This window comes from Vespula vulgaris, chromosome 9, assembly GCF_905475345.1.
Source record: "Vespula vulgaris chromosome 9, iyVesVulg1.1, whole genome shotgun sequence".
Lineage (NCBI taxonomy): Eukaryota > Metazoa > Arthropoda > Insecta > Hymenoptera > Vespidae > Vespula > Vespula vulgaris.
Genome location: NC_066594.1, coordinates 94738 through 151976, shown reverse-complemented (window position 1 = coordinate 151976; position 57239 = coordinate 94738). Strand labels below are relative to the sequence as shown.

The 57239-nt window shown below is 30.1% G+C and overlaps 3 long non-coding RNA genes across 4 annotated transcripts; all 3 read left to right on the top strand.

Annotated features, from left to right (window-relative positions):
* The first annotated feature begins 773 nt into the window (after positions 1–773).
* On the top strand, positions 774–31080 carry LOC127066017 (uncharacterized). The gene is made up of 3 exons (XR_007782254.1): positions 774–1999; positions 27620–27765; positions 27834–31080. It is a non-coding gene; the product is annotated as an uncharacterized LOC127066017 (long non-coding RNA).
* A 10168-nt stretch (positions 31081–41248) lies between these two features.
* LOC127066019 (uncharacterized) lies at positions 41249–42435 on the top strand. Its single transcript, XR_007782257.1, has 3 exons — positions 41249–41388; positions 41482–41566; positions 42058–42435. It is a non-coding gene; the product is annotated as an uncharacterized LOC127066019 (long non-coding RNA).
* Positions 42436–44435: 2000 nt separating this feature from the next.
* On the top strand, positions 44436–45297 carry LOC127066018 (uncharacterized). Of its 2 annotated transcripts, none has more exons than XR_007782256.1 (3): positions 44436–44573; positions 44730–45080; positions 45160–45297. It is a non-coding gene; the product is annotated as an uncharacterized LOC127066018 (long non-coding RNA). The 2 variants fall into 2 exon arrangements; XR_007782255.1 differs by lacking the exon at positions 44436–44573 and having other exon boundaries at positions 44760–44900; positions 44981–45080.
* Positions 45298–57239: the final 11942 nt, after the last annotated feature.

Below are 57239 nucleotides of genomic sequence, written 5' to 3'. Positions count from 1 at the left end.
ATCCTTTGTCGTGAATGTGAGTGAGTCTGTGTGCATAAGTGTATCGTCCCTTGTTTCGATCCACTTTCCAAGGCTTTATTTAGAGTGAATGAATGTATGTGTGTACGTATGCTTGTAAGAGCCCAAGTCAGGCTTGGATTTACAAAGAAAAGGATAAAAGGGAAGGCGAACGTGATGATTGAAACAGGACAGCTTTAAGAAAGACGAAGCAACTAAGACGCGACTTAAAACGTTTTTCATTTTTCTGTCTAGTTTTTATTAATTTTCTTTAGTAAATTTTTTATTTTATTAAAATCACTGATACTACATATAATTCATACTGATCGATTTTTATCATTTTTTATTATGTAACTATGTGTGATTGTATAAGTTTAAAATTTGTTTTTTTTTTTGTTTTTTTCCATTGCTAAAAATATCTATAAAAATGTTTCCTCCAAAGGTATACCAAATTTTCGAAACATGGATTTTTAACAAAATTGAGTTTTAATACGTTTTAATGTTTTTGCCATGTTTTAACGATTTTGGACTATTGTGTGGCGTGAAAAATGTATTTTACATTTTATGCGAACAATATTCGACGTTTCGAATCTATTTTTGATGTTTAGACGACATTGTTAAAGTATTACATTCATATAAAACGATGTTACATCGTGAGGACGCAACTATAAGAGCGTGTTTAACTGCGTTTTTCGCATCTGACTAGTAACGGTATTATTCTCACGGAGAATCTAACCTCCGTTTCTTCTTAATAGTCAGTGTGATAGACCTATTGATCGCAGTAAATAAGGATGGTGGCACAAAATACCGACCGCGGTATTCTTGCAAATTGATAGAAGAATATAATTATTTTAAAGGATCTCATAGAGCTCGTGAAGTAGATGCGCGAGAAAGAATACTTTGTGAATAGAAGTTATAATACTACATTTAAAGTAAAGTAAGAGTTATAGTTGTTGTGAGTTTCGTGTTTTGTTGTGTTACGTTACTTGTTACTTGGCGGTTTCTGAAAGGGATATAATGTGCGGTAATGTTTAGTAAGACTATACTTTTGATGAGTTGAATTGAAAAGTTGTAGGTTGACTGACTTTTTGGAGTCTCTCGATCTATTCGCGAAAACAATAATGCGATTAGAAAAGGGAAATGGAAAGGAAAGAGTTTGAGTCAAAATCGAATATGGAAAGAGAAGGAACGATGCTTATTGGTGGAGGATGCGTTAGAATAATTTGTTGGGAATGTTTAAACAATTCCATGTGTGCCATTTTCTTCTGATGATAGTGTCGATTGGCAGACACCAAATGGGCACTTCAAAAATAGACATTAATCTTTGATTCTAAGATATTTATTTGTTGCCTAGCTCGACTTATTATTAAAAACTACGTGCTTAACTAAAATGCCTAAGCACGAACAAAGCTGGCAATGTGTTTTTTATCTATGTATTTTCTGAGCGAATATCCAACGAATTTCTAAGGGCAGATATTCTATATATTGATATATGGCCCTTAGGAGATAGTACTGGGACTTACTATGCACATGTGCATCAACATACTGGCTCCTTGAACGGTCGCGTTTAAAACAAAAGAGAAGAAAGACATTCATTGGAGATTTACTAAGATATAGTGTTTGATATGAAGTAGTGAATTAATGATTTATCGTACTATGCGTTCATTCATGTATGATAATTTGTGTGTATAATATGTATCTGTCTTGTATGAATAATTTATAAGTTAATGTGTGTTGCACTTATAAGATAATGAAATTATATATAATCAAGATATGTCTGCATTTAGCTGTTATCGGTAAGCAAAGGATAAGGGCCCTTGATGCTGCGTTTATAGATCTCAATAGCCGTTTGAACCGAGGCTACCCGAACGATGCCAGGATGTGTATCAATGATGCAACCTATCGACCAGTAGTGCGTTGTCCTCCTTAAGGAGCATGAGTGTGTCGATCTTAAGATCATTTGTTCCCCCTCGATGCCATTTCCTCCTCGCCGTCAGCTCATGTAAGTATTCCTTATACCAGCATTTTCAAAAATCTTATTTTAATTATTAGATGATGCTGTGCCAAAAGTCGTGCTACTGGCACTTGCGCTAATGTGCTTTAGGTACGCTCATTATTGAGCTTCTAATTAAGAAATACGCAAGAGTAAGGCAGGATAGATTATTGGGATCGATGGAAATTGGAGTGAGAGAGTGGGAGTTTAGCCTCTATTTCTGTTGTGTATATATGGAGTGCCTTATATGTCTGGATAGCTTCACCTACGACATGCACGAAATGTCGCTTGAAGGCCTTAATGGTAGCTTCTCAAAATTTGGCAAAGTGTGGAGATCGCGGTGGAATGAAATGCCACTACTTTCCTCTTTAAGAAACTGTTTCTTTTTCTAAATACCTTCACTGATTCTCAAAGTTCCTTTAGCTCATAATTAGTCTTAACGAAGGTCGTAGCATTGTGCGAGTATATAATATGTAAAATACCCTTCCTCTATGCGTAAAGAATTGTTTTAAGGATGCAATGAAGGCCTCGGTCATCAAATTGCTTGTTATCTCCAAATGAACCGCTCGTGTGGCGAGACAAATGAATACAGCCACATACACCTTTAACTTTTCTTGATTTCGATGAACTCTTTCTTTAATGTAAATTGGTTCGTAATAGTCGATGCCTAGAATGGAAAATAACTAATTGCAAGAAACCCTATGCCGCGGCATGTTATCCATTATGTGATTTGGAACTGTAGGATTTGTGTGACACATCATAAAATCATGAACGAGGGATCTTAAACTTCTTCGGCCATCTATTGGCCAATATCATTACCTTAATAAAGCTAGCATAGCTTAGTTTTTTAATGCTGGAATGATAATCGCTAAGAGGTGCATGATGGAGAATCAATGTTGTTACGTGATGATTAAGGAGTAGAGTCATAGGATGTCTTTGACTTTACGGTAAGTTTGATAGAGACAGCCTACCACCGACCCGAATTTGGATCTATGAACGGCTGTAAATTCGGGTAAATAGATTTTGCCATACTTTCAGTCAATTGCTTGAATTCATTGGCAAATGTTTCATTTCGCCTATCGCAGAAATACCGTTCCATTTTACGAGTGTTCAGCAAGAAAGTCCGTTGAGTTAGACTCAATAGCTAGGAAGTTTGTAACATTGCATAGTAACTTGGAGTCTTGTTATCAGCACTCTTAGGCGAAACGGCAAAATTATAAAAAACACGGAAGAGAGATACAAATACTCCTACTCCTGAATATGCGACAGTTAGAGGGCAGGGAGTGGGGGCTTCAAAACGATGCTCTGCAAATGATCTAACAGGGAGTGTTTATATCGAGGGTTACGTACGCGGCAGCAGGATGGCCTGATCTGTGCAGGATGAGGGATTACAAAATGTGCGCTGCAAAGTCGGGTTCTTATAGTGGTTATGTTAGTGTATCGCATGGTATCGACAGATATGTGTCCTTACTAGCGAACCCCCAATTGATCTTCAACTTCATAAACGCTTCATAAACGGGAATTTTACAGTGGAAGAAAAACAGGCACCTTGCATCGGAATCGGCACCAGGAATATGAACAACAAATTGCGATGCGAGAAGTCAGAAGAGGAAATCCGCGTTAGTGAAAAAGGCACATGAGGAAATTTTAGCGCTTTGGCAATAAAGATAGGAGCTGTCGGATAAAGGAAGACCGACATTCATTTTCTTCTTAGACGTTAGAGAGAGAATGAATGCCCGTTTTATCTCTTCAAACTACTATACACATAGTAACTTCAAACCCAAACTCGCATCATTGAGTCTTGCCACAGACCAGAAATGCGAGTGTGGTAAAGGGACACGGTTTAGTATTACTGTTCGATCTTTAAAGAGAGTTATTCTGGAAAGAAAACATAGCCCGAAATAGCCAGACATCTCGTTTCCTCGGCTGAAGTCTTCTGCCTCTTTGACGACTTTTCTAAAGAGATCCTTTCTATCAAGGGCGTTTAGTTTTCAGACCCTGTTTAGCCGAAATTATCGAAGTTTCTGGTGGTAGAGGTGAGCGTTTGTAACCCATTCTCGAACAGGGAAGGATTGAAGGGGTTCGTACGGCATTTCCTATTTTTTTCACTCTGCAACCTACAGTTCTATCCTCCCTTCCTATCCTACAAAAAGAGTGAGTGGTTCCCCGTGGATGCGGCCATTCGTTACTATGGGTACGTTAGCCATGGCAAAACTGCTCACCTTGTAAGAATTTTGGGTTTTTCTGAGTCCGTGCACTTAATAATGTCGAGGAATGGATGGTTCCGTAGCCAGTTTTGACGAGATAGCATAAGAGTCGGCACTCTACGGATGTTCTCCTTTAAAATAATTGTTATTATGAGCCCCGCAGATCGGTAAGTCAACTCGTATACGTGGAAAATTCAGCTGCTTGACCATTTTTTCTAATAAAATGCAACTGAGAACTGCTGTCTATTAGAACTCGACTATTATGGATAAGTTTTCCGTGCCTAAGTTGTACTACGGCCGTCGGTAACAGTTTACAACCATGTGCGGTAGCGGAAATACTCATGTTATTTGATGTTATAGAAACCGTCGGTGCAGCTTTCTTATGAAGTAAATAATAATGTAGGCACTTACGTCGTCTGCAAGACGATAAACTTGCACTTACTCACCCCATGATCTGCGTAAAGACAAATCTGGTGAAGTTTTAAATTTTTGACGAATCTGGGACGCTTGTTGGATAGTTGTTGTCTCGATTAGCTTGGCACCGGAAACTATAGTGGCTCGATTCACAAATGGCGCAAAGTATGCTTACGGTGGATGGCGTTCCGAGCTGAAGTTCGTGTTCATTTCTGCAGTTTCGATGGTTTGTTTGTGGATTTCGAAGTTCTGTATAGTCTCCATACTGATGATACATTGAGTTATTTTTTGTAACTGCATTACTTTGTATATACATTATAATCGGTTACACTCTTAAACGTGTATGCATAAGTAAATCGCAACTTCCATGCAAAAAACTACAAAATTGATCACGAGTGGGAAATCCATTAGATCTGAGGATCTTTGTATATGTTTCTTTTTCAAGTAATGAGACTAGGATATAAATGATCATCGTATCGTCTGACTGTAACGTGTGAGAAATGAATTGTATTGCTTGATTTGCTTCAGAATACGTTTCGCCAAGGCTCAAGTACTGTACTATATTTATGTACGAGGCTCTTTGTATTTTTGTTATTCGAATATCGCTCTTAAGTGTCGTTGCACTATTAAGCTTGGTTGATTATAAGAATCTTCTGGAATACTAAATTTATTCATTGTAAGAATAATTTTATTTTTTGTGTAAAAATCTATTGATTATTTATTTTTTGAAAGTATTTTAATAAATTAATATCAGACGTAACTCACATCCATTATTTTCTCGATATGACATAGCGTAACTGTACAAACATCATTCACACCATCACTTGAACTCATTGCAAAGTGTTGCAAGAATATACGTCATAGGTTCTGAACGTAATTTTTAATTTTTTTGTTGATCGAGCATTAATTCGAAAGAGAAAGAGTTCCTATATGAGATCATCCTTCCGATTTTTAAAACAGGTTTTCATTTGTGTGAAAATTACTTTTCAAAATTATTTATTTTTTAAATATGATTTTGTAAAGATAATAACATTTTTTTTTAATCCGATAAAATTGTTTCGTGGTAAAAATAAATCATCAAATCGAGAACTACATACATGACGTAAGCTCTTAAAGCGGACGTACAATACAATAAAATCGCTGTCGATACCGACGTCGGCAGCGATTTTGTTTTCGGCAACGATGTCGATAAAATTGATGAATATCCACCGATAAGATCGTTCTCGGCGTTGAACTTTCTGTCCAGTTATAAGGGGTTCGTTTCAAATCCAAGTCTGTTCTTCATCTCTCGATTCTTAAACTACCTTGCTTGTTTTATCTCACGATCATTCAATTCTATCAATAATAATCTCATACTTGAAATTGGTTAACATTTTATCCAGTAATTGCTATACTCAGGTTCTACACAATAAACCACTTACATCAAGTCTGTGTAGAGAAGAATAAAAGTACAAGCAATTATTCCGACAGATGAACTAGAAAACAAATGCATATCTCTTCATTCATTTATATGTAACTTCAATCATTGTTCTTCAATAACTTGGGAAAAATTAATTTATATACTCCTTTTGCAGACAATCTGTTTCTATTAAGAGTAAGTTCTAGGTATGGAAAATAAACGTTCAGACGTGACAGAATTTTCTTCTGTACAAAGATGTCGATAAACCAATTTTGTTTATTGTTCTTTTGTACATTGTATTTTACTGATACAGTTCCAATATTATACAGATCCAATATATATATAGATGATCGCAATTTTGAGCTGGCTCAAATAATTTTAAAGATCGATATTTTTAACCAATGTTAAAATTACTTTTAATATGGAGCTTATACTATGAGCCCGAATAAGGTGTGTTTTCTCTACATAACATTTGACTTCTCAATACAAATCTAAATAATATGCACCAACTAATTATGCTTATATAATGCATATTCGAAATATTAGTATAAATGTTCGGGTGTACGATTGTTGATCCGAAAATGATCTAAGAAATAAGCTTTTATTTTGTTCTTATTCGTGTTAAAATATATCGAATTTTTGACTGTGGATATATCCGAATCTCATCGATTATTAGTTTATATTGTAATAAGCACAATGTTGTTGTAATAATAACATTTTTTATTAATGATACAATTTTTGTTCTTTAATGCTCATTTCCATTATTTCAGTATGTTATTACTTAAAAACTTACGATTAGTGGTCATAAGTACATCGCGCTTCTAAAATATGCGTCGATTCTCGATTCGGGCAGAAGGCACTGGGGATAAAAAACTGTGTTTTTCTCTTGTAAGTAAATTCTCTTCCATTTTTTTTTTGATAAAAAGCGTTGCTTATCAACAATTTATTCTTGTGGTGTCTAAACAGTAAAATAACCTTAATGTTTTCAAGTAACTTATAAAAGACACTCTGTACTTGATACATGTACCTAGTAACATCTATTATGTTCGACATGCCATTTGCTGGTGCGTAAGCGTAATTTTTACGTTGCTTTCCGTGGTGTTAAACTCTTCAGTGAAGTTGGGTATTCAATGAGGGTATTGGCATTAATTAATCTAGAGAAACCTCCACGAATGGTTGATTTTGTTATTCGTTTCTTTTTCATTTCTCAAATGTTATTATTTACTTTGACGCGGGGATACCGACGCGCATGCAGAGCGGCATGTACACTTGGGAGAAGCGAAATCCACAAGTAAAAGTCTATTCAGCTTGTTTGATTTGTTATATACTGCGTAAATTTACATTTGACTTTGGCCGGGAATAATTGTTCATCAATTATAATGGCAGTTTCTGGTTTATAATACATTTGGTTATTTTCAACGAATTTATTCCATACTTCTGAAATTAATGCAAATTTATCTGTTTATAATCGTTGGCTTCTTTTATTTTTCTTATCAAAATAAATTATCCGAAGAATAATTTCGGCGAATTTATTTTTGTTCATTGTCTTTGAGAAAATCTTAAGTCCCCATTTTTTGAATCATTAATATGAAAGTTTTAAATTCTTTTCTTCATATGCCCCACGGGCATAGAAAATTGCTATAAATGCATTCTTTTCTGCTAACGATAGAGACAAGTCGTTATACAGAATTCAATGCTCTTCTATTTCGGATCAAGTTTTTATGTCTCATAATACTATTGCAGAATATCAAAGAAAATGTTGTTCTTATACTACCTTTTATGATATGTCATATGTTTTTATAAACAACTGATATTAACAACGATATTATTACGACCACGTAGTAATATAAAGAAAGTAAAAGAAGAATGAAAAAATTTAGCAAACATAACACATGTATCTGATAATTTTTATATAACGTATATGTACGAAGATATACTTAGTTTCCTAAAAATGTATCTGAATTACACGAAAATAATACAAGAAACTTCTAAGATTCAAGTTTACCTACGTTCCGTGAGGTCAAAATGACTCATCTCAGTATATGTAGGTATACTACATAAAACTTTACAATAAAAAGACAAGAAAAAAAATTGCTTTATATTATTAATTATTTACATATTTTAGGAAAATTCATAGAAATTTTTAGAAAAAGAATATTTATAAGAAGTGCCAAACAAGTCATTTTGACCAACCTCCTTTGGTAGATTAAATGTTAATAGAATGTTGCGATTGATAGCGGGTAAAAAATGGAATAAAAACAAGCGTATAATGAACTAGTGATATAATCATAAGACAGAAAGACAAGAAGGAACGACAACGGACGAAAACAAAAAAAGTTATTTTATTTTTGGCATTGTATCTCATTAATATTAGACGTATCTATCGGTAGGTGATGAAATATCGAAGTTATCAAGAAGAGAATTTGTTGAGAGTTTGCACAAGAAATCATCACATAAGATGACACGTTCTTTCTTTTCTTCTTATTGCAAATCACCATCATCATATGTATTTGTAGGATGTACGTGATGTATATTAAGTACATCAACGTCTTATCTTTGTTGTTATTATTATATTATATATTAGTATTATAATAATAGTTACAAGAGTAATAATATAAAGTGTAGAAGTAAAGAGTAATAATATAAACTTTTATTGGGCAAATCACGAATAGAAGTTCTATTTTATAATACGGAAATGAACTCTTGTTTTGATTTTTATGAGAATATTATATAATATATAAGTGTATAGGCAGAAAGACTAGCAAAAATGTTAATGGACGAAAACGTGAAGTGTAGTTGAAGTGAAACTTTTTGGGGCGCGATAGTTCGAGTTCGAAATGGTGTGAAACGAAAAGTGAGATACGGGAGTTCCCACTTTAACATATAGTGAATATGGTGATTATCCACAGTTGCTTTTCATATGGCGTATATTTGTGAGTTGGAATTTAAAAAGAAACGAAAGATTAGTTCCGGTTAATCCGTCCCTCATAGTCAGCTATAGCAAGACAAGTGCGTTCAACGTTTTTATTTCTTTCTGAATTCGTGTCTGTAGTCACAGTGAAGTAAGTTACACTCATTTTATCTAAACGCTTTTGTCGTATACGCTGTTCAATAATACGTTATATACTCTCGATTAGTGTTATAATTGTTATTGCGTAATTTTGTACTTAATGCTATATTAATTTTAAGTGATATTAATTATTATAATTAAAACAAAGCCGAAAAAACAAGTACCGAAAGTATAAAAGCATCCTGTGAAAAACGGTGTCCTCAAAAATGAAGGAATTTTGATTGCACCAAAAAACGTTGAAAGATGTATTTATGATACCAATTATTCAATTACCAATAATCGATAATATTGACAATGCAGCCAACTCATCTATAAATAACGAAGCATCTACTAGCACTTTACTAAGGCCAATTGTATCAATCATATCCTATAACCAGTTATATTATATTTTAATCAATCAAATATAAATTTCAAAGACAATAGCAACGCTCATCAAGAATTATGGAAAAATTTTTCAGGCAATTGGCTTTTCGTGATTCGATTTAGGATTGATTGTGGTTTAAAAATGATTTGAATAAAATTATCTGAAAATATCAGCAATTGCCGAATTTCCAGGAGTTAATTCGAATATGTTGTAGCATATAAATGTTATATTGAATTTCTAAATTGTGGACACATCCCTACACTCGTGACGTCGAATCTTCTTCAACTAAATTTAATATTAAGCGACTTATTTCTCAGCGCATAGCTTTTATGCAAATCGGACAATTTTAACACGTTCACGGACAATACGATACGCATTTTTGGACAAATCATAAAAGTGCAATGACTGTGATTAAATATAACGATTTCTACATACTTACATGGCACAAGAAATTAGGACATGGTGATCCGGATACTATAAAGTATTGGTGGAAATAAAGAACTGTGGATCAAAGAAGACATGCGAAATATTAAAGAAAAGAGAGCAAGGACCCCATTTCTAAAATATTTGAATAGAAAAACAAAGGAGATACTTGACTTGATACACTATTTATGCGAGCTAATGCAAACGATGGTATCAGTAAGAAAATAGTATGTACTCGTATTAAAGACTGCTCATTACCTTTCCTTCGAATCGTGTCTAATATCAGCGACAAGTGTATATCTTCTTTCGACAGTGAATCTCGTAGTGATTCGTGCTAGATACGATGTCGGTATGCATTTGTTCACGGTTTAGAGAATAACTAATATATTTGGTGTATATATATATATATATATATATATATATATATATATATATATATATATATAGTATAAATTTGAGATAAAAAACAAAATTTTGTTGAATGTTTTGATAAAAATTATTTATGAATATTTAAATATTATATTATTTTAATATAAATTAAAACTTGAGCTTATTTCCACACTATTTACGTGCTAGAACTATTTTTTTACATGGTTTCTCTTATGAGACTAGTTTACTCTATATTAATACTGCTTTCATTACTAATATAATATAATAAAAATTCTTTCGCTACGGGCAATTTCTCCGCCGCGGCACTCCCGCTGAACAAGCCGCCGCGGCAGAAATGTGCACGATGCTCCAAAAATATCAGCAGTGGCTGCATTTACGCCTCGTTACAACACGAGCTGCTATGATGGTATTTATTGAAAAAAAAAAAAAACTTTCCTCAAAACCAGGTATCTATAAGTTCAAAACATACTCACTTTTAATTGCACTTTAGAATCAAGTAAAATTACAGAATATAATAGTATGATGATAATTACTGTTATTAATGCTATTACGTGTGCTATTGTTCAAAACATGGTGTTACACATAGACTAACATCGCAAATCCGACACGGTATCACTGTTCGCTCTTCCTGTCATTTATTGAACATACAATACACTTTCGCAATGGGTTATTTCGTTTTGAATTTTCATTTGTGTAAAGTGAAGGAAAGTGTCTTCCAGTAAGATGAAGTAGATTGATTTCTACTGATTTATTTGAAATGTTATTGTTATTTCTTTCTAGATAATGATTTAAAAGTTGCCGAATTAACTGTAGGTGAAATTTTGCTATTGATATTTGTTTGCCAGTTTTTAATTTATATAAGCAATAAGCGTTCCAAATGTATATTTCTATTAAATGAAAAAAAATATTTTTTGTACCACTTCATATTTTTACGTTGTGAATGAACGTTACTGATAACCATGTCCGTTTTGTCCACAGTTTCCATTAATCGATTATAATCGACAACACACTTTGATTTTTTTATCATGCGATAGTGATGTTTTGTGTCAACAAATACTTCATTGTGAAAAATAGACAATATATAGACTTTCCTCTTGTCACACTATTTCATTGATAATAAAAGATTTGAAGAACGGAAACTCGTTTCACCCGTTTTTTAATTTATTTTGGATAATTGGCACGCCCTTTCGTCTTTTCCTTACTATTTCATAAGCATTAGTTCTATTTTTATTTAGAAGGATAAAAACGGCCTAACTTGTGTACCAATTATCCACGTACAATGTATGGTCTTTATGTAAATAAGATTTTATTAATTGCGTGACTATAGTCTCCGATTTGCTAATATTTTCTTTTTTGCAGTTTGCAGAACTCAATGCTCCATTATAAATTATAAAATCTTACACAAATCCGGATTGGGTAGGTATCACATAAAATAAACGATTTGATACCAAATTATTGTTTAAATGATAATCTTCTCTTATATAAGAGTAAACTCTCATCGATACGTAAATTTTCGGAAGGATAAAATACCTTTTGAAAACTTTATCTAAGCATATTACAAATTTTCCGTATTTTGTATAATTTGTCACTTTCTGTAGTCACTTTATTAGTATTAAAATGTAAGATTTTCAATAAACATAAAAATCGATCTCTACTCATAACGTCATTGCACCAGTATTCATAATATAACAATTTTTTTATTTCGCGACATTAATAATTTTATAGCGAGAAAGCAATAAATTTCTGGGAGAGAAGCGTTTTGGGAATTTATCTTATTAGCATCTCCATCAATTCTACTCCGTTAATCATTTGTCGTGCCAACAATGAAATTTATAAAATTTTCGAAGCAGAATAATTTGAAAAAATTCTCAAACTGATGCCGAATAACCAATTGATGTTTTTATCCCCGAATATTCGCAATGAAATTTATGAATATTCGATTGGAATAATTCGGTAGTCTATGTAATTTCTCTGCTGTCTTTTCCAGATTCAATTGAATTTTCTTCTTCAGATTCGAACGTATTGAATGTATTTTCTTTAATTCTTTTATTATTTATCTTACGTCCTTCTTGCGCCAAATTTAAATTTATTTGTTCATTTTATGATAGCTCTGAATAATTCTGATCTATATTAATCCGTCTTCCTGCCTTATTTTTCATTATTTTAAGGGGTGGGATAAAATCTATTAAAAATATTAAAAAATGTTAAATTTAAATAAAATAATAAATTTAATAAAATCTATTAAAAAATATTAAATTTAAATAAAGGTGAACAAATTTAAAAAATAATGAAGTATACCTTTGTATCTGTTGTTGGATACAAAGCGAATTATCTTTCTTTAATATGCACTAACTTTATTCGTTGCGAACATTCGGACGAGTGCAATCAAATTGTTATGGCGACTTTCATGATTGAGCAATCTCATGAGAAACGAATGACAAAAACAAGACTGATATCACAGTTCCAAAAAAGATACTCCATGTGCAATAACTCCAATCGCTCGTCATATGTACAATACGTGGCATCTTATGCAAAGCAACTATAATTGCCCGTAGTATATCAGTGGCATCTTATGTAAAGCAACTTTAGTCAACCATAAAATACGTCAATGGCATTTTATGGAGAACGACTTTAGTCGACCGTAGTACAAGCATGACCGTAGTCAATGGCATTTTATGAAGAGCGACTATAGTTATCCATAGTAATGAAAAGGATATGGTTAAGAACATATTTAAGTATCATGCACATTATTTACATTCGATATTATAATAGTAAAGTCAATAATTGCATATTTTTATTTGAAACCTAGGATTGATGGTTTTAAACACCTAGTGTTAAGATTTTCTAAAATAAGCGTCCATTCCCAAATCTGAATTTGTGAGTTTTACGAGAATAAACTATTTTCGACGGAAGACGCTCGTTATAAAAAATCATAAGCTTCTCTTCCGTTGTTTTATTAAAAAGAGATAATTTATTTTAATTTCATCGCTAACCATTATTTTTGATGTCCAAAGAATATAATAACACTGTCTTTGAGTAACGTGTAAAACATCTTTAACTCGGTATACGTACGTCTAGATTCATTATTTTCGGCATATCATTTGTCGGAGTATGAACGTAATTTGTTTATCTTGATTGGTGTCAAACCCTTCACTGTAGCTGGGTGTTTGACTTCAGTGAGACGTCAATTAGTAATTCTGAAGTAACCGGCAAAACGGTTGATTTTTTATTAATAATTAACCCATTACTTTCAATATTGGGCCTATACTCGATGGAGAATTGTTTAATTGCCAATAGCACTTTTTCAGTTCCACACCTGGTATTAGTACTTTCCTTGAAGCAGATATATCGAATACTCTACTAATTTTGAATAAGAAGTGGGCAGTCTGCTTTCGTATATTTCTTCTAAGTTGCTCATTTTCGACACTGTTCACATCATTTAAACTCATCATTTGATTGAGAAATCATTTGTCTACGAGTTTCGTGATTGACTTTGAAAGATCTCCTTCTTTCAACAATTTTGTAAATTAGTTTTTAGCATAAATTAAGTTCTCGTCTCATAAATATTTGAAGACAAACTGTGTTTAATCCGTGATCACCATCGATGGGTTGAATATGAAAATGAAATTTTTTCGCGGAACACGAGGTCACGAGTCGAAATCGAGCTTCGACTTCACGAATCACGAACTGGACTCTTTTCATTATATACATATTATAGAGTAAAGTTGGCTGTATTTTTATTTGACAATTCATTATTTATTTCACGATGCAACGTCTCTCTGGAATTCATACTAATAACAGTCCATTTTGCTACCTATAAATTTTGCAATATAGGAGAATAATTCACATTATTATCGACGTCACATGTAGAACTGGACGCGTTGACTAAATCGCGATAAATTACCAATTCTACTTCATAAACAATGCCAGTGCTTTGCGTTCTCTGTAAGTGGTCTCAAATTGGCTTTGTTTCATCGCTTTAGTATTACCCGCAATTTCTACATTTTCTATGATGGCCGAAAACATGGTAAGGCTCATTACAAATATCTTTCTGCAATTCCTCCACGTTACTATATAGTTATTTTTGCAATTCCTCCACGTTACTATATACTATGAAGTTGATTTTTGGCCCTTACGATGTTTAATTGCTGCCGTAACAGCAGTTCGTAAACGTTTTAAATTTCGCTGTATGATGGTAGGTATTCCACTATATGACGATACCGTAATTTTTATTTAAACAAAGAACCTCCAAACGGCTATTATAATTTCGTAATGTATAATTGTGAAATTGCTGTCCCCATTCCCGATCAATTTGATATATTTAAGACCATGAATATCGACGTTTCAGTATATCATAACGTTCCGAATAGCAACGTTTATCAACGTTTTAATGTACCATGTGTAAAACAATCCTCTATTATCGCGTTCTATTTCGCGATGTCGATTGATATAAACATTTTTTACAACATTGATTGAAGAGCGATTTACACACGATTTACCTGTCGCAAAAAGAATCATATTTATTTTGAATCTCAATATATAAAATCTTTTGCTTACGAAACCGACGTTTGTGGTAATACCTAATATCGGATTATAACGAATTTTATACGATCTTTTGACCCCATATCCATCAGCGACGACGGCGATACAAGAAATATAGTCGTGTTCAACCTCTGCTTTCAGAGAAGCAATCGATGCCTTCTCTCGTGCAGATTAAAACTTCAGTTTATATGTCTGTATCACATAAATCTTCAGATGCAAATAGCGTGGTATTTTACTCGTGTAAAAGTATGGTATATTTATTACGACAGAAATGTTTTCTAATTGCGAATGTTCGCCATTTGTAGATTTACGTATTACAAAACTAGTAAGCTTATTGTAAGTAACGCTTTGAATGATTGTAACTAAAAAATTGAATAAAAATAAATGCATTACGAACTAGTGATATTATCGTAATGTAGAAAGCTAAGGAAAAACTAAAACGGACAAAAAGAAAAAAAAGGTTCTTATTTGTCATTTTTTGTAGTTAGTATTAGATGTATCTACCGATGGATGGTTATGTGTTGAAATTATCAAGGACATAATTTGTTTTGAATTTGTGCGAAAAACCATCACGTAAGATGACATATTTTTTCTTCTGTAAATATAAGAAAGGTAAAAGCGATTATATACAAAAGAGATCAGTAAAATGGAAAGCTATATAATTATATACGTAGATAATATCTTAATAGCATCAAAAGGTACAAATGATGTCACACGAGTAGAAAATGATTTAGCTATTGAAATTATAAGGGATTAAAATAGTAATTTTTAGCAAGATATAGATACTTTATACTATTTCATAAGAGACCTAGGAAAATAGTACGATTGATATAATATATTGGGATAATAATGATATACATGCAGATATGATAACAAAGCTAGTTAACGTAATAAGACCGAAGAAATTCATAAACCAAGATTAATTCAATAAACTGATAAGCGATTAGTTTTTAAACTTGTATTTTAATATAATTATAAATGTAATTGCGAAAAGGATAAATTAGTTAGTCAGGTTTGTTTACATCTATTCAATAAAGAATAACTAATAGAAATATATAGCCTTGAAGTCACAATTCCTAAATTATTATTGCCATTGTGTTTCACGTTACTTATGAAATTTCTATGTTTTTAGCTACGTTTCTATGTGAAGATAACTATTATACAAATTTTTGAAAAATTTAACAATCTCAATATCTTTGACGCTTATTTTTATCGACATAAGGAGCTGAATACGTATTTCCTTATTTTGGCTGTAGAATCATTTGTTCAAGGCTTATTAAAATCATATCATACTTATAATAACATATCATAATTATTTTAACAATACTATTAATATTATAATAATATAAATAATACATTATTTACAATATTGTTATCAGCTTATTATTATTATATCTTGAATTGTTGTAGGCAAATGGAAGAAAATTCTGCACCTAAGGTCAATTGAGTTTGTCAAGGGCATTAATGTCTGTGTATAAATCATACGTTTCGTTTCTCTTACAGAATACGTATTGACTTGGAACTAGCTGTTCTGTAAAAATCGATTATCATGTATTCTCTTTGATATCTCGTTGTCAACTTAGATTTTCAATCCACGTGCTCCGACGTTGTGAAGGGGATGAATGTACCTAACGAGCACATTCACGGATATGATGAATCCAGAGAAGGGACATTTTTTAACACGTTATTATTTTATTATATTTCGTATCTATCGTTGAAGTCACATTTTGAGCGATATGCATTTAAAGGCTATTCTGAAGTACGAATTCTCTATTAAAATCAATAATATTTCATTACATTAAATGCTGTCTGAAAGAAGAATGAAAAAGAAAAAAATATAACGAGAATACTATTTGGTAATGAAACAGTTGGTTGTTGTAGGAACGATTCAGGATGAGGCATCAAGAAAGCATGTATTCCATGTAATTACTGATGGCGAAAGAAAGAAACCTATCTTATATGGAGCGAAAGAATTGCATGATTTTAAGGAACGTTTATAAGTTTATGAGGAAAATTTGAGAAATAAACAAAGCGCAAATTCAAAAATGCTCGAGGAAATGCATAAATTCTCGAAAAGATCGGAGCTCCAAATTAAGACAATGTTATTTTATAATTATGGCGATAATAGGATACTTGTCTAAAAATTGTAAGTCCGCGAATATTGAAATGCTTTAAATGCTATTAGTTCGGTCATATGTTCTTGAATGTAATGCTCGCTGAGGGCTAGTATGGATCTGTCGATGTATTAATTGATTACACTGTGTACAATTAAATTGATGGATAAGAAATGTCGGATTTTTATTTTTATATTTTTATATTAAAATCATATCTTTTCCTAGAAAATGTTTATTTAATTGAAATAGGCTCCATTTACTTCGATAAACTTTTCCCAATGAGTTTTTAATGCTTTTCTTAAAAATGTTTTAGTTTTTTGAGTCAATAAATCCCGTTCTTCTTTTTTGAAGTACTTATTGCGTAAAAATAGTTCGAACTGTTTAAAGAAATGATAGTACGTTAAAGGTCGGTTGGATGAATGCGGTGGATGTTGCAAAATTTCATACTTTAAATCAATCAATTTTATGATTATATGTTGCGACGTATGCGGTCGAACGTTGTCGTGAAGAAGTATTGGTGTACAATGGGCGTTCGATTTTTAATTTTTTCTACATTTGATCAATGTATTGTCATTCTGCCGATCAGTAATGCCGAGTTCGTTCCTCAGTTCGTAGATATGAATAATGAATCTTTCCACTCACATTCCACGAAATTATCATTAAAATTTTACATGGGCAAAGTGATGATTTCGGAGCATGAGCAAGTGTCACATCTCCGTCAAGCTATCGAACAGACCTTTCTTTATTATTATCAAAAATCCATGACACATTCGTTTAATCAATTAAGCTTATATTGATCAATCAATTCACGCGGTATCTATTTATTCATTTTTTGATCTTTCCAATAGCGGGATGGTATCCTTCATTCTGACAGAAGGTTGTTTTATTGTTACACTTGGATTCACTTCCATCAATGATTTCAAATCATCATTATTCACAAACAACTTCGATCTTCCACACAGTTCATTTTAGTAGTGATAAATCTCTAGAACGAAATTTCCCTCTCCTTTACAGTGTCCTGCCCAGATACCTGGTTTATGGTGTGTGTGGTTATCGCAGCATTATTGCCTCGTATAGAAAAATTAAACGCTATCAGTAAAGTTTGTTCTAGTACAAAATTCAACATAAATAGTTAAAATAAACACTTGCGATGAAATTTTTTGTGGCGAAGTAATCATTATAATTTTCGGGCTTTTTTTCATTTCATGAGATGATTTTCTCAATAAGTTCTCACGTGGAGAAACGTAATCCTCAATTTTACCTTCGCGACATTTCGTTGAATACGAAACTATTTTCATTCTAAAATCGGGAATTTCAATGTTTCTGCGAATTATCTGTTCGAACAATAACATAGCATTTACAATGCATGTATTTAATAACAGTTCTACTGCTAATTTCCTGTATCACTTTGTGGTCTACACAGTGGTGAACTATATGCGATCATTTGGTGAGATGAATCGATTGAAGATTTCCCTAATTTTTATTCCACAACTATTTTTGGATTTTTATATAGATAAGATATTTTATGTACAATAGCCATTTTGCCGAATGTTTCGTAAAGAACAACAATACATCACCCTTTTTCTTACATTTTAAGACTTTCACTTTTTTTCTATTTTACCAAGGCATAACATCTCCACGTTTTAATTTTTGAAATACTACTTTTTGCGGATTTTTTCGTCAATTTTTTCCATAGAATAACCACTAAACGCGTATGTATTGGGATTAATTTTTTCGCCAGATCAACACTTGTATACCAATTATCTTTGCCAGATATATCCTTGCAAAACGACATTACAATTTTCCCCGCTTATATTTGAAAGGAACAAGTGTATCCTGCGCTACCACATAATTTATAATTTTTTATTTCGTATCTATGACACTTTTGTTTGACCAAATATTATCGAAATTTTCTTCAGTCTTGAGATGGTGTTAATGATCCATCTGGATTGTAATAATGGATGTATTCTGGATGTAATCTGGATGTAATAATAATCATCTGGATGTCAATAATACGAATAATTTTAAATAATCTATTATTAGGATCGTTTTCTTCATCTTTACTAAAATTAATAAACTGCAGAAGTGATTCAAATTGATTTCTAGATATCACTGTACTTGTACATGTCTTCTTCTATCCTTCATTTCTACTTTTATAAGTGAAATTTATGTAATCGCACTAGTTCAATCCATATAATAAGAGCAAAATATCGTTTTATTTCATTAAGATTTGTTTCAGACTTCATCTAGTCGATGTAGCTGCTCTTCTGATATTATTTGTGCAGCATATAGGTTCATTTGTTTCTCGCTATCTTTAGTACCTCTTGTAACCAACGTTATAATTGCCTTCAATATGAAGCCTATACTACAAACGCAAACAAGTTGTATTTTCTCTATATAACATTTACATTCTTAATAGAAATCTGAATAATATTTCATACCGACTAATTATGTTTACATAATGCATATTCGAAATATTAGTATATATGTTAGCATGCATTATTCTTGTCTCGAAAAAAATCTAAGAAATTAACTTTTATTTTGTCCTCATCTACATATCGACATGTTAAAATATATCTAATTTTGATAATAGATATGTATATCCGAATCTCATCGATTATTATTTCATTCTGTAATAAGTACAAAATTGTTATACAAATCGTGTAATAACATTTTTTGTTAATGTTACAATTTTTGTTCTTTAAGGCTGCTCATTTTCATTTTGTAGACACTTTATTATTTAGGAAACAACAATTGCTAATTATAAGTACGTTGTGCTTATAAAATACGGGTCAATTCTCGAATCAGGTAAACAGCACTCAAGATAAAAAACCGTAAATTTATTTTCTATTTCTGCTGACAAAAAGTGGTCTTTTTTTTCGATCTTAAGGACAACCATTTCTTATGGTGTCTAAGTAATAAAATAATGTTTTTGTCTTTACGTCATGAATAAAAGACTTTGCAAATGGTACATGTATTTATCAAAGTCTTTTATGTTCGGCATTTCATTCTATCTATGTGCATGATCGTATGCATGAATGTAATTTTTTTAAGTTCCTTTCATTGATTTTTAACCCTTCACTGAAGTTGGGCATTTGACCTCAACGATGATATCAGGACCAATTAGCCTGTTTGGAAAAATTGCTTAGAATGGATGATTTTTATCAATAATCAGACCACTACCTTCAATATCGAGCTCGTATTCGATGGAATGAAATTACTTGTTCGTTAATTTCGCGTTCGGTTTTGAAGGGGTCTTTTCTTTTCAAAAATTTTACAAAGTAATTTCTAGCATAAATTAAGTTCTCATTACAAACATCATATGTCTGAGGGCAAGACGCGTTTGCTGCATAATCACCGTCGATATTTTCAGTATAAAATTTCTTTGCGGGATGTAGACGATTTCTTCCTCTTTGAGAAAAGCGAACTTGGTTTTTTTTTTTACGTATATATTATAAAATAAAGTTGCTCATATCTTTACTTGATAATTTATTATTTATTTCACGGTGCAACACACTACCGGAATTCTTACTAATGAGAGCATCTTTACATCGAGTTTGAACCGCATCTTTACATTGTTTATGAACCGCATGGGGAAAAGTTGACTCTTTTGCTACCTATAAATTTGACAATATAAAAATTCTATAATTCTGCCACATCATTATTGACGTGTTATATTAAACCGAATGCGTTAACTGCAATATAATGCATTGCCAATTGTATTTCATAAAAAATATCGGTTAATATCCACCGTGGGTGATTAGTCTTAGAAGTTTTTGCTTTACTACACAATGATATCCGCAATCTTTAAATTTCGCATGGAGGCCGAAAACAGTACGACGTGTTGTGAATATTTTTCTACAATTTCTCCAGATTGACGATGCAAAGAATATCGTCATAATCGATTTCTTCTTTTAGACGAATAATTCTTACCTTAGCAACTTCTGATTAACCTGTACGCCATATACCGGAAAGTTTCAGATACTTTCAGATACAATAGCATAGTATATACCCATGTAATATTTGAGAAGCATGGTATATATGTAAATATTATTTCGGATATCATGCAGGCGTTAATATTTGAACTTTTTCCCAATGTATCTTCAGTCTTAATATTCATATCAAATCTCATATACTACGTTTTAATTTTATGATGTTAACAAAACTATTGTAGCATTCTGAAACTCGATACATGTCTACAACTATACAAGAAAAAGGAACATGCACTTTTATAGAACGAATGGTATTTATAAATATATGCAATATTCACTACTCGAAAGCCTGACAATTGAAATGAATTTTTATCATTATTTGTAATTACGTTCAATTTGCAGAAGACATGGAAAGGAATTAAAAATATTCACACTTATTACCCGTGCAGATTTCAAAAATGGATTCTGTGAAATTACACTGTAGATGTACGATTCGCTAGGTAGACTTGTATTTATATTTTCTTGAAATATATCTTTTCTCTTCTTTTTATAATAATTTTTTAACTTTGGATAGTTCATACGTGTAACTAACATTTCTTTTTTTGACATACATAAGTTTCGTGTAGATTTTCCTGCTTGTCACCGGTATTTTTCGAAAGATCGTAAGACGTCTTATTTTCCTAATTTCTAAATTTTTAATCCTGTCCTTCCATTTTTGCGAAATTTAGAGAATGTAAATAAATGTGATTCATTCTTATTATATATATATATATATATATATATATATATATATATGTTTATTATTTGTGCGAATATTCAATACTTTTTTCTTAAATGGTAAGCGGCAAAACAATCTCAGAAATGTAAAGAAACTCTACATGATTTACATAGTAGATTTCCCTTGCTTATTTTATTTACATAATACGCGCTGCATGTTCTTTTGTGTTTATAAGTTTGAGTAATTTGTGTCAATTAGTATTGCTTTAGCTGCCCGGAAAGTTTGTCAGTCCAATTACGATGTGAAGCACGATGTGTTGTTGCAGAGATTTACAAGTTTTTCTCAGTATTGGGTAAATTATCCTTTAACGAAATTTCAGATATTTTCAATAAGAAATTACTAAAACGTAGATTTTTGGTTCTTACACTAAAGTGTTGATATATTTCGAACAAATTGAATAGAGCACTCTGGAAAGGTATAAAGCCTTTTTTTTACCATTTCATATTTTTTCTATAATAATTAGGAATACTTGAGAAATTGAAAAGTTTGATCCACTACTTTCATGTACTTGTTGTAATCGAGTTTGGAAAATATTCAGTTAAAAATTCTTTAATTTAGTCGGAAATCCTAATTTTGAGACATATTTTCGCAGTTTCCGATTTTTTTCCTAAGTAAATTCTCCGCGAGTTCAACGCTGTTGTAATAATTGTTCATGTACAAATGATACCAATGTAAAAAAATATGTCAGTAATTCCATATTTCAGCGTACTCTTTAAGGTCTGTCTAATACCCGAGTATATTTTGAAGCATGAAATATATTCCACGGTGGAATCACATAACGTTTAGATGAGGATACCATATTTAGTAATTTGCGAAGGACTATATAAACTCATTTATTCATGATATTGTATCATACCTTTGTCGATGAAAATGTTTTGCCTAAGATTAAAGGTTTCGCAAAACTTTTTTGAGAAATAATCTATTATGGATTGCACCTTAAAGAGTCAATCAGTATTGTTGGGCATACTGTTGTTATCGGAAAAATGTAAAACTGATAATATTTCTGTAATTCTATTATGAGTCATAATTTCACGAAATATTGAAGTTTCCAGTAACGAATTCGTTGACGAATAATCGTTCATCCTCGGATTTTTTATCAATCCCATAAGAATCGCTAAAGCAACCTATCTTTAAGTTCGCGTGTAGTAACTTTGAAAAATAATAGAAAAATAAAAAAAAAATAAAAAACTTTTTTATATTGCTTACTCTTATTAGAATTCTGTGTGTATGTTTCCATGCTAATAAGTTCAATCAATTCCGATTCAATAAATAAATCTGCGAAGTCTTCCACGTTTTGTACCTCTTTGGAGAATACATTAGGTTCTGTAGAGTCTTCGAATTTCTTATTGTTTTTCAGTAAATCAAAATCTTATCACTTTATATCGTTATCTTCATCCGATTCTTCTATGTCACTTGGTAACACATTTTATGGTGCGACGTCGGATCAGTTCGGGTTTTGGAGCCATGAAGATGTTCTGGCTTTGTTCCTTATCTGAATATGTATCCCAAAATTTAATAGGAACATCGGATAAATTATTATCCAGTTTACTTCTTCGTTTGCCATTATCAAAGAGTAGAATTTCTTGTTTTATTAAAAAGTTAGAAACGAGAAAATGGGTTAATATGATCGTATTGCAACCTGTAATTAATTGTTGCCTTGTGTAGAACACTAGCAGTATGTTATAGGCATTTATGCGATAGCTACGTAGATTCCAACGTGGTCTTACCAGCATCTGTATGAAAATTTTCGTGTGGCATCAACGTAGTGTCACCGGATGGTATAGACCAATGAATTGCGCCTGTTTTTTCTTGTCAGATTTCCTTTTTTTGCTGGCATTTTTAAATCATTCGTGAGACAAAACTATTGTGAGTTCGACGCCTCGACTATTACAATAAGGAAATAATATAGGATGTATTATAAAAGGAACAAGAAGTATAAAAAAAGATATAGTAAACGATATATAATAAATGATTATTAAAATATTGCAAAAATTCGCAAAAGATCGACTATTTTTTATTTAGGTGACATTATTCGCTGTTTAATTTATCGGTGAACCATTTTAATTTATCGCAACCATGAGTACCGTACGAAAAGGATTAATAACTACCGCAAACAAATAATCGCCAGCGGAAAAACACAGTTTTAACTGGCATAGAGATTATAAGGCACCGGAAATCTGATCTCCCACATTCATAAAATTCATAACAAACCAGATTTGTAATTTTTATTTTGATAATATTGATTTTTACGAATTATAACGTGCAACATCGTATTTTCATTTATTTAACAACACATCGATGTTCGTTCAATAAAAATAATTTCATTACAGAACTGTGCGTCGAGTTCAGTTATCTTTCTCCGAAGTTCATCATGTTTCTTTAATGTCTATCATTGATCTTTACTTGGAATGTCTATTACGTTCTCACAAATTTAGATTGTTATTGTGTAGAGATAGAAAGTTCTGCGGAAGGAATATGAATCTAATTGATCAGAATGAAAGGAGAGGTCTTTTCTCACACATATTTTCTGCTCTGTCTTGTTGAAACAGTCAGACATACTAATTATATCAAGTGACGATAATGACTAGATTAGTAGATAATAAATAAGATCTATCAGGAACAAATGAGACAGAGCAAACGATGAATTCAATGTCAAATCATGAATATAGTTCCGGATTTCTAGCTATTAACATAATGAACAAATATTCTTCAATACTAAGTTCTCTTTATTCTCAATGTAAATTCGATGTCGAAATAAATTTTAAGGTTTATTAATTTTTTAGTCGGAATTTAAATAAATTCCGAGGTAAATTGCTTTTCCCTCAGAATTTTCAGAAATAGTATCTTTGTCACTTGAATCACTTTTATTGTCATTCTCGCTATCATTATTTTGTAATGATAACATTTTTAATATATTCTCCATTAAACTGCCTTTATCTCATCAGGGTTTCTGAACCTTTGATGTGTGCCGACAGTATTTCTTGCAGCTATCTGTTATGATAAATTTATTTGGATCAGCTAATCTATCAGTCAATTCATTACGTGTTAAAGTAGAAGGATTTCGTTCCATTTCTGTCTATACTAGTTCGATGGGGTTTAGCTTACACATACACGGAGGTACTCTTAAAACCATGCAGTTATGACCATGCAGTTTTATGAACTGCTACATTGGCTATAAATATTTTTTCATTATTTTTATTTCGATTTATCAGGGCAAATAATTGATATTTTTTCGTATTTTATAAATGAGGGACTTTATTTTTTAAGAGTCTTTTAATCATGTCTTTCTTTGCAGTATATTGCTTTATTAACTTCAGTCAGGTGATACGACGGTATATTATCTATCACTAGAATTCTATCACAGAATTAACTGGGATCTTTGGAATTAAATTTTCTTATATCTATTTTCCAAACTTCTACGTATTCATTTGGCTATATTAGTCGCCAATTATAGTATTTGTTTCAAAAATTAATTTAGATCCATCCATAAATCCATGTTCTCCTTCATCGTGGACTACTATATAACAATGAAAGATACTTGTATTTTTTAAAACATCAAACATTTTCTTCGTTCGCCTATATTTATCGAAACTAAATAGAGCATTGTTTATTAACTAGCATATTCTTCGTCAATATATATCATATTTCTATTCTGAGATCTGCAATAATCAATCGTTTTTATATATTTCCCCCGCTACGGAAACACAAATATTTGGCCTGTTTATTAAAATTTTACAGATACTGTTATTATTCCTCCACTGCTTCAACAGTTTTTCAAGAATTTCTAGAGACTGTGTAGTTCTCACGGAAAATGTATTTTTTCCCGAATAGGTACTCGTAATTGAAGCGTACTTGATAAAATTTTTTATTTAATGTAGTCATACATAATATTCCTTATTTTTACTTTTTCATCTTCAAAAAAGTGAAATACCTTTTCCATTTTCCTTTATATTTTTTTCTTCTTATACAAATTTGGAACCTTCCTTCCGAATCTTACTAATCGATTTAGTAGATAAACCAACATAGTCAGTTGCACGAACATTGGTTTGCTGAATGTTATAAAGGAGTTGATGTACTCTATGATTTTTTATTGCTCCTTTTCATGACCCGACACACAATGCTTCGAGTCTCGAATTGTGAGAATTGTGAGAACAATCCCATTTCATCTAGAAAGTAATGACGAAAAACGAGCTATAGTATCTTTCTTTGTTTTACAAATTTTTTTATTTATAAAATAATTTATTTTTTCCGCATATAGTACTAACTAGTGTTATTCTTTTTGCTAGTAATTTTGATACAAACGGTAAGCTTCTAAAAAAATTGTCAGTTGTTATGGTTCTTCCCTTTATAGAATATGGTTCCATAAGTTTGAATAGGATAAATTCACTTAGAGATTGTGATATTACTTGTGACTCATCCTTTCCTAAGAAGTTAAGAAAAAGAGGAAATTGACTATATCGAAGTGAGGAGGATTAATAACATTACTTGGCTTTCTCGGAGTATTAGATTCTTCCTACCGACGATACTGCAAATATTGCTTTTGTTGTAAATGAAGGTAAAGCTAAAAGCAATAGTTGGGAGGAATGAAAAAATACAATCGATCTTTGTAAGAATGTAGATGTCATTTGTCCCCGCATAAATCTAGCACTGGACGAAGTGCGAGAAGAAAAAGAATTCGAAATTGGAAAAAAATAGAAGATAATAAGTAATCAAAATTATTGAAAAAAATCGAAAAGAAAATTAGACAACTACTATTAAGTTGAAAAAAGCAAGTCGGAATATATTATATTTCAGGAGCGTTTTCATGAGAATTTAATTATTTAATTATTTAAATATAAAAAACTAACGAATACATTATTATTGACATAGATAATATGAATGGAGTTGAAATGCAGCGTACATTAGAAAAGGATTAAATACAGTAGTATTTCAATACTTTCGGTAATTTAAAATTGCTATTGGAATTAATAAAATATTTGAATCAATATTGTTCGATAAAGATATTACGGAATTATAAATCTGATCTATTATATGATACGAGTAATAGACTTTCTTAAATGCCGTAACTGTATATATATGTTTGTATATAATGACAGTATGCATATGTTGTGTATTATGGCTCCTTTGGTTGATAATATGATCAGAATTACTACTATTTTGTTTATATCATAATTTTCTGATTTTTTTAGCTGCTTCAATGTATTTTTCTATTTTCTTCCTATATTTACTATCTTCCTGTTTTCTTTTATATGTTTATTGTATTTGTTATGGCTATTTCAATTAGTTGTGTTATTTTCTTGTGTTTGTGGATTAGTGTGATCTCCAGTTTATTGTGTAATGTTGTTTTATCGGTAGTAACGCTTCTATGCCAGTACGTTTTGTATTCATTATTTTGTAGTACATCCACAACAAAAATTGAAGAACTAAACTGATTGTAAGACATCAGTGTAATTATCAATTTTTACAGAACAGCTGGTACAAAATCAATATAGATTCTTCGTATGTCTTCTAGTTAGACATAGCTTCTCCTCAGATACTCGAATAACTAAATGCATTTTTTTTTTGTTTGCATCTGCTTAAAACAATTCATTATAATAATATTATAATAATATGATTTAGGAGGTAATAATATTATCAAAAGATGTTAATAAATATATTTATATTCTATTGCAAAAAGTACTGTATTTCTTCATCTTTCGTTTATCTTGCCATATTGCTCTTACTATCTAAAAAAATGTGTTGTAACAATAAATTGACAATAATATTACTTAGAAAAATAATACATATACGTATTTATATCATTGTAAAATATAAATGTAAATATCAAATTTTCGTATTGAAGTGACGATTCTGCTGAATTTCTTTTCTGTTAATTTAAGTGCCGTTCTTTTGATGAAGTATTGTTGAAGCCTGTGAGATTCAAATCAGTCAATGATTCTGTTTTTAGAAATGAAAGAAAGATGAAATGTCCCTACAAATTTTCGAAAAAATTTCAGGAAAGCAGGACGAGACGAGAAAGAAATTCTGTAACACAAGGATAGAGCAATGTTGGCGTTACAGAAAAAGAGGACATTTTAAGAACTAGTATCTGCAATACTAAAAGAAGAAAAAGAATTATTTGAAGCTCAAAAGTGACACCGAGGTAAGGACGAGAGGGATAACCTAGTTTCGTCGAAGGACAGAAAACAAGGAAATTATTTTCCTTTTCAGAAAACGAAAATTCCTCACAGATCCGTCAGCCTCACTTCAGGACAATAGATATAGAGCATTTTCATTCGATAAAATCGAATTTACGACGATAATAGGGGGGCTGAAAATCGTATATGGCAAAAATTAATATAGATTCGTATTGGGAACTTTATTTAAGTCAGAATGTACATTTAGCGAACATAGCAGAGAATATTATATTAGATTCGAATTTTATTAAGAAGAATAATTGTATAATAGATGTAAAATTAATGGGTGGGGAGGAAAAAATACGTATAGCAGGAAAACCAGTTATTATGAAGTAAAAAGAAGAATTTAGAAAAAGGAAAAGAATGGGAAGTACTTTATTATTTGAAAGGTTTGTTTTAAAGGAATATAGAAAAAATTCGAGAGAAAGAGACGAAACAAATAGAACAAAATTCTTTAGAAAGGATCATTAAGATATTTTTATCAAATCTTCTTTTGATATAGGGAGACGTAATGTTAGATAGACACAGATGATTTTTTGCTATTAAATAAACACCTAAGAGGTTTCAAATTCATTAACAGTAGGAGAAACAGCACTTAATTGCTGACATGAAGGAATAAGGAGTTTTAGAAAAAGCTACGGAGTCAAATAGTTTGGTTTCGAAAAAGAATAAATCAACGAGCTGTTTTGGGGGTTAACAAGAAGTTGAACGGCATTATAAAGAAGCATTCTTATCTATTTTTTTTTTTATTAAATAAATTTGTTATTATTAGTATATGATTAAAAGAAATACAATATTATTAAAAAATTAGTTATAATAAATTCTTTACAATAATAATTGTAATATTACCAGTTTATGATTATTATTGGCGTGACACAGACATTTTAATGTAGAAAACATGAATTTTTAATAGTTAATATTTTGTCACAATTAACAAAATGATATATATATATCATCTCCTTTTTATTAAATTATACCTTTTTAAGGATATTATTTTTATAATACATATTTATTTTATTTATTCTATGGGAAACATTTTATGTTTAGAAATAATATTTATTTTTTTAATATTTATTTTTTTTTATATTAGGAAACACATTGTTAAAAATATGTTGTTTATTTATATTAAATACTATTCAAAAGAAATAAAAAATTCATTGATTATGATACTTGAAACATGGCACGGCGCGTAATCATCTTATCTTGAAAACATTTCAGCAACAGTAACTTGTTTCTTTCATCTTTATCTTTTTAAGAGATAAGAATTTGATTAGTAAATATAACAGTACAGGTCCATTTAATACTCGTTTGCGTATAAAATTGTCAATAAAGAGGACTCGTGTCGTCAAACAAATATTAGGTCTACTTACAAAGTATTATATGTTAAATGGTTAATTGAAAATTGGATTTCAATCGGTTATCGAAAAGGAAGATCGATTTCTACAAACTTTCATTATTCTTTATGTATAAAATAGTTAATGATCGGATCGATACTGATATTATTGATGATATCCAAGCAATTCAATATCAAAGCACTCAATGGGAAGAGTCGATATATATTAAAATTGTAGGTATTTGATATCAATTTTCGAAACTGACATACTTCAATGAATCGATATCAAGTTGAAAAGCGTTTATATCGGATCAATATCCATTTGATGATACCTAATAATATTGAATCAATTTCCGTTTGATGATACCTAATAATATTGAATCAATTTCCGTTTGATGATACCTAATGAAAGTATTGACACTCGTTTGATACTTATGTTTAATATTGTTTTTTATTAAATAAATTTTTTATTAAATAAATTTTTTATTAAATAAATAATAATATAATTTAATAAAAAGGAGATGATGTTTAATATTGACACAGAAACAAACGAATAGCGATTTTTTGGATTAACGAACGAAAATCTGAAAGATGAAAGACTGAAAGACAAATCGTCTTTATATTTTCATAGAAGTACGGAACGGGTATTAATACTTCCACAGATGTATCGATAGCCGTATAAATATTCGTGATACAGCAAAGAAAATAAAAATATTAACAGTTTTTCTATTATTTCCTGAGATATACAAACTTTCTCTCGTTTGTACATTTGCTCGACAATGTCAATACTCGATAATATTCAACTACTCTATTTTACTCTCTTGTACTCTTTATTGTTTTCTACTCTCTGCTCTGATCTCTTGTATTCTCTGCTTTCTCTGCATTGATACCTAGTCTCTCATATTAGTTACCGCTTCTTTCTTTCGTTCCCTTATTATCGCTTTCTTGTATCCAGATATATCTTTTAGGACTTTTCAAACAAAGTCCTAGACATCATGTAATCTCCTCACGTGCATCTCTATCGGTCATATACTCTCGCTTACATACCGCTCATGTCATTTATATTACTAGTATTACGTTTCTATCTTATAGATACTAATCTTAGCACTCTTTCGATATACACACACACGCGCGCATACACGTGAATATTTTCATAACATAATACTTACGACTTAGAATTAGTATTCGATAGGATATCATGATTTGTAAACTGATATCGATAGTATTGATTTGTTATCGGTCTAATTGCTAGTGATATTAATCGATGTATTAATGTTCAAATTATCCTTGGATATTAACTGATAGAAACGAATAGATTAATCGAACGATTATCACGAATGGGAATTTGATATTTCAACAGAATTTATAGTAATGAGTAAGCTATCTGGTTGATGATAAAAAGTTTCATCTTGTGTTATGAAGAATTAATTACGTATAGTAGCATACCGTAAAATATGTTGAAAGAGTAAGGGCGAACGAGTTAGTCTTGAACAAGCAAAAGTAAGTAGTGAGGTTGGAGCGAGGTAGGCAATTAGCAAGCATTAGATGAAAGCCTCAATGTACATATATATGAAAGAAATGAATTTATGAATTCGGAGGAACACATAAGGATACAAAAAAGGTTTGTAATTTCGTTGGTGAATTGCGGAAATATTTAATTCATATTGTTTCCTAATATATCATAAAAAGTGTAGGTTTTTTTTTTATTTAAAAAAGAAAATTAAGCTTTAAATGACTGCAATTTTCCATTAAATAAAAAATAATAAATTCGATTGTTATATCTGGGATTCGTGACAAATATTTCGTCAAAGAAAAGAAAATTTTTTGTTAAGATAAGAAATCTTCTATTGTTGAGAAATGACTTTTGTTTGTTTTTCTCTGTTCCATTACAATCAGTTAAATATCATCGGATTAAAGGAATAAAAATTATATAATATTAATAATTTATAACCTCTATAAGTAATACATACATGCAGACACACACAAATTGATAAAAATAGAACATATATACATATATATATATATATATATATATATATATATATATATATATATATATATATAATTGTAATAATATATGAATTTATTGTGAATGGAATAGAATTTTCAGATTTCTTTAATGCAACTAATATTGTAAAAAAGTTCTTTAAGAGAAAAATATCAGAGACCAGCGACAGAATAATTTTGTCAGAGATTTGTCAGAATTATCTTCTAATAAAATTTACTCGACTTCGGATCTTTGATAGTTGGTAACTTTCTGTCTATTTTGGCCCTATTGTTTTGTTAACGGGATCATGGCAGTCACCTATGGTATAACTATGTAAAAATTTCCAATTAATTACTTTCAATAATTATTATAAGTAAAATATAAGCAAAATTAAAAACTTCTTAATAATAGAAATAACTGGATAAACAGTGCAAAGTAAAGATCGTAGACAATAATTAATTATTGTTATTAATAATTTTTGTTTCTATTAACAAACAGAATAAGTAGTCTAAACTTCGAATAGAGAAAATTTATATTAATTCATCTTTATATACATGTTAATTATTACTTCAAATATTATTGATCAGTTCATTTGTTTTCGTTGGTTTCAAAGTTAACAGATAGAATATTAGGCAAAAATTAAATTTTCTGACGTACTGTTTTAAAACAATATCAAGAAAAGTAAGATTTGCTATTGCAGTCCCTACAATTTTCCATTATTATTTTGTACAATTTTTATACTAAAAATATCGTTGGAACATAACCGCAAGTTGTGGTATAAGCAACCGAATATTTAATTAGAAGATGTATATTTAGACACAGCTTTAGTAACTTATCATTGTAAGCTAATACTAATATAAATTCAATTATTATTCCTAGGATAAAATTTATAAAAGTCCTGTACATTTTAATAAAAGTGTTAGAAATAAATAATACATTCAAAACTCATTCGTGAAAATAAATCGAAATATTTCGAAACAAATTCTCTCCTTCATTTTCTCTCTTCTCTTTATTTTCTCTACCTCCTTTCTCTCGATTATATATGTATATTGCTCATGTACACACGCACATATATGTATGTATAATAATATATTATAAAGTATGTATATAATATAATATACATATATGTATGTATAATAATATATACTCATAAGTTGTATTGTTATCTTTGCAGAAATAAATAGAAGCTTGTATTATATTTTGAAGAATTTTACAAAAATAATACTGGGCTGTAAACGAAATTTCTTCTCCGCTGTGAAAACGGTAGCAAACGTGTTAAAAATTTTTGGACGACTTGTTTAAGATTTTAATTCGATTCTGTCTTCGTCTCGATATCTCTAATAATATCCTATGCGATATTCTTGGGTATCTTTAAAAGATTCGCGACTTCTCGTACTGCTTTTTTTTTCATAATGAAACATTACTAATTGGTGTATGTCGAATCATGTATTTTTTTTATTTCCGTGATTCATTTCGCGTCAGATGACGACTAAGTGTAATTGTAAGAAATATTCAACACATATTTCTATAATTTAATATCTTCGATATTAACCTAGGATATTTATAAATATACTACAGTTATCATACACTACATTTTAATTTTATAATGCTGATAAAATCATTGCGGGATTTTAAAATTAATACATATCCGTGATTGCACAAGAAAAAGGAAGATCTACTTGCAGATCCACACCATTTAAATGTTTATAGAATATAAAATATATAATACTCGATGCCTTGATAATTGAAAAGAATTTTTATCTGTATTTATATTTGATACGTTCTATTTATAGAGGAGATGGGAAGAAATTAAAAATATTTGCGCTTATTTATAGAGATTCAAAAATATATTCTGTGAATTTCCACTTGGTGTGTCCGGTGAACTGGAATTTAATTTCTATTTTTTTTTTTTTTTTCTTGAAATACTGAAATTCATTCTCTCTTCTTCCTACAGTAATTTTTCAAGGCCAATGGATTGATCTTACTTTTTCTTATTTTCATATTGCTTTCTCTTGCTGGCATTTTTAAATCACTCACCAGAAAAAATTATTAAGCCTACAGATCGTGATGCTTCGACTGATTGTGAGTAAGAAATGCTATAAAAACAAATGTGTTACGAACAAATACGTTTACAAGATAAAAAGACAAAGTAAATCAATAACGGACGAAAACAAAACAAACATTTTGTACTTACTATAGGTCGTTAATATTACACGTATCTATCAACGAGTGGTTATGTGTTGAGATAATCAAAAACAGGATTTATCGAGAGTCCCGTGAAGTGAACACATTGTTCTTTTTCCGTTATCATAAATTATCATCATATATGTATATGATGCATATAGGCATATTTTTCTACTTTTTCTTTTTATCATTGTTCTTATTACTATATTATTATATAATATATTATTAATATAGTAATAGTAATAGTAATAGTAATAGTAATAATATAATGTAAAATCAGTAAATAATAAAAATAATATGAAGCTATAAAATAGCGCTGGAAGAAAAAATGCGTAATGTGGATGGAACTCATGTTTTAATCTTTATCAAAATAATATGTAATATATAAGTGTATGATCACTAATTTTTATTTTTGAAGAAATAATCAATAAATGTGTATACTTTATAATTATTTGTCATCAAACCAAATCGTACCGCTACTGTATCTTATTTACTACAAAACATCACGAAATTCACATCACCATCAGCGAAGAAAATAAATGTAAGAGATTGAATTGTATATCTTACTAAATTATTAGATAAGGAAAGAAAAAGAATAAATTAGTTGATTATGTTATATAAGTACAATAAAAAACACAAGAGGTCATTGAGCTTGCGATCCCTGTATTATGAAAATTTTTTTTTATAAAAATATAAATAATTTTTATTTGACAACATACAATAGTATAAAAGTCTGTATAACGGAATTACAAAACTAATATGCCTGCCACACTTCTACTACACACTTCTTCTAAGAAGTTTGCATTTCTATATAAAATCTGTAAGGAACTACAAATTTTTCTAAAATTTAACAGTATCTTAGAAACAGATCTATTGACATGAACGATTGGACTTGTATATTCTTATTTTTGTCCTAGAATTATTTATCCAAAGCTCATTAAAATGCACGAGTGAATTACTGTAGCTTTTCCGTGCGAACATCGTGAAACGCATTTCATTGCGTTTGAAATATAATAGTTTAGAAAATCTAAGCATCATCAGCTTCCACTACACAACAAGCAAACAATCGTCACGAAAATAAAACAAACACCATTCAAGCGTGTATATGTAAATTAATAGTGGGTATACAAGCTCTTTTTATGCCACAAATTTCGAGGGTTGAAACAGGCATTGTACAAAACTTCTTTTTCGCGAAAGATGTCGAAAGAAGCATTTACTATGTACATATTACAATGGTAATAGGCGTAGTTACTGACTGATTTTGATGAACAAGATCTTATTTTAAAGATGAACGTTTAATCAAAGCGCTATTCGAATTTTTGAAAAGGCTTTATACTTTTGCATGATATATTTTCAAAGAAACATTATTTTATAGTGAGATTAGTTTTGTGTTCATGTTTAATAGAAATGAAAAGTAAAGTTTAAAAGTACTTATAATTAGAAAACTTGAAAATCTTGGAAAAGTAATTTATATTATTCCATAATAATGTTCAGAATATACTTGATTGAGTCAAAACATTGAAGCTTAGATAGATCAATTTTAATAACAATAACGATCGTTAAAATTTTCATGATATTATTATCAGTATATATAAAACATTTTTTCATGAACCAGGATTTTAGAGCAATAATATAGAGTACAATTTCTATTATTCAAACTTATTTTTGAAAATGTACAATATTTTAGATTTTATGATGATACAACTAGAGATTTCTAAATTACTTAAGGAAAAGGAAGAGACTGATAACATCGAATTCGAGAGTGTTAATATCGTAATCCTAGGCTATCTCAAAATATTTAACTGAATACCAGTAATGTAATGACATGCCAAAATCTGTAACTGATTACCGATAATATATTCGTAAATTATTTCAAATTTAATAACTAAAAACGCTCCTCTGCAATGTTTGTTAAGAGGCATCAACACACATTATTTGGAAATAATAAAAATTTCTGGTCTCAAAATAGCTACAAAAGCAATGTAGACTAGATATATAGAAAAGGAAATCTAAAAATACTGTTTTTATTTACAGATTTTGTAAAATTCTAATATATAAAATCAGATATTTTGTCAAATACCACACTAGAAAATATTATTATTAAATATTAAAATTTAATTATTACTTTGTTTGTTCAATTTTGCTTAATTTTATTAAATTTTATTGTTAAATATGTTAAATAGTTGTATTCTTTTATAATTTAGTAATATGTTTTATATTTCAAGTTATTATTAATACTGGAATGAAACTCCAGTACTTTGCCGATTTTAAATGAAATATTAAAACTGAAATTATTTCCTATTAAACATCTTAAATGGCTCCTAATTGATATTTGATCTGTCTGAAGCTTTTATTACCGATTCTGTGCATTGTAAAATTGATAAAACTACCCTTAAACACCGGTACTTTGCCGAATTTTTTGAAATATTAATATTATTATTTATATTATTTATATTATTAATATTATATAATTTGAAATATTAATATATATAAATAATTTTCTATTAAGCACCCTAATTCACCCCTAACTAAGCCGGACCTGTCAGAAACTTTTATAATATATATAGAATGATATATCCATCGTAAATTAACAAAACCATTCCGATAACCATGCAATTTTTCGATTTCAATTGAAATATTAAAAATTGTAAAATTCTTTTTTAAGCACACTAATTGTTCCCTACTTGAGTCGGCCCCGTCCAAAATTAATATTTTTTTTTGTACTTCGTAAAATCAATAAAACAACCGTGAAAGTCTGGTACTTTTCTGAATTTAATTGAAATATGGAAAATTAAAAAATTTTATTTTAAGCAACTTGATTCACCTCTAATTATGCTGGACCTTTTCGAAACTCTAACAGATTTTGAGCAACATAAATTTATTAAAATAATACTGAAACTCCGCTACTTTGCCGATTATAATTGAAATATTATAAATTAAGGAATTTAATATTAAGCACCCTAATTCACTCCTAATTGGACTGGAACTAATCAAAACTTCGATTCACCCCTAATTCAACCGGTCCTGTCCGAAATTTTTGTAATACATCCTGTGCACCGTAAAATTAATGAGACCACTCAGAAACCCCGTTACTTTGCCAAATTATTCGAAATAATAACATTTACAAAATTTTCATGAAGCATTCTAAGTCTCCCTTAATTGATATGGCCCTGTCCGAAACATTTACCATAGCTTCTGTGCATCGTAAAATAAATAAAGCTACCCTTCAACCCCGGTACTTTGTCGAACTTTTTGAGATGTTAAAATATAATGAATTTTTTTATAAAGAACCCTACGTCGCACCTAATTCAGTCGGCCTTGTCTGAAACTTAGATAATAGGTTCTGCACACCGTAAAATTAATAAAGCCACCATTAAACTCGTTACTATGCCGGAATTAATTGAAATAATAAAATTCAAAAATTTTTTTATTAGGCACTTTAAATCGATACTAATTGAGTCAGCCTTTTCCGAAAGTTATATAACAAGTTCTGTGTACGGTAGAACTAATAATGCCATCCCTTATACCTGGTATTTCGCCGAATTTATTGAAATAAACAAAATTAAATAATTTTCTATTCAGCACCCTAAATCACCTTTAAATGAGCCGGGACAGTCCGGAACTTTTATAATAGATTCGGTGCACTGTAAAATTAATGAAGCTACTACTAAACCTAAGTATTTTTCGAATCTTTTACAATATAAAAATTTATAGAATTTTTTATAAAGCACCCTAAGTTGCCCTTAATTGATACAGACCTGTCCAAAATTTTATAATACATTCTGTACATCGTAAAATTAACAAAACCATCCTGACACACATGTGCTTTGCCATATTTACTTCAGTAATTAAATTTAAAGAACTATTCTGCTAAGCATCCTAATTCGCTCTTAATTGAGCCAACCATGTCCGAAAATTTTATAATACTTTCTATGAACGGTAAAATTAACAAAATCATCCTTAAATCTCCATACATTGCCGAATTTAATACAAATATTAAAATTAAAAAATTTTTTTATTAAGTATTCTAAATTACCACTAATTTTGCCGGCTAAGTCCGAAGCTTTTATAATAGATTTTGTGCGCAGTAAATTTAATAAAACCACCCTTAAAACATGGTATTTTGCCGAATTTAATAAAGTATTTTTTAAATTCTAATATACAAAAAAATTTAATGAAGTACTGGAGTTTAAGAGTGGTTTTACTTTTTTACAGCGCACAGAATCTATTATAATATTTTCGTACAGGGCAGGCACAATTAGGGGCGATTTTTGGTGTTAATGCAAAATTCTTTAAATTTTAATATACAATAAAATTCGGCGAACTGTTGGGATTTAAGGGAGGCTTTATTAATTTTACGTTGCATAAAATTTATTATAAAAGTTTCGCAAGCGGTCGGCTCAATCAGAGGAGATTAAAAGTGCCTAACAAAAAATTTTTAATTGTACTATTTCAATTAAATTCAACATAGTATCGAGATTAAAGAATGGTTCCATTCATTTTACGGTACACAGAATCTACTATAAAAGTTTTGGGCAGGGTCAGCTCAATTTAGTGCGATTTAGGATACTTAATAAAAAAATTCTTAAATTTTTATATATCAAAAAATTCGGTAAAGTACTGGGAATTAAGGGTGGTTTTATTGATTTTTCAATGCACAAAATTTATTATAAAAGTTTCGGGTAATTCTATGTATCTCATGCGTGAAAAGCATAAATTAAATTACATGGCAACGGTCGGCGGTACTGTACTATCGAAGATTATCAGCGGCTTGTTGAACTTTTTTATTACTCTTGGTTTAATACTATAAATCAACATACAGGATTTAAAGGCAAGATATTTCTTTTTCAAACATCATCTTCGTTTTTAAGTGATTCGTAAAATCCACATCGTATTCGTTATGTGATTGAAATTAAGGAGGAAGATAAAAGAGAAAAAATTTATAATGGCAGTTACACGAATCAAAGAGGAATTTTTCATCGAACAAGGTGTACCGTTTCTCAAGAAAATTTTCTTCGGGAATATTTTGAAATTATACGAGAAATGTCCATTCCATGTTTCCTCTACCGTGTCTTAATCGTAGTTGCATCAATTTGATATAAGTAATTATTCAATATAAGTCGACGTAGAAGAAATTATAAATTCAATGCTCCAAATTGTTTGTTATAATATTCACAACATATACTAATAAAATATTCATAACATTTAATAATATTATAAATATTTATACTATTAATGTTTAATATAATCATAATATTCAACGTTTCCTAAAAATATAAGAATATAGACTAATAAACTCATAGCATACTGCGAATTCTATTGTCAATAAATTTGAATAGGAATTCAATGAAATTACGTCTTCGTTATCCATAGTCTCCTATGTATCGTCACATACCTTCATTAGTTATTATTCGTTTTGCCTATAATCCTATTCCCTCTGTGCATGCATTTGTACGCGTATGCATGCGTTCTGGTCAAGCGGGCGAGACTGCGTGCGCAGATATATGCGTGCGTCTGTGTATTTTGCATGTTTTGAAAATAAAAAAATTATTTTTTCACTCGTTTTCCTTGTATTAAACAATAACAGATATCTAGATAATACGATTGGTTTTATCTAATTATTTAATTATCTGTTTGTTTTTTTTTTACAGAACTATGTATCACATCGCTAATTTATTTCAATGATATAAACGACTACATTTTCCTAAAAATTTACTCTCTATTGAAGAATTTAAAAAAAATGATCGAATCATACTTTCGGTTAATTAATAATTCATACTGTACTAATTCAAAAGTAACAAGTAATTTACTAGAAAAATATTACATTTCTCTAATCGTCTATTTCTTATTACGTATAAATGTGCATAGCATTATTATGGCATTTATTATATTTCTAGCAATATAACATTTCGGATTGTATTATCCAAATGAATAAATTCTTCGAAAAGCACTTAAATAATACTTTACCCAATATTTACTTCTAATTATTCCTTAAGATAATGGTAGATATTCGATTAACCGATTAACATCGCTAAAAACAAAAGTTATAAATGGCATAGAGAGACAAATTTTCAATGAAATAAATAACCATTCCTTCTAAATACAATCTTTTAAATTTTATTTTCTATGCAATGTCGATGTTGTCTTCACGTAAACTAAATAAATTTCAAAAAAAAAAGAAAAAAAAATTCCCTCCCGGAAAGGAAAATAAACGAAATTCGATTTTTAAATAATAAGATGATGAATAGGATATGTATATGGAAAACGACAGATAGGGAAAATCAAAAGAAGTGATATTTAAAAAGAGAAAACGAAGTTGAAAACAAAAAAAAATTTCCCGTAATAGCTGTATTGATCTAAACTTGTTAGCAATACTGGTGAGATTACAGAAAATGATATTCTCGTCGGACTATGAAAAATAATAGGGGGAAATGAATAACGCATGCTCTCAACTGGGTTGCGCCTGCATTGTGTCTGGGAGTCGGGGTAAAAGCTTTTCGATGAGAGTTGGACCAGCGAAAGTTATTCCGTTTGGAGACACTAATGTGACCAGTGCTAACAGATTCCAAAAGATGAAAAACGATTTAAAAAGGAAGACGAGTGTGCAAACGGAAGTAGCTGAGAAATGCCAAAAAATTAGAAAGTGACGTTAAGAATCGCCGACGTTCTACACTTCATGGCCTTGGTATAATAAATTATAATTGAATTTAATATTAACATTTAATACATAACTCAAGGATTTATTTTCATAGATTTAAAAATTTTTTGTACGTCTCGCTATAGAAAATTCTATAATTTTATATATGTATATATGAGTTATATTGGAGACGCTACATTATACACTATTTTATACTTTGTCTCCAATACTACGATACTACGATATAGCAATTTATAATGTACTAAAGAAAATTGCATAGTTCTTTATTATTACTTTATACTATATTTTATCTATTCTTTTACATTTATTATATTATATTTTATTTTATCTGTAATTTGTCTTTGACGTATTATCGCATAATATTAAAGAGAGAGGAAAATATAATTAGAGTTATCTGAATTAGGATATTTCTGTTATACATTTATATGTCGTATTATAATAATCGTATATATGGCCAACTGTTGCGTAGCTCTATCCTGTTTCGTAATCCCCGATGAAAATATCCTTTGAGAAATCCACGATACTAGCTAATTTGCTGGTTTGACACTAGTTCAATCGTTCCTCTGCCGATTAGTTAATCAATTGGAACAGAGATACATGATTTAATTCATTGACGAAGAGAACAGAAAAATGAAAAATAGAAGAAAAATAGAAAGGTCCCTTAACGTTCTCAACGAATCGTATGGATCTTTGATTAAACATTTCAGTTGTTGTGGTTTCAATTATTAAACGGATGTTTCGTAACGTTTGCACGATACGAAAAAGTTCGTGCAATATTGAAAAAGTTTCAAGGAGATTCTGACATTTTTTCTATGTAAAGTTAAAATAAAATTCTGAATGTTGGTCCAAATTTTTCCATAAATAATTAGAACATTTGGAAAGTATATCGAAAGATTTATCGAACATTTTGAAAGACTTTGAAGTATTTTTAATAAAGATAAAACACTAAAGTTATCAAAATCTTTTAATAGAGTTTTTTTAAGCATGCTCTGTCAACGTTTAGATCGTGTAATTGGAATAATTACCAATTATTCGAAAAGAGTAATTTAAAAGTGTTCGACCATTTAAATATGTCCTATTAATATTATCATCATTAATATTATCCTTTAAATGACGCGCCTCATGTCGAAATACGATCTATATGAAGCTTATTATTTATTATTTATTCTTAGAAAAATTTATGAACCAGATCGATCGAAATAATAATAACAAATGATATTCATCTGTACATGTAAATACGTACTTATTTATAATTTTTCTTCCTAAACGACTGTGTTAACAGTGTCTCACAAGATCGCGGCGATGGGAGAAACTATTAAAAGTTTTCATAAAACTAAAATACGGAATTAACACGAAATAAAAATGTCTGAAGAGCACTGAAAGTATCTTTCCTTGACTACCGTGAGCGTGCTTGATTGATCCACATGGTAAAGAATAATGATGTTTTATTTTTAATCAAACCAATTTTCAAGGAAAGAAATGAAATTAAGTAAGAACTTAATATTTCGTTTAATGTCCAGGACGTAACGAGATGACCGGAATGCTCACATTGTTTAAACACATATGTAATATAAGCAAGAACGAGCATGGATTCCTAGCAATGCCGTAAGTAATTTTCATTTCTTTCCTTTAACAATAACGAGTAATAATAATAGCGATGAAATTTAAAATTCTGCTATAAATTTTTCATCATATTATAATATTACAATATTATAATTTCATTGCTGTGGAAGCAATGACTGTAAATATTGGTTTTCCGCAAATCCATCCCATATTCCCGTTATATCATGTTGCACAAAATCAGAAAACCGACTCATTTTGCAATTAATCAGAATAGTTACAAAAATAAATTTCATTCGATCAATCGTGATATAATATTATATGCTAAAATTTATCTTGAATACCATTCTGCAAAATTATTATTAAACGATAACTTGCTTAATTACAATTATCAATAGAAAGAGATAGAATTATGTTCGCTATCCTGTCGTAAAATCATTACATTTTATTTTTGTTTAATCAACCCAGAGATAAATTTATATAATATTTTCTCTTATACGTACGTACATCAATTCAATTTTCTTTATTCTTTTCAGACGGGACCAGGATTAAGCAAAAGTAAATATTCAATTATATCTAAAATTACGTCCAAATCATTACGTTTGATCGTTTAACGACGCGAATGTATCTATATAAGTGAATTTACATTTGTATTTTCATCTTCTTTTTCTATTTATCTTTATACTCGTGAATGTGTGAATCAGATTAATTAACCCTATACACACACACACACACACATGTAGAGATACACATACAGAACATGTGTTGATATGTTTTAATTATTACGAATGTTTAAACGGAAAACCTCTCTATATGTAGGATGTATTTAGGGTTAATAGATGTATATATATGTATAAGTATATAAGTGTGTATATGTGTGTATAATCATAAAAATACATATATACATGTGTGTGTGTACGTATTAATATTGATGTATAACTATAATTTGCCTTTGTATTCATCTGTATACATGTAGATATTTAGAAAAAGTTAAAATTAACCCCTTGCTTTTGATGTCCTCTCGAACGTTCAGAGCTTCAATTGATTTATTTATATTTGATTTAGACGAATTTGCAAACATTGAAGAAATATTCTTTTGCAAAAAAATCAATATTTTGTTCCTTATAATATTCTCGGTAGTATGATAAGTTTTGAAGGAATTCGATTACGTCAGTTTCATTGATATCTTGTGTTACTTGTAAGAATTTCTGTTTTTCTGATGGGGAGCTCTGTGGGGACGTCTGGGTGCGAAGGGATAAAGAAAGATTAAAAAATAAATTAAAATAAAAAGAAAAGGAAGAAAAATTATAATTGAAAAAGAAAAAAAAAAGAAATTAATACCAAAAAGGAGAAAACGCAAAAAATTAAAAAAGAAATTAGAATCGAAAAAAAGATTAAAATTCAAAAAAAGGAAAAAAGGTGGAAAAAGAATTAGAATAATCAAAAAAGGAAAATCAGAAAAAAGGATTAAAATGGAGAAAAGAATTCAAGGAAAAAAAAATGAAGAAGACAAAAAAGAAAAATATTACAAACAAATGCGTATTGGGAAATTGTACGGATATATTTCATATTTATATCGAGTGATATCTGTATCTAATTTCTGTGAGTCGTTGTAATAACGATGTCGCAAATGTAAACCCAACTTTTAACCGAATATTTGTTATTTCTTTAATTATTCACAATATTTGAATATTTTTAATCGGCTGTACGATTTGATTTTAATTTCATTAGCTTGATTAAAAAACTTGATTGAGAATGCGAATTAACGGAATATTTCAGGTTAATTCTCTAAGCAGTACGAGGCACAAAAATATAGAATCGAGTAAATTTGTTAGAAATTCGACTAAAAATTCGAGTAAAATTTATTAAATCATATATCGAAATATACTTATTACTATTATATTGTTTAATCAGATATAGTTGATTAGGTGTAAGATAATTTTTATATGATATAACAATCAAATTAGTAATGTTAATCATTCGTTAAACGTGATACATTTAATTACATCATTGTAATAAATAGAGTTAATTTTCATAAAAGAGTGATATTAATTATCGACATTACTGATTAAGATATTAAGTCAGGGAAAAAAGTTTCTTTTTATTTTCCTATTTTGCATTTTAATGCAAAAGCGGTTACGATTTACGATTGTTTAGAGTATAGATCATAATTAATAGTTTGAACGGACGGCAACGGTTGAATCTCCCCTTCCATAGGTCATGATCAATTTCACCCAGAATTGTGCTTCATGGATCCTTTCAAGAATGCTTCAGTTCTGTTCCGTTCCGTTTTAGTAACGATTTGCAAATAAAAATATGATCCATTAAATGTTTCATTAATTAATCATGCGGCACACAAACATTGGATTTTTATTCTTCTTCAATGATTTATGTCTGTTTTGTGTACAGTTGGTTCCTTGACAGCATCATTTGCATCACTTACATGATACCATCTATATTGGAAACGTTTGATACAGCTTTGTGCAACGTCCATTGATAACGGATTGGTCAATAAATGTCAGAAATTTCTTTAAGAGCCGGAGTGGCATCATTATCTCTCTTGTAATAAAATATTCAAATGTATCTTCTTCGTTCTTCGATTCGACCTTGCTCGAAATACTTGATGGAAGCTCGCCTTTCGATAATCGCGCGGCACTATTGCCAAATTAATTGTTTAACATTAACAAAATTATATCGGATGTCATTATTCATTAGCCGGTAGAATGCTAGGAAACATTTGAATAAGGAATGTGACGCAAAAGGGTAGAAGAACTAGGTTTCAACAATTATTGTCAGTTATAATCTTACATAACTGGGATGGTTGCTTTTGTACTGATTTCTACTGTTAATTTTATTATTGTTTTTTCTCGCGACTATTATTTATGTATATAATTTAAGATTAGAAACTAGTGCGATTTAATGTTAATATTGTCATCTGCCGACAAGTTGAAAGATATGGAAGATAAGTGTAACTCCGGGGAATCGCACGGTGCAAAAACCAAAGAACCGGACTTTCTTTTAACAAGCAACACTTACAAATCTATTAAAGAAGGTTAGTTAATTTTTATATTATTACACATTACTTCACATATTTATAACCTCTATTAATTTCTTCTTATTATAAAAGGAAAAGTTGCTACTGAGAATTTGGGATAATTCTGAAGAATAAGAAAGTCTTCCTGATATCTGTTATTATATTTTGTTACAGACAGTTATTAAACAAGGAAGAAAAAGAAGCTATAGGCGAAGCGTATATACGCACCGAAAGAATAAAAAAATGATGATGCTGTGACAGATGAATATCTAGAAAGTAGAGCGTCTTTTGTAGGATCAAGTCTTTCTGTAACAATTAGAGTATCTAAGCCTCCAAAAATTATCGGTATTTTTCCTTCGAATTTATTTCCATTTTAAACTATTCATTAACTTTTGTAAATCAAATATACCTACGTTACATATTAGATGTTGCCGACGGTTTGACAAACTTGGTTCTTCAAAAACGACTAGTCTACCCTATGCAGGATTTACATGTCAATCTATAATCCTTCTGGAAACACCGTCCGTAAGTCTATTGAAAATGTTTAAGATCAACCGCTTGTACGGCAATGGCGTAATATATATTCGCAATTGAATTATTTCAGGATTTACGAAGAGATACGACAAGACTTGCCACAGCCAAAGGTGCATCAATCGCTTGTGTAGATGCCTCTCACAAGAGAAAGACTGGTCATTTTGGTCAATCAAGGACCAATGGGCCAGATTTTCTTTCACCAAACACTTTCCTATGTATTAAAGAAAGATAGTTTTTATTTCACATCGTATGCTTTATATATCTATAACCTTTATCAATTTCTTTTTATTATAGAAGTAAAAGTTACTTCTGTGAGAGAATTACAAAGCTTCCTAATTTCTGTTATTATATTTTATTACAGACAGTTCTTGATCGAAAAGAAAAAGAGTTTATACGCTAAGCGCGTGGCGTACCGGAAGTGTAAAGAAATTGTGAGGCTGCGACAGATGAATGTCAAGAAAGTTGATCGTCTTTTGTAGGACCAAGTCTTTCTGTAACAATTGGAGCACTTAAGCTTGCAAAAATTATCGATATGTTTCTTTCGAATTTATTTGTATTTTAAACTATGCATTAAATTTTGGAAATCTAATATACCTATGTTACTTGTTTGGTGTTGCCGGAGGTTTGACAAACTTGCTTTTTCAAAAGTGACGAACACAATCAACCACTTGTATGGCAATGGTGTAATGTATATTCGCAATTGAATTATTTCAGGATTTACAAAAAGAAACGGCAAGACTTGCCAAAGATGCATCAACTCCTGTAGTGATATCGATGCTTCTCAGAAAGGTACGAATGATAATATTGATATAATATTGAATAAAGAACCAGGGGAACAATTATTAGAAATGTTCCAACTATTAGAGAAAGATATATAAAAGCTATAAAAGCAACTCTACTTTCTAGATATTAATTATTTCAGATTCTCCTTTTTTTTTTTATTCCTCTGACACATCACGCGTTTCGCATATAGCTTCTTTTCTTCTACGCATAATAACTCCGCTAGTGAGCATATATAATGACAAAATGAAATAGATGATAACCTTGAATTGTATGCACGAGGAATAGTCCCGCGTAGACACAGTAATAACCGTAAGAGTAGAGTAGTCGGTGGAAAAGCAACGATGTCAGATACGCATAATTGTAATTTAAAAAAATGGGTGAAACCTAATTGTCATTCCATTTTATATGTCCCTACCTTATTTAGGTCGAGTTAATTCGGGAAAAATGTTTCTTCGTATTCCTATATTGGCTGATGACATTATTCCGGGTTCATAACTTTAGTAATGTCCAACAATCAATTTTTATCAAGCGCTTTATCAAGCGGTTATCAAGCGCCGCGCGTTTGAAAGTTGAGTTTTTGTGGAATATTTTTCGAGAGGTTTTTTCGAATTCGTGTATTTGTTTAAAAGTTATCACGCCTTATAAGTGAGATAGAACAAAGAAGATGTATTTTGAAATTTTATTACGAGGAAAAGAATAATGCCAATCCAACTCTTGAAAAAATTTAGAATCGATGCGTTATAAATGGACATCGCACATGGTTACATCAAACGTTTCCAATACGGAAGATATGATGTAGTGGTGCAAGACATAGACTAGGAACCAACCATCGGTCACAAAACAGTTCTACATCATTTGAAGAATGCTGGATATATAAAGATATCCAATGTTCATGTTCCATATGATCAAATAGTGAAGCGTTTAATGGATTTCTGTCTGCGAATCGTTATTAGGACCTAACGAAACCGATGCACTCTTGAAACGGGCCATTATGTACGATAATCTATGAAAAGGATCATGATCCATGGAAGGAGAATCAACCGTTGTCGCGCCGTTCAAACTATTGATCATAATCTCTTCTCCAAACAATCGCAAAATGATTTGCTTTTGCATTGAAATACGAAGAAACCTTTTCCTCTAACTTAATATCTTGATTAGTAATGTCATTGGTTGATATCATTCCTTTATGGAAATTAATTCGAATTATTTCAGTAATATAGTCAAAGGTATTTATCTTGCTTAACAATGTGAATGAATGACATTACTGATAGGATCATTATATTACATATAGATTATCATACACGTAATTAATTATATCTAATTAAATGTTATAATAATAATAAATATATTTCAATAAACGATTTATCGATATTCTGTGTAGCAAAACTGATTAGAGAATTAACCTGAGGTATCAGGTTAATTCGAGCTTTTAATCAAGATTTTTGAGTCAATGAAATTAAGATCAAATTCTGTGGCAGATTGAAAATATTCAAATGTCGTAGATAATTGAAGGAATAGCAAATATCGACTAACATTTCAGTTTGCAGTTATAACACCGACATCGCGTAGATTTACGCCCGTTACAGACAGATATCACTCACTCGGAATAAATATGAAATGGATCGTTACAATTTCCCAATGCATGTTTATTTGTTTTTTCCTTCTTTGTCTTTTTTCTCCCTTTAATCTCTTTCTTTTAATTCCTTTTCTGTTTTCCTTTGTTCTGATTTTAATTTTTTTTTAATTTTCTTTTCCTCTTTTAGATTTTAATCTTTCTTTTGATTCTAATTTATTTTGTAATCTTTTTCGTTTTTTTCTTTTTGGTAGTAATTTCTTTTTCTTCTTTTTCAATTCTAACTTTTCTTTCTTTTCTTTTTATTTTAATTTATTTTTTAATTTTTCTTTAACCCTTCGCACTCGGATGTTCCCCCAGAACGATCAGAAAACGAGGAATTTTTATAAATAACGATATCAATGTAAATGATATAAACAAATTCCTTCAAAACTTATCGTATTATCGAGAATATTATAAGGAACAAAATACTGATTTTTTTGCACAAGTATATGTTCTACAACGTTTGCAAATTCGTCTAAATTAAATATGAGTAAATCATTCGAAACTCCGAACGTCCGAGTGAGCGCCGAATGCAAAGGGTTAATTTAAACTTTTTGCTAAATATTTACATCTGTATTATAGACGTTATGGGTACAGGTCCGTTATAGTTATTCATTAATATTAATACATACAAACATATACAACTACATGTACATATGTATGACCATCCAATGTAGCCAAACTTTATAATGTCGAAACTAAAGGTGCTAATTTTGTTTCTGTCGTATCCACTTATATGTGAGTACTTACACGTAATTTAAAAAATGTTTTAAACCAAACTCCTTCAGCATGTGAGTAAGGGTCGAAGTGAAACAAAAATAAAATGAAAGAAGAAAACGAATACGAGAAAGTATACGGAAATAGTATGAGAATAAGTGAGATGGATCGTTAACTTCACTTATTTCATTACGTTTTCGTTCTTCCAGTTCATAGAAGAAAAAGGAAGAGCGAAAGAGATACAGCAGAGTATAGAGACAATCAAAATTAATAGTATTCAATAAATGTTTTCATTAGTATTTGTAGTTAAATATCAGTACGTGGTATAAATGGTTAATATATAATAAATAGTAAAATGTCGTGTCAGTGTTGCGTCAGGATTTATTGTAAATTCTCATCTACCTTTTTAGAATAATAATAAATTATTACGCCCACAATTGTTTCAATTAAAATTCTTATAGTTTTTGTATCAATCGGTTTAATACCTACCACTTATACCACGTATTGATAATTCATTATTAATGATGACCATTAATTTATTTAAATTACCGATTAAAAATGTTGAAAAATATTCATCTAATAATTAGAAACTTTAATTAAAATAGAAATAGAACTTTGCTTTTGTCGTGTGATATCGTGTGATACGCACGATCAGGTTTATTTTCTTTTTTGTGAAAGGAATGAACGTCTTTTGATTTTTTAATTACCTACCTCCTGCTCTAGAAGTATCACATATTTCGTTTGAATCGTAATCGATACAATATCATGAATTCTTTTGATATCAATATTTAACGTGAAACCGTAAAGTACTGATACAAGCGACGATTAATTCCATAAATGCTTGTAGGTGTCGTTATCTGATTGTTTGCGTCTTTGAACTTATGCGTAAAGAAAGCAGTGCTTTTGTATAAAAACAATTTTGCAAATATGGAGAGAAAAGGAATAGAAAGCTTCTTGCGGAAAGGACGATATTTTAAAATCTTGTTTAATCCCTTCGATCATTTCGAGACTATACGAATTTGTAGATATTAGAGTTTAGTCGTTCAGTAAATCCTCCGACCAACTTAAAACGTCATACGTCGAGTTTGTGATGTATCAGACGATTCGTAGGACACGTAGGATACGAGGTAATTCGCGCTTTATCAATGGTTAAGCTAACTCGAAATGATTTTCCGCGTAACAAAAGAAAAAATCTTTTGCGTTTGATTTCTGAAGAAAGGAAGATAAGGCTACGCCACGCGGAGATGACATATCGTTTGAAAAAAACAAACGAACGAATACGTATCAGGAAATTCTACCGACCTGGTTTGTATTCATTCTCAGTGATATCTGCGTGTGATGTCCGTAAATCTATGTGATGGTGTTACAAGTGTAAACTGAAATTATAGTTGACATTTCCCATTCCTTCAATTCATAACATTTGAATATTTTTAGTGTGTCACAGGATTTCAAATTAATTTCGTTAACTTAAAAATCTTGATTAAAAGTACGAATTAACCTGATACCTCAGGTTAATTCTCCATTCAGTATTAAGACACATAAATATACATTCCAGGCAAATTTATTAAAAGTTCGACTAAAATTTTGTGTAAAATTTATTATATCGAATATTGAAATATATTTATTATTGTATTCTTTAATTGCTAATAGTTAATTGCGTATAACTCAATTTTTAGATAATATAATAATCATATCAGTAATGTCATTCACTCGTTAAACGATATACTTTACTGGCTATATTATCGCAATAATTCGAGTCAATTTCCGTAAAAGATTGATATTAATCAATGACATTACTAATCGAGATGTTAAGTTAGGGGAAAAGGTTTCTTCGTATTTCAATGCAAAAGCGAATCATTGTCCGATTGTATAGAGTAGAGATTATGATCAATAGTTGGAACGGGTGGCAACGATCGATTCTGGTTCCATCGATCATGATACTTTCCGTACATTATTGAACATAATTGGCGGTTTCAAGGATGCTTTGGTTTCGTCAGGTGTTGGTAATGATTCGCTGACAGAGATACGATCCATTAAATGCTTCACGATTTAATCACGCGAAACACAAACATTGGATCGTTTTTATATCCAACCTTCTTCAAACGATATAAAACTGTTTTGTGATCGATGGTTAGTTCCTTGTCGACATCAGTCGCACCACTTACATCATACCTTCCATATAGAAAACGTTTGATGTAGCTATGTACGACGTCCATTGTTAACGCATCGGTCGATAAATATTACAAATATTTTTAATAGCTGGAGCGGCATTATTATCCACCTTGTAATAAAATTTCAAAATATGTCTACTTTATTCTACCTTATTTATAAGGCATAATAACTTTTAAACATATAAACACATACAAATCATGACCTTTCTAAAGATATGAAAACTCTATGAAAACTCTATGAAAATTCAACTTTCGAACGCGCGGTACGATCGACAAATGGATTGTTTGACATTGCTAAAGTTATGGGGCCGATAGAAAACGAAGAAACATTTTTACCTCGATCTAAATATGAAAGTGATACGTAAAATGGAATGACAACTACGTTTCACCGATTTTTGTAAATTACAATTTTACGTATCTGAAATTGTTGCCTTTCTACTGACCTCTACCATTAACTTTATTACTGCGTTTTCGTGTAACTCTTATTTGTCTATACAATTTAAAGTTAAAAATTAGTAATGTTTAATATTAATATTGTCACCAGCCGACGAGTTCGAAGATTTAGAACATAAGTTCAACTACAATCGGATGGTGGAAGAACCAGAGAACCGGACTTTCCTTCATCAAACACTTCCAAATCTTACATTGTAATGTATATCTAGCTTGTGATATAGTATAATATAGTATTGTATATACATATATGTATATATATATGTCTATAATACATTTATTATTTAATCAAAAAAAGAATACAACAGTATCGAAGAAAGAAGATAAAAAATGATGAATTAAACCAAATAATAAATTCGACTTTAAAATCTGTTCATTAAACTTGTTAACAAATATTTATAACGACATTGATCCATAAATCACGAAGATACGAAAATATAGTTGTTTAGTGATTATAAATGCACATATGTTGCCAATATCTTGATCCTTTAACAAGATTATGAAAAATATTTGAACGTACAGTTGAACACTATCGAGTTAGATAACGATCGATTAGTTGGATTATCGATGATCACAAAATTTATCAAAAATTATATCACAAACGACGTTAGAATAAAAATTGGATGACAATCGAGAGGAATATTTTCGAACGTTAAATTCGGCATTCATTGGATCCTACATGGGTGTTCGTTTTCAACGAATATGGAATCGAACGGTACTCATGACAGGGCATTTAATTAAAAGGCCGATAGCCAGGATCTCCTCTCATACATATATATATATATATATATATATATATATATATATATATATATATATATATTTGCATATGCATTTAATGTTTGCGTTTGGAATTTGATGTTTTCTGTGTTTCTCTTTTTACTCATTACATTCTATTGATGTATTCACCGGCAATCACGTGAAAAGTTTTATCGAGAGCTGTCAACAGTATAGCGACAACATGCTGTTCTCTAGATACTCGAGTATGTTCGTAGCATGGTATATCCGGTTCATAAAAAACAGCGATGCGTTTTGCTTCCCCTTGTCGTGTAAACTGAACTTCCCATTGCAAATAAAGAAAGAGAAAAAGAGAGAGAGAAAGAGAGAGAGAGAGAGAGAAAGAGAGAAAAAGAGAGAGAAAAGAAGATAGGAAATATGTATTTTCAAGCAAAATGAATCTAATATTTTCTCTTTTTCTTTCTTGTTTTTTCTTTTCTTTTTTTAAAAATATTTTATTTATCTTTTTCTTTTTCTCAAAAGAATAAAACAATCATGAACGAATAACTCTCATGTTATTAATAATTAATTGCTGATTTTAAGCGACGACTACTGAGTTCTCTTTTGAATCATCGCCAAAGATGACGGAACAACGAGTAACGATGCATTTAATCGAAGATTTATGGTTGTCGACGTCGAGAAATGATTCTACGAAATCGTCGGGCACGATTCTCCATTTCTGATCTATACATATATAAACGCATATATATGTACGTGAGTATATATATATATACATATATCATCTATATATATATATATATATATATATATATTCAAATTGGCTTTTCACTGCGACTTTTGCGTTACGTTGATAAAAGAGAAGATCCAGAATGAACAAGCACTCTACGATTTATTTACATATATACAAAGACTTATATAGTATATAGGTATACACACACACACATACGCACACATGTATATATTGGGATAAATGATATTAATTTGCATCGTTACTATTGTTTCTACTTTTTTAACAATTTTATTTACTAAACTTCAATTTTATTAAAAAATAGATATACATTGACACGAATTGAAAATCATTCTCATATACATATATACATACACACATAAATACACACACACAATGAGAAACGAATTTAATTTGTATCGTTACTATTGTAATTACTTTTGTAAAGATTTTATTTAATGAAATATATATATATTGCCACGAATCGAAGATCGTTTTCTATATATATATATACACACAATAATATATATACATACAATAAGAAACAAAGTAAATTCGTATCATTATTAATATTACTACTTTTCTTTTAAACAATACTTAAAATCGTATAACGTGAATTGTTATACACATATTTTATTTATTGAGATAACACAGAAAAAATGTTTTATAAAAGAGAGAATAAACTTTATTATTCCCACTCGCTATGAACAATTATAATTCTATTTCACATTGATCTTTAATTTCTTAGACTATATTGTACCATCATTAAAACGTTTGAAATCATCGTGGACTATGACAAATTTTTTCAACTCGAATTTGTTAGATCGAGGAGAAAACTATTGGAACAAGAACTACGTATATTGTTATTATAACTTTAACCTCGTTTGACCCGGAAAACGAGGTTCACAGAGTGAGAGCTCTTCTGTCTCTGGTTTGACATCATAGAGGAAGTATAACAGGATGGAGCACCGACCGAAACCATTTACAACCCTCTCTTTTAATTTAACGCCATTCTCAGACATAGACACATATATACACAATACATGTATGTAATAAAGATATGTTGGTTCCATGTAACAATAGAGAATTTTTTAATAAATTTTCCATCGAGAGAAAAAAAAAGAAATAACTCTCATAGATTTTTAATCTACAAAACGTTGCATTGAAATTAATGTGCGATTTATTTTATCATTTCTTTTTTTTCTTTATTGTATTATTAAGAATTAATGATTAATTAATTTGTTGATTCATCGTCGTTGTAAAAATTTAACAATAAATCAAGCCAAATTTATGAACACTTTCGAATTTCTATGTTTTTATTAGAATAAATTGCGTGACATGCTTTCTCAAGTAAAAAAAATATTAAGATACAAGTTTTAGATGAACAGTATTAAAAAAAATACGAAAAGATAAATAAAAAATAATATAAAGAATAAAATGCAAAAGGATAAATATGTACGTGTAAATAAAGAATTATCTTTCAAAAAATAATCACAGTAAAAGAAAACAAGAAAAAAGGAAATTTTTATAATTTTATTTTTTTAAAGAGAATCATTAAAGTTTTAGTTTGTCGAATGTTTAATCTTTATCGGGAGTTTTATCTTTATCGCGACGAGCTTTAAATCATTTCGCTTATAATTCCTATTAGTTGAACGATATAGAGAACGAGAAAGACAGAGAGCGAGCTATATCGTGCCAATTCTCAACGGGATCGTTATACCTCTTTGCAATATGTATATTCCGAAATTATTTCGAATATACACGAAGGACGGTCGAGATAAGCTTACAAAAGCTATTGTCTTTAAGGTTAAAGCCACTTCGAATTTCCTTTCAGCGATCGTAATGAACATGCGAGTTTGTCTATCGATAACTTAGTATAACGGATTAGTTAATTATCCTCAGTGATGATCATAATTAATTATTTCTACAATTAGAACACGAGATTAAAGGCATTATTAACTATTGATAAGTATCGAATATCGATATCGATGAATATTTTCAATTGAATGAGAATTAAATGTATTTTTATCTTTTATTGTTTTGTTTTCTTTCATTCCTGTTTTCTCTTTTTCTTTCTTTCTTTCTTTTTTTTTTTTTAATTTAATGGAATTTGAGAATTCGTAAGATTTGTTTATACGTATATCTTTGTAAAGGATTATTATATATATAATAATACTAGTAATAGTACTAGTAATAATACATTCTGTATATTCTTATATAGTTATAATTATATATATTATATAATTATAATTATATATCATAATTATATATAATATAAATGTATATACTATATAATAGTATCGTTATTTCTCAAATACATATACTTCATACTATATAGATATATTGAGTGTACATACATACAAACATATATATATAATATCCATATATGTACGTGTGTGTACATGTGTTTATTGAGGGAGAGGTGGAGAGGGTGAAAGCAGGGAGAATAATCGATATACGAATGAGAATTGGAGAAATCGATGGAAATTATGTGTACTAAAGGATTTCCAAATTATATAAATCGTGTGTAGACTGCACTCGTTATTTTTATTGGTCCGATCTGGACGAAAAAAATATGCGTGTAGAGGGCGCAACGAGAGCTCACTAATGACCCCAGTCGCGTTCTTCTAGGTGCTATAGTTTCAGTAACCCGCTGTAACGTCCGTAAGAGTGTCGTAACCTCACTCGACCATCCGTAACGTCCATAAGGGTGCCGTAACGACCGTAACACGCCGTAACGTCTGTAAGGATGCAGTAATGACCGTAACCCGCTGTAACGTCCGTAAGAGTGCCGTAACCTTATTCGAACATCCGTAACGTCTGTCGAACGTCCGTCGAACGTCCGTAACGTCCGTAACATCGCCGTAACGACCGTAACAAGCCGTAAGGTCCATAAGGGTACCGTAACGACCGTAACACGCCGCAACGTCCGTAACGTCCGTAACATCGCCGTAACGACCGTAACAAGCCGTAAGGTCCATAAGGGTGCCGTAACAACCGTAACAAGCCATAAGGTCCATAAGGGTGCAGTAACGACCGTAACACGCCGTAACGTCCGTAAGAGTGCCATAACCTCACTCGACATCCGTAACGTCTGTCGAACGATTGGTCCGATCTGGACGAAAAATATGCGCGTAGAGGGCGCAACGAGAGCTCACCAATGACCCCGGACCCGTTCTTCTTGGTGCTATAGTTTCAGTAACCCGCTATAGGAATGCATTTCCTTGGAATTTCACTTTGTGGTAATTGCAACGGTATAATTTTCCTCTGTGTTATACGATCAATATAAATCGGCTTGTGCAGTATTAAACTTAGCTAAATTTTATGGATGATAACTATCGTTATTATAAAGTTGAATCGTATGAATCATGCGAATTTTCCATAAAGATCTTCAAAATTAACAACGAGTAGAAATGTTCGAAACTTCATTTAGTCAAATTTTGATACAATTGATAATAATTCTTCTTGTACGATCAATCACAATTGAATTATCTGTTTTCGCTATTTTTGTGAAGTATTGTTCTTCAAGATATATCTAAATGTTTTATCATTAAGTTGTAGACATAGTTACAAATTTTCCAATCGATGAAAATACACGATATTATTTATTTAAATATAAAGAAAGGAAGATACTTTACCGATATTACTTATTAGCCAATACGGTATAGATAAGGGATATTTTAACATAATTAATGACAATATTTTCTAATGATTTTATAATACTTAAAACTAAAAAAAGATACATATTTATTTAAATATAAATATTCTATATTACCTATTCATTAACATAAATATATGTATACATATTAGTACATAATATACATGTACAAACAATGCCAAGATTACCTTAAAAATATTCGTTATAAAATCAATCATTATTAAAATAATTAATTAACTAATTAAATTAAAAAAATTTAAATATATATATATAATATTATTACCCTGAAAGAAAAAGAGAATGTTTATAGCATTTACTAGCGGACTTATACAAAGCAAATCTTATTACAATGTTTATATGTTTCTATATAAGCTGAAGTATCTAAATACACCTTATGTTATTTACTTTTTGTCGAATATCGTATGAGATCAGTCTTTCCGCAACCACCGAGTTGGAAACTTCAAAGATCCTATATAAACATACGTTTGTAAACAGATAGATATGTATATATGTACATATGTACATAACTAGACACAATATACACACCCACACACTCATACACAAAGTATATAGTAGTCTTTCTCTTGGGTATTGCTTGAGATTTTATTATATTGTATAGACAGTAACGAGCAACCTTTGTTCTGCAATGAGCCAAAATTAAATATCTGATATTGTTATTGCTGGAATTCATTATGAACTAAAAATGCTTATATTGATTAAAAAAGGAATTAATGCTTGATAGAAAAAGAAAAAATTACACATTATTGAAGGGTATTTGTTATTTTCGGCATCAATTTACAATGAAATGTTTTCTATAATTCCATTGATTTTTTATTAGCAATACTTTTAATGTGTACGCATAAATGTATGTATATATATTTTTGTAATGGAACGAAATCTATTAGTTGTTTATTTTTAATTAGATATATGATTCTACTTCTCGTTAATAAACTTTACATTATTATATTGGAAGATACAATGGAAGATACTGAATTAAACTATAATACAATCTTCTACTCGTTTGTCGTTAACGTTAAGAATTTGATAAAAGATTTCAATACTTCGGTTAATAGTTAAAATGCCTTTCAACTGGCCGTAGATAACAAAGCTCTTCACAAATGTATCAACGTAAGATGTAATACCAGTGATTAAGAAATTCACTAATTAGAGTCGACTATTGTCATTTTTCGATGCAAAATGTAAGTTGTAATTGCATTGATACGTACATGAATACGTATATGATAATTTTTTTTTATAAACCCTGAGTTACTCATTTCTGATACAGATTCAG